This window comes from Thunnus maccoyii, chromosome 8, assembly GCF_910596095.1.
Source record: "Thunnus maccoyii chromosome 8, fThuMac1.1, whole genome shotgun sequence".
Lineage (NCBI taxonomy): Eukaryota > Metazoa > Chordata > Actinopteri > Scombriformes > Scombridae > Thunnus > Thunnus maccoyii.
Genome location: NC_056540.1, coordinates 5758096 through 5830184, shown reverse-complemented (window position 1 = coordinate 5830184; position 72089 = coordinate 5758096). Strand labels below are relative to the sequence as shown.

The following is a 72089-nucleotide window of genomic DNA, read 5'->3' as shown; positions in this document are numbered from 1 at the left end:
TTGTCAAATATTACATTTTAAGGAACAAAGGAATACAAGACAAACAGCTCTGCCCTTAATGTGCATTTCTTATTCCCAAAATCAACCAGTACTGTAGCTAACACAGTCAGATACGTGAGTAAAGTTGAGTGTACTTCTTCATTCCACTTTTTCCTTTTTTTTCTCATTTATATGTAAAACTGACATAAGCATACAATTGTAATTCCAGGTTACAAAATGTTGATAAGGGAAAGCATATCCGTTTCATACAGATAGTGCAACAGCAAGCTAACGCTAGCTAATTTTGCATTTCAATCTATCATATAAAATATGGCAGAAGTATAACTTCTTACTTATTAACAGACAGCACAGAAAACATTACAAAGATTACAAAACTTACAAGCAAAGTCTCAAAATGCAGAATGCACTGCATACAGTCATTCCCTGGCTCAATTCAAACCAACACAAAATCATATGACCTAACATTTTCAATCACTCAACACTACTAGAACAATGCCATGACAACCACTGCTTGGCTTTCAAAGTGGGATTGATTTGGCCTATCAGCTGTCATTCACTGGCTAATTTTAGTTAGTTTTAATGCCATGTTAGCAAATTGATATTACCCGTATCCTCATTTGAGTGACATGTCTGGCAAACAATAGTACGTACTGCCCGTGGGTTGAACACCAGCGCTGCACTGTCTCAGGTATCCAGCTATCCCCTTCCACCTACTGATGGATGGGAAGCTGGCAGCATTAAGGACATTCAATGGACAGTTGGCTCTGCACACTTAATAGCTAAATATAGCAGCTATAGGCTACAGAAAGATATCCAAAAACTAGTCCTGTGTGTCTCAATGTTACACATAAACTAGCAGAATATCTCATTACCAATCTTTTTGCAGCAGCCTGATGTCGTTGCATATGATTTAGTGTGATGACAGTGGACCATTGTGCGTAAAGGCTCTGCACATTACAGCACTTTCACTTGGAGGCTGCAGATTTATCACATAGCCTATCTGTTGTGCTGCCTTCAGATGGCTACCAGGATTTAATTGATAAACTTTAAAGTTTAACTGATTAACTTTAATTAGCCTGCCTTGGAATCACAAGCAATTGTAATTGGTTGAATTATTGGTTGGATATTTTACCAGCTCAAAAGTAAAAAACTGAAATGAAAATGTACCATTAGGGCTGTGGCAATAAACACAATATTGGAATACCGTGCTAGCCAATCGCAGTGGATGGCAAGCAACCACCACAACCGCACTATGTTCACATTTTTTCTTTTTTTCATGAGGCTAGGCCCTTCTTGTTTCACACTTCAATGTGTGTGTATTAAATGTTTGGAGGCTCCCTCAGCTCCAGAGGATCCCACCTGCCACACACAGTGTCCAGCATGTTGAGTTCTCACTCATGGGGCTCCACTGAGCCTTGCACAAGCCTCCCACAGATAGCATCCAGGCTAACAGGGTAACCTGGCGCCTAGCCCTTATAACAGGGCCAGGCTCGGGTAGGGCTGATCGGGGGTCGCTGCTGATGCTTGGTAGTTAAAAACACAACTATATCACTACTTTGTCTCTGTTATATGTTTAAATCTTCAGGGTCTTCACCCCACCAGACAGGCTGCCATTTAACCTGCAAGGTAAAGTAGTTTTGCACCAATCATACAATCTAAAGGCACGTCCACCCAGACTCCATTCATAAATCCCAGGTTTAAGGGGACTCAGCTGTAGGCCAACGTTGTTTCCTGCCACAACACGGTTTTCAGTGTTCATCAGGTAGGCTAGTGCTGCTCCATTAAACTGATCCATAATCAGACTAATATACTTTGATTTTCACCCTCCAAAAAAACGGCACTAATACCGCATATGTTGAGCCACCCTTAATCACCACAGAGGAAATTCCTTCACAGCCACAGCACTATGTACCATTGTATGCTTTTAGGATTGTCTTGGAATACAGCCCATGAATTTCATTTTTTGTTTGCTCTTTCACTGTCAGTTAATAATAATAATGATGATGCATTTTAATTCGTACACTTTTCATTCACAGTCAAAGTGCTACGGCAATAAAAACATATAACATAAAGAAAATAATAAGAGTTAAGTTAAACATCTGTCACCAGCATCAGAGTTGTGCAATCTGCAGCTGCACAAACAGATCCAGTAGGAATTCAAGCAAATGTGTTAACAAACTGCTGGAGGATAAAGAGCTAAGGAAACAAAAACAAAAACAAATAAACAAACAAAAACATCAGGCACATGGTTCTCTAACAGAAAAATCTGAAAATCTTGTGTCCAGCAGTTCAACTTCTGAAACAAAAAGTATTTGTGTATTCATAGATTCTGGATTGTTAATGAGGTAGACGGAGTATCATAGTTGAATTTCTTAACAGGTAATTGAACTTTTTCACGGAAAAACCACGTCTGATATGTTTTTTGTTTTTTTTTATCTATAAAAAAGTTCTTTTATCTGCACAAATTATTACCAAGCAGTATTGTCTCTTGTTCCTCCAGGGATCTTTAACTTAAGGCCACTTTTACTGCCTGGTATAACAACTCTATAAATCCATAGCAGCCACCCATTAGTTTGTATGGCCACTTATTGATGTGATAAAAGTGATGTCAATGCATACCCTGCATTGAGGACTAATAGTCTGTAGCCTGTAAGTCCTAGTAAAGTAATCACTATTTCTGTAATCTTCCCTTTTTTGCCTCTGCATCCCTCTGTTACCTCCAATTTCAGTCAGCAGTGGTTACCATGGTTATGTTAGCATGGATTCCTGTTTTCAGCAGCTACTAGTTTGGTGTGTTCAATAGACTTGTTGCTATTTCCTCTTCTCTCTGGTTTATATTTATACGATTATTGAATTTCTCAGTATCCCTGAATTCATCACCTGCAGCACATTATTGTTATTGCTATTCTAAATCAAATTGCATCAAACAAATTGCATATTGAGGGGCCTTGAGATGGTATGTATGACAGAAATCTCATTCAACTACAGTAAAATGAAGGCGAGTCAGAGCTGTAATAAAAAGACAAAGATAATAAGAAAGAAACTGTGGATGATGAGCAGATTGCTTACCAGCTAATGTAAGGTGAAACCTCAAAAGTCTTCATGATGTTTCTCTGACTTTAACAAAACCACTACAACTACTAATTGCCTTATACTGAGAATAAAAAGAAATTGAGCTGGATGTGGTTGATGGCCTGTTGTTCTGCATTAACATTCTTCATTCTTTCCCCCCCCCCCTCTCCTATCTATCTGGCTGTGTCTTTATTTATTTATACAATTTTTAATCAGTTCCATAATGTATTGGAAACTACATCAAACTGCCAGCAAATCAATTGTTGTTCTTTTTTTTTTTCATTCGTCACAGGAGAGACAGTTATACTTCCTGGAGTACAAAAAATAATTTTTCTCTTTTTTGACATATATCAGGCTGTGTGAGCTTAAGTGCTTCAAGAGTATACTGAAATGTAAAAACTGTTTGGCCACTGGATTTACAAACTGACTCAAAGAGTGTTTATCAAATGAGGACCAGACAAGCAACTGCTTTCTTATTTACAATTGGAAATCAATGCACCACCATGTACTCTAATGTGTCTGAATGCTTCCCTTAACAAACTTGGGGTGGAGTTCACAGTGCATTCATCCTGAAAACGTTTGTGCTGAGGCATTGAAGAATTTCAATGATTTTTAAATTGTCAGGCAATATATAAAATCTTGTATTTTGTAGGTTAATGCCATAACCACCCACAGAAATACCAAGTCCAGAACGAAGCTAAACAGCACTGGAAGCACTTGAAGCAGCACCTCCATTAAGATAAAACCTTAAATTGGTCACTTAACCACTCACCTACACCTCCATGCATAATGAGAATAAAAATAAAAAATGTAGAAAAAATGAAAATGAACAGAGTTTTTAAATTTACTTGGCATTCTGAGCTTTCTGTGGTGTCACCTAATGTTAGACTTGCAAGTGTCAATGAAAACAAAGACATGGTATCCTAATATACCAACTAATAATCAAACAAGATATGCATGCAAACATGACAATGCTAACATTGACTTGTTAGCATGCCAAGAGTTGCTATGTAGCACTACACTCAAAGTAAAGCTGAGGCTGATGGGAATGTTGGGACGGGAATTAGTTTTGCAGGTATTTGGTCAAAAGTATCAGACAAAATGATACATTTGACATTATGATGGCACTAGATGAAATGTCAGGGGATCATCAAAGTCACCACAATTCATCCTAAAGGCAGCATGAATATATGGACCAGATTTCCATCCAACAGTCATTCCATTTAAAATCACAAATGTCAACATCATGGTGGTGCTAGATTAATAGTCAGGGGATCACCAAAGTCTTTAAGATTCATTGTCGGAGGACCATGAATGTCTGTACAAGCCAATCCATCCAGTAGATAGTGGGATATTTCACTGGATTAGTGCTGCTAGTGTTAGATGAAAAGTCAGGGAATCACCAAAGTCAGAGGGTTTTACTCTCTGGGGACCACAAGTTTCTGTATGAAGTTCCATGGCAGTCCTTCCAGTAGTTTTTGAGATATTTCAGTCTTGACCCAAATGGTGATCCAACACTGCCATCCCTAAAGCCAAGTCGCAAGCTAAAAACTGTAACGGGTATAGAATGGACCCAATTGCAGCACAAATGACACTGGTATAAATTTTACAGTCTTTATTCCACACAATGTCAAGACAATAGTAGCGTGGTCAGAGAAACACAGTTCTGATGAGTATGGCTCCACCGGGAATTGAACCCCGATCTTCCACTCCCAAGGCAGACAAAGACCAGGGAACAGGCAGGCAGAACTCAGAGTCAGGGACAGAAGGCTGGTGGGTTTACCAGGGCAGAGACGAGGAGCGATGGTTGGAGACAAGCTGATCAGGAACCAGGAAGGCAGTCCAGTGATGAAGGCAAGATGACTTAGCATAGTAGCATAGACAATCTGACAAAGAGGGAGTGGGCTGAGGCAGCTTATATACTGGCTTGATTGGAGATGATGAGCAGGTGGGAGCGCCAGGTGAAAGTGGTTGAACTAATGAGGGGTGTGGCAGAGCAGAGAGTGAGACCGGATGATTGGATAATCCCCACAGCAACAGGTGAGGGGGAGAGCAGACTCTGACAAAAAACTAAAAAATCTGGTTTTGTGACAGCAAGTGGTCCATTTTTGCAAGCTCACAATAACTATTTGACATTTCAGAGCAACCAAGGTCAAAAGCTGTGCAACATTGACTCATTATTATTGGCTGGAACACAACAGTGGGGCCAGCCCTACAAACGAGAATGTCCCTGACTGGCTGACTGACTGAGTGATGAAGTTACAACATTGGTTGGCCAAAGGCTGCTGAAGCTAGATATCCAAGAATGCATTTCACACCAACTGGAAGCAATGGTGATTAACCTGTTGTAATTTTCACTGTAGGACTGTTAATGTTAATGTCAGTTTATTAAGTTTTAATCTTTTTTCAGGTGAGAGTAACCATTTAGATTCCCAATTTGTGGTCAGTTTATTCACATAACTGCTGTTTGGAAATTTGCTGCAATGTTTTCAGAGATGTGAAGGGGCTGCTGGCCGGGTGAGACCAGATGTTATGATCAATATTCAGTTTCGTGATTCAGTTTCAAAGCCCACTAGTGTTTCACCTCTTTAGCGTTTGACCTCGTCTTGTTTTCTTTCTTTCTGCTGTATTTTGTAATTGAATGTCTTTGTAATTCAAAAAACATGTGGCTCATTGCAGAGGTAATAACAAACACTGTGCTATTGTCTTCAAGCCCATTTTAACAACCATACATCTGTCAAGAGGCTGTTTATTCTAAGGAAAATGGCCATTTCACCTAATAGAGTGCATTTTATGTTAGTTATTGGACCAGCTGTTGAAGAGAGAAAGGGAAATGAGTTGAAAGAAAGCTACACCGAGTCTTCATCTAAATTTCAATCACAAGACGAGTCGTGAGAGCTGCATGTGGGCATTAGCAGACTGAGCAAGAATACCTTCTTACCCTATAGTCTTTTCTATGCTGTAAGAAAATGGCTGTGAAATCCACAGTAATACTTAGTTTCTGCACAGTTATTTACTGTGAATATTTGTTACAGTATAGTGCTGTGTATTAGGCCTAAAAAGACAGCAATCAACATGATACTGTAGAAATCACAGTAATCAACACACTACTGTAGAAAATCACAGTAATAATCCCACTACTGTAGAAAATCAAAGTAACATTATACTACTGTAGGAAAAATCACTGTAATGTTCATACTATTGCAGAAACCATTACATTACTGTAGAAAATCAGAGAAACAGTCCTTTGTAAAACAATACAAGGGGCTGTGTCGGTGTTGGTGTGTTGTTTCAAGTGCTGGTGAGACAATGAAATACGATCCAGCAAGTCCGGTTGGAATAACAGATTATTGTGTTTAAAGCCTGATCTGAAACACTGCACAGTGGTTTATAATACTCAAAGACTGGATTTTACAACTCTGGAAAGTTATATGCTGCAACCCTGTTTACTATCAAGCACATGTGGAACGTGTCTGTGTATGCGGACCTCCAAAAAAAGTATGAATGGAACCGTGTGCTCATCTGCAAGACCACAGCTGTCCGCATGAATTGGCCTTTAGCCAAGTTACCCTGGTTACCCATGTCACTGCCGCCATTATTATTGAAATATGCGCCATTATCCCCATATTTAAACTATATCACGTCTCCTCCACTACTATTTATAACTGACATGCACATTATACAACAGGCACCAGTAGTTTATCCACCCTTGTTTTGGCCCATTTTGCCCATTTTGCCTCATGTCAACATTGACCCCTGCCATTATTGGAGACCCGGTTTTTAATTGACTACTGACTTTATTTGAGGAAATATGCTATAGCCATGCACAATACTGACAGATCATTTTGTGATGAAAGGACAGTTAATTAAAAAGTAATCAGTCTCAGTAAAAGAAATGTTCTCCAGAGATACCTTTCTTCATCTTACTTCTGCTCTTTACAGGTGACGGCCACTCCTGCTGAGTCCAGTCTCTCCCCATCATCCCAGGTCTCACTGTGCAAGGTAAGGTTTTTATTTATTTATAAGTAATTCTTTGAAAATCCACAGACAAAGCCAATTTAGTCAGCTCTTGTGGCAGTTGTGCCTGTTATACTTTGTGCCTGATTTTAGATCTTTCATATTTATATTTTATATTTTTTTAGCTTAAAAACAAGCACCTCGGCAGTCATCTGCTTAGATCTGTTCTTATGTACTAATTCACAGAAACAACGCTGTCTCTTTTGTGTAAGCTTCTTAGTGTTCACAGAGAAAACATTAAGGTAGGGTTGGGCCGATGTAAAATACTAATACTACCAATACTAATGTAATTTTACATTCTTTTTACTTGCATTTTCCCTGCAATTGCTAAGATTGCTTTTAAGATGTCTTTAAAAGTTTGTTACAATAGGTAATTAAAATCTTGTTAGGTGTAACCTATTCTACAAAAGCTTACTACTATGTTTGACAGTCTTAATCACCCATGTTTTGCAACACGAAGCAGCAGTGGAGGATCAAAGTGAAATCACCTGACAAGTAACTTACAGTAAGTTACTTGTCAATTTCTGCCAGTTAGTTATTGTAAATATCACGGTAAGTTTCTTACAGTGTTTGAGAATTAGGTCATGTGATCATCATCTTTGTGATTCATCAACCCCAATGGATCCTGTACTTCATGCAGTTCCAGGCTTCTGATTAGAGCATGGGCTGGGTCTGGGGAATGGTGCATTCAAAATTCCTCCATCTCTCCCACTCACGCTCTTTCAGACACATACACTTTTTTGTCTTCAGTGTAATGGGCTACAGTCACGCACACACACACAAGGGTTTTCCCCTAACCCCTAAGCTCCCCCTTATCTCAGTACCTCTGTGTCTCTTTAATAGTGAGGAGGTTTCTAGCCTGCAGGAAGACTGAATAACACTGTGCATGAATGACTGTGTGTGTGTGTCTGCTTTTCTGAGGGGGACAAAAAGAGAAAGAGGGGCAGAAAAAAGGGAAAGAAAGAAAGAAAGAGTACCAACAATTTCAGGCTTCAGGGACTGTCTCCCACTGTAATTATCTACCCCATACTAAAAATCTTTGTGCACTTGGTGCTGGTACTGCAAGGAACATTTGATTTAAGTGTCCACCATATGATAATCTGGTCATAAAAACAAGAAACCTTTCACAGTTAGGACCTAATTATGATGTTAATTTCACAACAAAATTCTTTTTTTAATAACCTGGGTCTTGTTTTTTAGGTTTTGCCATAATTCATATGGTTTACAACATTTTACCCACCAACCTATTTATACCAAGTACTTTTTAATGCAAGACAAAAACAAACAAACAAACAAAAAAAAAACAACTCATGGGTGGATTGACCTGTTAGGGGGCCCCATTGGCAAAACGTTAGCCTTTGGGCCCCCCACCACCCCACAACCCCATTTTTATTTTTATTTTTTTTAGGAACATGCACCATCTGAGCAAAGTAAGTTCATTATTGATCTTGGAAAGAGTAGTTTGACCAAACAATTCCAAATCAAGATAACTAGCTTTTTGAGAAGCTTCCAACCATTTCACATGGTCTTTGTCTTTGTCAGTGGATGGAGTTATGAAATGAAATGTTAACATGGAACAGCAACAGAGCTGGCATGACAACAGAGCCATCTCCATCAAGGCAAACTCCAAGAAAAAGCTCATCAATTGGGATTGTTTTCTCACCACAAGATGTTGATGTAGGGTCCCTCTACAAATGACCAAGTGACACACAGTAAACATGTAGCTGGGTCTGGGGCCACAGAGCAGTTGTCCACTTTGCCTGAGGTCCTTCAGCAGGGCAATTTAGCTTCTTTAGCTGCTTGAATGGTAATCAAGTCCTTGCTCCTGAAACATTTTTATAGTAGTCTTTTCACTGTAAAGCACTCAAGAAGGCCAGCACAACTTGTCTTTAATAGAAACCTAGTGCTATGGAGACCTATGTTGAGGTGGGTGTGTTTTGATGGAGGGTGTTTTGCAGTTGTCCTCTTACATTCAGGAGCTTTTGTTATGTTATAACAGAAATGGAAACAGGCTGAATTAAGCTTGGTCAGTCTGTATTGAAAACAAGATGGATAGAAAAACACATTTTACCTGGAGCTGAAGTGTCCTTTAAAGCTTTGTTATCTATAAAAAAAAAAAAAAAAACACCAACAGAGAGCAGCTTAAATTATTTACTAAGTAATTCATATTTTTGCATATGTTGTTGATATTGATTATTTATTGAACAGGGCAACAAGTTGTTATCATGGCATTGCTGATCATCAGTCACCTCAAACTGAATGGTATGTCACTCTATGGATGATCCATTTCTGTTCCTGTTTGCAATTTTTTGTCAGGCAATAATGTTATAAATGACACATTATTTAGCTTTAATGTTATTATAAACATATGTTGCAAGTACTTGGGTAAATTGGTCAGTGAGTGACAATATACTGATGGTTCAAAAATTGTTAAAAGTGTTAAAATGAGTATATACTGGAGACAGTACCAAAGGTAATGCTTACTACATCTACAGTGCTAACCGTTAGGGTGAGTTCATCCAGAGAGGAAGGAGGTGTGTAGCTTGTGATGCAAAGAAGATATTGGAGATGCTATTCAGAGTCATGCTCAACATACTGTACTTAATAGAGGACTGCCACTCCAGCAAATGTAAAGTGCTGGCGGTCTATTGAATGAAAACAACCTGGAAGAATTATACTGTTTCCACACATCATTTACACACTGCAACAGCAAGGTAAGACTGACATCCCTCCGCCCACAGCTCCAAAGCATCCAAAGATGCCGTACATGAAAAGAGAAAATTGATGTCTAAGCGGTAGTTAGGTGTCCTGTTTACATAGGATATTTTTCTTCTTCTGATGATTGTAATCATGATAGCCATCATGTGTTGGAAGCACTGTCATCAAAAGCTGAAGTTGCAGAAAAGCCATGTATGTATCCATTTCTGTGTCTAGAAATGGATACACTTAACCTCCTTCGTGAAGATAAAAGCTCATGTTACATTCATGTTTTTCCTTCCCTGTTAGTCAGCAGGGAATCTGAAAAAAGCTCAACAGATTTAAATGAAATATGGTGGAAATTTACACCATTGGCAACTGATTCATCTTTGTGCCACCATTTGAGTATTTACAAAACATTTTTGATTTTAACTTCCATACTGTGAAGCATAGAAGCATTTTTTTTTTTCATTGATTTCTTGATCCAACACGCTATTGGCATATTCTACCCATATAGACCATGCCAATTTCAGTCAAAACAGATTCTCTGCCATTTAATTTTTTTGCAGAGGTTTGGTATATATACAGTGTGAATGGATTTCTCAGCAAGGATAAATATCAGGATATTATTAACAGTGTGCAGGTTAAAGTCACAGTGAAACATGCATTAGAGTGTCTGTAGCTTCTGTACTATAACGTATTTCCCAGTGAAGCAGAATATGAGAGCAGTGTAAAGTTACAAGAGGGATTAAAAGTAAAATCTGTCAAAACCTGGGGTCAAGTTCAGTTTTTTTATGATGAGTGTGGTTAGCTAGTTGCCCAAAATCATATTTGATTAGATACATTTTTGCCCCTGAGTTCAAGATGAGTTATCAAACATATAAAACATTTTAGAGAAAATACTGCATTTTAATATAAAAATACTCAAAAATATCACATGTTTGGCATAAAACAAGATATAATTAAACAATTAACACATGGGCACAGGATTAGAATTTTATTTTTTATTTCACTGTGTCTTTAATTTTTCATTTTACATGATAGCTACAGTACATATGAATTAATAGGAATAGTATATCACAGTCTGTAGATTAGCCACATAAAACTTTAAGTTTCAGTGGTTTTCGCCATTTATGCCATTGTAGATACAGTGAATAAATGAGATTGCATTCAGTGAGAACACATAAAGTCATTAAATGGTAAACATCAGAGCTGCAGTGTCTCTGCAATGTCTTTCTGCTGAACTCTCACAGTGTCTCATCAACAGGCTACAAACAAAAGAACAGATGAGGAAATGTGAATTTGTAAATGTACATTGCTATCAGCCTTGAGTCTATTCTCTGAACCCGATGAAATATCCAATTGTTTTGTGAGAATTTATGTCTGTGTGTGTCCATGTGCTATCATGTGGTTATATTGTTGTGAATGTGGAAACTCGGTGCTTGGTGGTTTGTGTCATATACTAGTGAGACAGCGACTTGTCACTCAGTGTTGTCATCTCATAAACGGTTTCTCCGTCTTTAAATATCCACAAAAACTCCTTTGCTGTGACAGCTCAACAATGGGAGCAATGGAAGACTCTGGACAGCTCTGTCTGCAGCCATTACCCAAGTGCACAGGTACCTCTGAATTTTTAATGGAACCTGTCTTTTGCGCTCTCTCTCTCTCTCTCTCTTTCACTCTCACTCTCTCTGTCACAGCAATAATAATAATTGATTTCTGCTTTAAGACCATTGACTGCTTTTCCCCTTTTATTACAAGTCCACACATTTCACTTAGCTTGGCAGAGAGTGTTTTTTACCTTGCAGAAATGTGTGATAGCAGCTAATATGCTGTGATTTGTGTAAGAGTGAAAGAGAGATAGGAAATGGGACGTGACATTAGTTGGATGTTAATTAGACAGTTACCCGTCGTGGACACTTCAGGGGGAAACCAGTAGTGTAGTAACTTTTTAGTGACACATGTTATAAACACAGCAGTATCTCAGTGGAACTGTAAAATTAAAGTTTTGACATTGGGCTCAGGTGCTGCATCATGGGCAGGGATACAAATTTAACTCTTGAGTTCCTGTTTTTGTCTTGAGTGCATGAATTATTGAACTATTAACCCTTGGAACCCTTTTGCTCAGTTTTCAGTTTCTTTACTGACAGGCTTACAGCATTGTGACTACATGTTAACCTATCAGGATACTCAGAAATTCCATCATGCTTTGTATTTGAGTGGTACTATATGTGGTCTAGGAGTCTTTATGAAAGAAAGGTTACAACAATTTGAATTATTTGGGTTTTTTGCATGTATGACAACATACCACAAATATCTGCATGTGAATGGAGGGAGTAGAATGCCAGAGTTCCAGACTTATAAGCTTGTCCTATGTCCTTCTGCTTGTCCTAAATGTTAAAGCTAATGCTAAATGCTAGCAAGCAGACAATGAGAATGCCAACATACTGTTCAACATTTTAGCTGAGGGTGAGGACAAGCTAAAATTAGTTAATTAGCCGTAAGTAGAGCTAAGGCTGATGGGGATGTCATGAGTTTTGCAGGCATTTGATCATTAACCACAATATTAGACAAGTTAAAACTTCAACATGATGGTGGCACAAGAGGAAAAGTCAGGAGATTACCAAACTGCCACAATTCATCTTGAGGAGGACACATATCTGTATCAAATTTCATGCCAATGCATCCAATAGTAAAATATACACATATTACATATATTAAATATTCTAATTTGAAAATTACTTTTAAAAAATGTCAACCAAACACAAGAGGAAAAGTCAGGAGATCACCAACGTCAGTAGGATTCCTTTTCTGGAGACCATGAACATCTGTAGAGAATTTTATGTCAGTCCATCCAATAGTTGTTGAGATTTGTGGACCAACCAGCTGAGCACCAAAGCCAGTGAGACTTAAGAAAGTACTGAAAGTATAAATGCAAAAAAGTGTTTTTCATTGATTTATCTTTTTTAATTTTTTTTCCATTTTTGATGACTCACATTTAAGGTTTTTACCCTACAGTTCCCATCATTCTTTGGGTGATACAAACAGGAAGTATAATGTTGCGTTACGGTCAGTGAGTTAGCTGTGAGCTACACCTGTGCCACAGTTTTTAGAATAAATTTATTTAGTCCAATTTCAAAGTCCAGTTTTAAATACTTTTGATAATGAAAGAAAAGTCTAAATTTGATGCAACATTATTATGAAAATGTTGAAAGTAGAAACTTCTATCACTGGAAAGAGTAGGTTGTGTTGATTCCAGCAGTAATATATGTATGATGTCTGTGCATATATCAAGAGCTAATGGTTAATCATGTTTATGATGGCATATATAATTTCTGTTCTGTGTATGATCCATTTGTTTCAGGTCAGTGACAGCATATTGCAACAGTCTTACTGAATCTTTTTTGCTGCCTTGGCGTCACTTGTCTGTTGGCATCAAAGTGGTGCAGTCTAACTTAATAAAAATCCATAATTGAGTATTAACGATGTGGGCTAGTACAAACTGTGCTATTATCTCCCATTCCACTTCATAAAACATGAATCTGTCAAGGCGCTTTGTCTCTTCTAAGCAAAATGGCCATTCCACCTACTCAAGCGGAGTTTATGTTGGTTATTATGACAGTTGGAGTGGAGAGACAGGAAAATGAGGGAAGAGAAAGCTGCAGCAGCAAGTCTTCATCCAAATTTCAATCACAAAACGAGTCTTTATTTTTCTTTTTTCTTTTATTTTATTACTTTATTTGACAGGGACAGAGCTTAATAATAACATTTCTGAAAATATGCCAGAGTTAGCCTGAAAGGCTAATTTTCATCTGTAGTCCCTCAGGCAATAGTTGAAAGCACAAACATTATGAATAAAAGCATTGAAAATACGATCAACAATAAAAGCAGTGAAAATATGCAGATACAAATAGAGCTGCACTACATAGAGACGAGTAAGATAGCTCTTAGACACAAAAAATCAACAATAGCATGACAGCACATTCAACAAATAGCATAACACAATTTTAGGAGAGTGACATGTGGGCATCAGCAGATTGAGCAATAAAAATACCTAATGAAAAGCAAGTCATGACTGCCTGTTCATGCTGTAGGTTATGGCTCTTTGGATGTTCTTCATTTCAAGGGATCAATGTGTTAAGAACCCTTCTGAACAGAGCTGATGTCACCAATTTTCCACTATGAAAACATAGTGCCAAAGTGAAACTGTGACTTCTGGGTTGTGCTCCGGAAGTAAGGCATGGCTAAACCATATTGACATTTGCAATATTGAAAATTAATATATGGATAATAAGAATTCCAGCCCTACAACATAACCACACTCAACAGTGTATTGTGTGGTTCACTCCATATGTACTAATATGGTTGGTAAGTAAAAAAACAAAACAGTTTATCATCTTGGCAGCCTTTCAGCTGCAGTCTGACCTCTAACATGTCAATTGCTTCAACCTCATCCTGCTATTGTTGCAGCCAAATGTGGCTGTTCCTGTTGAACCCTGCAAAGATCTTGAACATGACAGGAAATAGCATTCATCAAAGACATTAAACATTACATTAGAAGAAAGTGGTGGTGGATGTCATGGAAACTGACATGCTTTCTCATTCAAGTGAATAGGAAGGTGTGTCCAACTTTTGACTGGTACTGTATTACACACACCTACATGCTGCTAATAATTCATGGTATGGGACTTAAGTCTACTACTTTAAGCTACTCCTAACCCAGGAGTGACCTGGTTGACATGTTTGTTTACTTTACTGTTACCGTACATTGCTTGTATGCTGTACATTGTAAGTAAATAAGTAAGTAAACTTTATTTATAAAGCGCCTTTCAAAACCAGAGTTACAAGGTGCTTTACAATGCAAATAAAACGAGAGAGAGATAAAATAGAATAAAATTTTTAAAAAAGTGTAACAACACATAACATCAATATAAAACAATAAAAGCATAATAAATACACAGAAGTCAGATACAACAATAAAAACAGTGAGAGCAATACAGAGAGTGATCATATATTATGCAATTAAGTGCTTATGAAAAAGGTGAGTTTTTAAGAGCTTTTTAAAACTGTTGACTGACCCTGCATTTTTTATTACTAAAGGAAGGCGGTTCCAGAGGGTGGGGGCCACAACCACGAAAGCACGGTCACTCTTGGTCTTAAGCCTAGATTTTGGCACAGCCAGAAGGCACTGATCAGCAGACCTCAGTGATCTCACTGTGGTCAGGGGACACAGTAATTCAGATATAGAGGTTGGGGCCAGTCCATGAAGTGGACCCTAACCCTAACCTTATACATAATTAAAATAATTTTAAAATCAATTCTACAAGCTATTGGTAGCCAGTGTACGCAACACCCAGTGTATGCACAGTGAATAACAATTAACCTTCTGGTTACTTCAGCAGCATATTTGGCTCCTACACATGACAGCTAGCCATGAACAAATTACTCATAGTTTACCATTGTTGAACTCACAACATGTAAAATTCCCAATAGTGCATGCTGTAGTTGTATTCATATATCTTATAATATGTTTTGCTCTTTCAGAAAGACTGTAAGACACCCTGAATGAGAGGTTGCATTAAGTCACAGAGTCTTGTGGAACAGTTGGTAGATGGAGGTGATATCAGGACTTCTGCTCTCTAGAAGACCCAGGTTGAAAAAAATATACAAAATCCTAAAACCAAAAGTTTAAAATACTGGTAGAGGTAAAAAGGGGCTTCTAGCCTTAGTAAACTATGGTGATTGAGGGCTTGCAAATACCATAGCTGCTTATTTCTGCATTTATTAGTCACTTTTAAGCTCTGAACTGCATGTGTTCCATCTAAAAAAAGATGTTTCCCATATCTAATAGATCACAATTGACCCCCAAATGAAGTACTGTAGCAAGAAAGGCTGTGACATGCCTTGCTTTGTTGCTCACATGTTGAAACTGCTGCCCTGTCAAGTTAAAATGAAATATGTCTTATGATCAAAAATTGCTTGAAATAGGCACAACCTTGCTTGTTTTTTTTTGGACTCATAAATCAATTGCATAGCAACAGAAGCACTTAATGAAACCAATGATCAAACCACCGAAACATTCTCCTGTCTGGTGTTCACACGCGAGCAGGTTTATCACAAAGAGATGAATCAATTAGTTGTTTGTGAGAAGGCAGTCGGACTCGGCTGCACATTGATTTTGCACAGAATGTCATCTTCCACCATTAACCGTGTTATCTGTTGTGTTGTGCTGCAGTGATTCGAGCAAATGAACTCATTTTTACTCCCTTGACACTTAATATACGCAGTTGCATGGTAGAGATAAGAGGATATGTCAGTCATAGACACAAACACAAGATTGTTTCTGTACATACTTCCCTCATATATGGATATGAATAATATTTGTATGAGTATTCTAATAAAGATGAAGCGGGACTTCATTGGAAATATGTACACAAAACATATCCATACAGTATACACCAGTGGGATGCAAACAGGCTGCTATTCAAAGACATATTTGCATCTTCGCTCATACACCTTGCTCACAGATTCTCAGAGTGGGCCACCCTCACATATGATTCACTGTGGCTAAGTGATGCAGGACACGTAACTACAAAGCACAGCCACACACACACTCTCACTTCTTCATCTCTGCGTGTGTTTTGAACCTGTCACTGCATCCGCTGATGTATCTGGTCCCTCATGGGTTCAAAACGTGGGACTCACCCCTTTCTAAAGCATCAGCACTTCAATCGGGCCCTTATTAGTGTCTCCGTGTGTGTGCGCATGTATGTGTGCGAACATGTGTGGGAAGAGATGTCTTTCATGATTTCTGCGCATGTGACTGTGTGTGTGTGTGTGAGTTGGGAGAGATGGAGAGAAAATGTGTGTGTAATGAGGTGGAAATAACCCGTCTTTCAAGATACTTCCCTCTGCGTGAACTCCCATACATCTTGTTAACTGACAAAGCTTTGAAGACAAGTCTTTTTAACTGAACGCGTCGAGGTCGAGATCACACTCGCGCATGCATGTACACACACATGCATACAGACATACAGTCGCATACCGTGTATAATGTAAGAGGTGAGATCAAAACAGCAACAACTAGCTGGCAGGCAGGTAAACAAAATTTGACACTAATCATTTTATCTGACAGAGATTTTAGGCTGTGACAGAGAACGATGAAAAGAGTCACTGAAAAGAAAAAAATAAAGGTAAAGTTACTAGGAAGTGAAAGGAAATGGAAATCTAAGAAAAGAAAGAATAGCTGCACAAAAGCCCAGCAGTGGTATTTTTTACAAAGCCCGTACAGGCATTCAAATCACTCATCAAAGAATGCTCTGATGTTTTGTGAGACTAGTTGTTAAGTAACAGCAGAGATTAAAATCCTTGGCTCTGGTATGCAAACATTTGAGCACACTTTATATTCAGTGACGATCTTTATATTCGGTGATTAAAAGTGACACAGTGTAGCTTGCTCAAAATCAGGGACATTCAGAGACTACTTTGCCCTCTTCCTGGTAGCTATAACATCACTGTGTGACAGAGAATTGGTTGCTCACCTGAGATTGCTCCAAAAATAAACCTGGCTACATGTGAAATGTAGTGTTAATATTTTAATATCAAAATGAGTCTGCAGGAAACTTTTAATAAAAGAAAAACCCAAGACTTTTATAAATGTATTTTTAAAATGTCATGTTCTAGCCCAGTATCGCAGGAATTATGTTCATATTTCAACAATTCTACACCTTTATGTCCAAAGCCAAACATCAGTGTCAGTGCAAGATGTGGTGTGTCCTTTATGTAGCATGGTGGACAATAACAGGGTGGTCAAACCTCACTCGACCACTTGAAATAGGTGGAACAGTGTTGCCAATTTAGTGACTTTCTTGCAAGATTTGGCGACTTTGAAGACCCCTTTAGCGACTTTTTTCACAAAAGTGGCTAGCAGCATATCTATCAACGTTTAAGGCAGACCAGAACTCCTCTCCATAGAGAGAGTCACTAGTATTTCTCAGTGAATGAGAGCTAATGTGGCTCTTCACACTGACTGTGTTCAGTGGGTGGGACACAGCAGCAGCAGCTTCAGTGGACCAATCATCAGCCAGACAGAGAAGCCAATAGAATATGTCTACAGCATGCAAGACCATTACAAGTCATACTCTCTTCTTTCTTATGTACGATCCTCTGAAGGCATTCTGGCTTTTATCTATTTCTCATTGTGACGTTCTTGTTTTCTTTCATCTGTTAAAAACTATTTTAATTAGCTACTACGAATAAAAAAAAACTCTGAAAGAGAAATTAACTTTGAAGAATAAGATATGATGTTCAATGAGCATTTAAAGTGCAGAATTTGCATAAAGAATGAAGAGTGTAACTAATTATTGACAGATCAAAACAACCTATGATTTAAAAAAAAAGAATTTTGCAAATGATAGTTTATCACAACATTAAATTGATAGCTTTTATAATATTTTTTACCCAATTTATGTGTGTTGATGGCAATTATCCATCAAATCATTAAACAAAGGGAAACAGGCTTAAAACAGTAATTTTTGTTCGTTGTGTCTAGGTGATTAAACGAGATGTGGTGAGTGCATGATTTTTTTTTTTTTTTTTTTTTTTTTAATCAAAATGTTGTATGTCATTTCACCACATAGAACATTGGTGAGTTGAGGTGTCTGCACACCTAAAATTCTTCTCAGCAGGTGCAAAAGGAACAAGGCAAAATTGTTCAGAGCAGTGTGCATGGAGTTCCTCCATCAAATGTATGACAATCATGCTCTTCCTGCTATGTTGTAAGAAGGGTAATTAGCCAAAGTAGCCTACATATATAAATGACTGTCAATGAGGCAACTGTAACCAGCTAGCTTTCAGTTTTATGATTATCCTACTTGACAACACAACACCAACAGTATCTGCTTTATTCTCTTGGAAAAAGACTTTCAACTCTTTGAACTGATTTCCCTTTAAGTAGCTTCAAAGTCAGGGGGTTGGGGGGGGCAAAACTTTTCTACACTGTATGAAAATGCCACACATTCTGTTGTATAAAAAGGTCACATTATGTGTCTTGCTGGTTGCAGCACTTCACTGAAGCTACATCACATTGATAATGCTGTCATCTATATCGGATACAAACCATTTCCAGGTTACTCAGCTCAGATAACTCTACTCACTGATGCTGCAACAATATTAGATTTCAATTTGTGAATGTTTATAGTATAGTGAAATATTCAAAGCCAATATGCCACTGTTTTATGGCTGCAACATTACATCAAATAGAAATTCAGATTTCTTGTGCATCATTTTATACACATTTCACCGTGATTCATATATTCAGGTTATACTTGGCAACTCAGTAGACAGCACTGTAATAATGAACGCATTGATGGTAGAGTTGAAGAGGTTACTCAGAAAGTGCCTCCAGCCACATAATAACAGTCAATGCTGCAGTATCCTGCAAGATCATTTTCAGAGTAGAATCCTTACAGTTTTCATCTCTGTCCACCTCCCCTTTAGACTACATAGTCTTTGTAAAGAGAATTGCACTGAACGCAACAGGAGATTAGATACAGAGTACTGTAGGTTATTTTATATTCCTCAGAAAATGTGTTCAAGTTCACCATACCTGATGACAAAAGAACAGAAGGGTTCATGTGTAAAACGTAGGTTCAGATTTTACAGAATAGGCTTCAGAATTACATTGTAAGTACATTATGAAGGTATCTTCTAATGGTCAGTATGGACAGAAGGAATGATTATGGCAAGAAAAACCTATTTCAATGTTAATGTTAATGTTTGGGCTCCTGACTATTGTTTTAAGACACACTTGAAAAATTGTGAACATGTCCTTTTTAAGAGTGTACATGTGCTTTTATAAACTCACATCTTCAAGTACTGAAAGCTTTGTATCCTATGTTCTTATAAGATTACTTATTCACCTCTTGCATGCGTCTTGTGGTTCTCTCCAAGACATCTCCATAGCCTTTCTGCCTTAACTCACTCAGGCTCTGGTAGTACTCCTTGGTGTTGTTGCTTTCGGATAAAGAGCATCTGTGAGAGGATCTTCCAGTCACAGGTGTCCAGAGCATGGCCAAGGTACACCTATGGTTGGTAGAACAAGGCGTCCATCTGCCACTGCAACACCCCAGGGTCAGCAAACAACACCGACCACTTGCCAGACCGCTCCTCCAGAAACACTGATAAACACAGCTCTATGTCCAAGTTAACGGTGCAGAGCTGTAGGTAAACTGCCTTCAGATCCTCGAAGGAGAACAGCTTGGCCCAGCTGAAGTCCTCTGTCCGTAACATCATAAACATCCACGGCGTCCAGGACACTACATCCCAGGAGCCCTTGGATATCTTTGACTCCTTCTCCCCAACTACAGCCTTTGTTGTCAGCAACTTCAGTTTCAACGGGAAAATATTCTTGGGAAAATTTTCTCACCTTTGTCTCTACACACTCTGCCATCTTGCCGCAACATCTCGTTTTGACATCTCATGTGGTTCTGTGTGATTTGGCCAACTAAAAGTTAACGCTCCCTGCTGCAAGTTACGCTAACTACAAGTTACGCCTCTCTCTTGCAGTCTGCAGTCAAACTCATTTCAAATAAGTTTACCTAATGACCAATCACTGATCCCCGCTGTTTGACTGGGGAACTTCTTCTCCTTTGTTTTTATTCTAAATGATGTAACTTGACTATTTAAGTTTCATTTTGTTTTGTCAAAATAGAATTAATCCAGTATCAGGATAATCTCTCTATTCATGAAACTTCAGTTACACTCCATGCAACAGCCTGCAAGTTTTTTTTTTTTTTTTTTAATATTTAAGGTAGATTTAGATGCATATTGAGGATATAGCTGTTTGAAAGAAATGCTAAAAATGCCAAAAAGCTAATGATATAGCTAGCCAGAGTCACTTTTGACTTCATTTTCTTTACTTTGATTTTTTAAAAATCTTTTATATATTACATTATGATATCACAGATATACAAATCAGCATGTGACCTCATCTAGCGACACCAATGACTTTTTGAGCCTGATTTAGCTACTTCCCACTGAAAATAGTTGGCAATGATGATCTGGAAGCTTGGTGAAATAGTGACTTCTTGCATTGCTAGTTGGTGAACTGTTGTAGGTGGTGAGCTAACCGCTAACTTGTTAACTGGCCCGGTCAGGCTAAAGCTAATCAGTCACAATAGTTCCCACAGCTTCTCTCTATTTTCTCTCTACTGTTCTGTTTACTTCCTCCTGGCATTTTGTTGAGCATTGCACGCTATTTCATTCAATAAAAAGTTATTGAAGAGGGAAAATAAAGCTATCCAAGCTAACAAGCTTGCTAACGGTCAGAACTCATCAGATCATCAGGTTAGCTCAATCGCAAACAGGACAGTAACTTCAGACAGTTTATTCAAAAGACATATTTGCAACATGGACTTATAATGGTCTGTAAACCATACCATGGTTACTATATGAGATAGGTATAAATGAATGATTTCTTAAAAACTTTATAACTGATTCCAAGGTCCTGCAGAATCAACCAATATCAACATTCTGGCGATAGGGCTACCTTTTCTGACAGAGATCAATATTTTTGTCACTATAGAACCTACAGTGTTTACCTGCATTTTTGCAGTTATCTGATTTCTTAAATGTCATGAAAATGAGAAATTAGAGGTCGTTAAACGAGCACTCTACCAAAAATCTGTCTTCTGAATAATAATTGAAAGGTGGCTCTGAAAAGTTTGTAGCTTGCTCCTTCGCTGAGGACAGCAGCCGAAGGTTACAACTATCCTCTCTCACATCGGAGACAAGCCCCTCACTGTGTCCTCACTTAAAATGCTCCAAGAACAACAAAAGAACAGAAAGTCTCTAATACACTTAAAATATGCTGGCTTTGGTTCAAAAATAGAGTGGGAGCTGTAGGAGAAATCTGATTACTGACCTGCGTGTAAACTCAGGTTTTACCGTTATCAGATTACTGCAGCACATGTTATGTAATTCCCTGCCTTAAAGTGATTTCTCTCAATAATAACAATAGTGTGTATGCAAAAAAAAGTGACTGTGAGTGTTAGCAGGGCATGCAAGATGGAGACCTATAAGTGTTTTTATAGTTCTAAAATCAACCAAGAGGGCAATTTCTTAAAAAAAACAACAACTTTTATTTCTTTAAGATGGGCTCAGCTTTTGAAAACAAAAAAATTGATTTCTGAGCTGGTCTATTAAAGTTTAATACATGTCTAAGCTGTACAGTTTTAAAAACAATGCATTTCTAAGTGACGCCTTGACAGCTTTTTTGTTCGAGTAATCCATCATTGTTGGGCGCTCTAAAAAACTGATGAAATGACAGTGGTCAGAGGAACGTGGTAGGCATTATCCATATGATTCCATATACAGTATTGTCAACCACACACACACACACACACACACACAGAAACAGAGAGAAGAGCAATTGTCGCACTAAAAATACCACACTTCTCCCTTCTTGTCTCACACGCACATTTCCGCAAACATTTTCCATCTTTAAAATAACCGATTCCTCTCCTGGTTCATTTCTCCTCATCTCTCCCTTCTCTCGCTCACTTAGTCTACTCGAATCAGATTCGCTGTCATCACACATTCAGACATTTGCGACTGTCTGCACTCTATTAGTCTGTCTCTTTAAGTCACTTCAATCAAATGAGGGCGAAACATCTTCCTCGTCGTCAGCCCTGAAACGCGATCACACGAGAATGTAAACCAACAGACACGCACACTGCAGCGTACATAGACATATCTCTCTCCACCTCTGATCAGGTTATCTTAACCTACATACATGAGTCATCCTTGAGCATGGCCACATTGAACAGGAGGATCAAGGAGGTCATAAATATTTAACCCTCCATCAGATTGACCCCCACCCCCACCTCCCACACAGCAGACGTGGCGAGTGAACGGCAATTTGTTGTTGCTGTTGTTTTCAGGTTGATGAAAAGTCAATGGGGGATGTGGAAGCAGTGGAGGGTGAGGGGCGCATTTATTTTCACCCTTTTGCTCGTCTCAGGCGCCAAGGGTGCAGCCCGGGCTTAATTAGAATGCGTTTTAAATATTGATGGGGCTGGTTGTCCCTACTGTAAGGCCGCGCAGGGAAACTGGAGCGCAGGAGAGGAAACTTGATGAGAGCAAATGCACACTCTGACAGCTCTCAACTGACTGGCTTATTCATTAATTAAAATAAGATGGATGGCTGAAAAGAAGGAATGAATGAGCGAGGTTAGACCGTCAGATAGATAGACAGATAGACAGACAGACAGACGGACAGACGGATAGACAGATAGACAGATAGACAGATAGATAGATAGATAGATGATCCACAGAATTTAAAAAAAACAATTGCAATCAATTGCATTACGGTAAGTGTAGGCTCTAGTGTGTAGTTTAGTTTATTTGACATTATGAGAAGGAGGACATTACATCACACTGGAAGAACTCAGCTGCAGAGAACAAACCACAACAAAATGTTATTTTACATTCCATACACTTTTTTATCTTTGCTGGAGTCAACACAAAACAAGAAACGCTACTGTCAGAACCTTCTAGAGAAAAGTAACTGAAATGGCTACAGACATAGGCATCTGAAGTAAATAAATAACTCTCTTAAACAGGCCGAACGAGCACATCTACTGTGGCGTCTCCAAGACTCAGCATCCAGGATCTGGAACAAGGTATATATATATAGTATACTGTATATAGAGAGTTTAACGTGTGAGGCATTGATCTGTCAAATCAGTTCCTGCCAGGATTCCAGCCCATTCCAAGTCCTTGATACGAAAATAGCAAAAATGCAGGAGTCCAAGTGACTAGGAACATCATATTACAACAAACCAACACAATTAATACCATATCATCATTAATAAATTTATTAAAGGTAACCTACTCCAATTCCTGGCAACATGTAACCCAAATGAACAAGTATCCATGTTGGCATTACTTTGAAGCTCAGCAAGCACAAGTTGGTAACACTAGGTCTAGTCTGGTGGTATGAGTTGCCCTAACCCTACGACAGTGGTCTTTGACATACTTAGGGACACTATTATGCTAAATATAAAGCACAGAGTTGTAGTTTCTGAGGTGGAACTATACTTGGGACTAAAAATGTAGATATTTCGGAACTTGTGAAGGGCATTTGTATTTTTTTCCTAACATATCACTTAATTAATACATCCATTGAAAAAAAACAGCAATAAAGCAGCCAATCAACTTACTGTCTTCAAGCTTAAACAGTTCTAAAGATCTTTTTTCCCCTGGGTAAAAGTGATTCCACATGTTTTACAGTTGACAAAAGAACATATTAGTAATGTCATTGTATGCTTCAAATTCATTATAAGCAACTGTCCAGTTTCTTAAATTATATCCAACAGCAAAAATAGGATTTGGATTTAGAAGTTATATTGATAGCGCAGAACAGAGCAAGGACAGGGGTCATATAAACATGCTCAACTAACTATTCCAACACCTCACAGGATCCTTCAGATTTCAATCTTTAAAAAGACAACAACTTTTTCCAGGGAACATGCGCGCGCACGCACGCACGCACACACACACACACACACACACAATCACAGCAGTTTGGCCAATGACATCCAGGAACAAAATTTCCAGGACATAGAAGTGGAGCTGCTGAAGGCTTTGAAAACTTCCAGACCGCTCAATGTCACAACTGTTGTAGAAATAAAGCTTTACTGTAATGTGCCAGGACATGTTTGAGAGGAAAAGACAGAATGGAAGGAGGTTAAGGAGAAGAGGATAACATATACAGTACATGTGAACCCAGAGAAAGAGCAAAGAAGGTAAAAAGAGCATGAGATAATGACAACAAAGACCTGCAATATATGAGAGATGTGGTTTCCATGCACATAAATATGCTAAAGCTGAAACTGAGGTGGTGAGTGGAGGTGAGAAACAAAATAAAATTATAAAGAAAAAATTGAAATGAGGCCAAGGGAGAGGAGAAGTGTGGGAGAGAAAGAGAGCAGACACAAACGAGAAGAAAAAGGGTTTTGACAAGTGACAGGAAGAGAAAGAGAACAGAGCAGAGTAGAGCAGGAGGGAAATAAAAGGAAAGGACAGTTAGAGGAAGAGTGGATAAAAATCTAAAAGATTGGGACAGAATTAAACTGGGAGAGAAAAGCCAGTGAAGGCCACAGAGGAAAAGAGAGCCAATTCTGTTTCAGAGAGATATTTTTTCAAATTGTGAGAGAATCCAGTTCAGTTTCAAGTACAGTGTGTTGTGACATATTTAAGTGCAAAAGCATAAAGTCCCTATTTGCGTCGTGCAGGGTCCGCTGGGTTATAGCGCTGTTGGAGCAGATAGAAGTTAAAGCTCACACTAAAGTAAAACTTCTCTCATCTGCAATTGTCACCTTGTCAGTCAGAGCTGCATTCAAGTTCATAAGAACAAACACAAAGCCAGCTGTGACATAAGAAAAGGTGAAGATGAAACTTTAATGATTCCCGTAGGGAAATCAAGATCAAAAACTCCAACACATCAAAGGCTGAGATACAGATGCACATAAAGTAAATAAAATTCATCTAAGAAGTAAAGTTGCCAAAGAAGATATTACAGGGAAAACTGGTTGTCTGCAGTTATATTATTCACAGTTACAGTCCAGTGCGAGGCAAAGTGTACAGAGAGCAAAAGTAAACATCACAGCTGTACGAAATCTGATCAGAGCAGGAAAATGAACTGCACTGACTGATTTTTTTGGCCACTTGGGGGCAGCAGAACAAGCTGTTAACACAACATATTAACATATTATTGCCTTATTAATTAGAAATGGGTGAATGTGTTAGCAATCTGTCACCTATTTACACATCCAGCAGTTATGGAGTTATCATTCATTTGGAGTCGTGTTTGTAAGTCCAACATTCACTCTCCCTTTAGCTCTGTCTGGTCTCCACCAACTTCTGACAAACCCAGTCTGTAAAGCAGTTCACTGTAAACATCCATCAGTTTGACGACTGGCATCCTGGTTCTTCTTTGACCTTCTGTACTTTACATTGTGTTTTCATGTGCTTACAGGGATTTTTACCAACATTTTAGGTGTGCTCACTTTCTGTTTTACCTTCAAAGTGGTTTAGATAATCTAGATATCTAGATAGTCTAAACTGTTGGCCTGTTAGCACCAAGTCTGATCATCTGACCACTCAGACTTCATTGTGGGGATGTCGCAAGCGCCAACTATAATGGCTTGAGGCTCAAGCCAGTGCAGAAATACTTTAAAGCGATATGCCACCGACAGCTGCTAGATTCTGGCTTTTATTAACTCCCATTCAAAAAACATCAACTTCCCTCTAGAAATACTAAGTCAGTTATTTTTTCTCACTGAGTCATTATGGTCTCAATCACTAAATTCAGGTCCTCTAATAAGTGTGCTGGTGGTCATTTTGGAAATTATTGCTCCATTAATAAGATTTGAAGACTTATAGTAGCTTTGATGTCTGCCGTATGGGTGTTGATTGACAGCTTTGATTGACAATTCGCTCACCTGCTGCTCTCCCCAGCTCTGGGACTCACACTGAGTCAAGAGTCAAGTATTGTTACTTGATAATGGTACCTGGCATGTTAGCACAATTTCGCCAAAGTAGCTAATGTTAGCCCAAGTGTGCAGCGCTCAGTGTTCCCAGTAAGCTAGCGTGAGCTTCAGTCTGAGGTAGTGGGGCGTGTTTCCAGAGTGTGAAAGGCAACACCTTGCACTCCTTATTTGGAAGGTCCTCGGCTCTAATGCAAACCAATGGCTGACGTCATACCTCGCTATGTCCATCCAGGATGTCACCATGCTCCCAAATCTCAGCAGTTACCTTTGTTAGTACAATGTTGTCAAGTCTAATCTATCAAAATATGATGCAAATTGTGTTGAGCAGGAATGTTTTAAATAACTACAATGTGCAATCTTATATATTCACTGCTGTCTCCAAAATATAAAAACAAGGATACGATTGCATCATACCCTAAGAAGTAGATGGACATTTTACAGATACAGGTTTTTCAGGATGTTCAATTCCACCGTCGCGTTCAGGAGCAATGAAAATGATTAATTTGTCTGGCTGTTCATGTCAGATGTGTCTCCACAGCTAATAATTTCTTTAGCAGGGAATTTGTTTGCACCTCAAGCAAGCACTAAAACTTTTCTTGCAGTACTGAGGAAACTTTATGGAGATGTGATACATTATCATTTGCATAAAAACGATTGGATAGATGCCTGAATATTCTCGCACCCCCTGGTAGTACGGTTAGTTTATAGTTTTAAGGTTGCAAAGAAGTTGTCAAATCATTTTAATGTGCAGGTGTGTGATGCAAAGGGAGGCAAAGTTGTGAAGGTGGATGAAATAAATGGAGATCAAACAAGAACAGAACAGGAAAGAGACCAAAGCCCTGTTCAGACGCAAACCCAAATGAGTTTTACAGAGGGGAGCAAAAGTAATCACTACTGAAGCATGTCTGTAATTTCCAAATCTGCCATCTCACGAGTCTTTGACTGTGCACCAGAAACATTTCCAGCTTTATTTTATTTTTACCTTTTGTACAATTCCCATTGAAAAGCAACTAATAGTTACAGAGGACATTAGAGATTTTGGCAATTATTTTATGTACATTGTTATGAAAATTAATCTTGTCGGAATTTAGTTTTACAATGAAAACAACAAAAAACTGAGTACTGAATGAAGAGGACAAGCTGCCCTGAGACCAACAGAACACCGACAAGAAAGACAAATTCAAAGTTTGGAAGAAACACAGGGGAATAACACTAAATGTTGACATTAATAGAGTGCAGGGAGGTGACAGCAAAAGTCCAAACAGTCTAGAGGAGGAATAAAAGTGATGGAGGTAGTTAAGAAAAAGGACAAAAGGTAAGAAACAGATGAAAGAGACAAAGGCAGAGAGATTGATGAAACAAATTCTTAAGCAACGGGTGGCAATTAAAAAGAAAAGGGATGAAAAGAAAACTTTTAAAAGAGGGCAGGGAAAAAGAAAGCAGAGAGCACTTTAAAGGTGAAGGCTGTGGCCTTGACTAATCGTCCATACGGCGCAGTGGCAGCAAAGCCACAGGGAGCCGCTCAGTGTATTTGTGTGTAAAGAGAGAAATGAATATGCATTGTTCTCTGTCAAGCGTCAGGCTACCAGCAGGTCACCGGTTTGCCCCATTATAGCCAGAGAAGACAGCTAACATGGATCATGCACACGCGTGCACATACACACACAAAGGCAGATGTAAAGGTCCACACACAAACACAACAGCAATACACAGACACAGATACGCTGACACATATGACTGCATGTGCATATACTGTAGTAGAGGCAACACCTGACAAATGACTGACAGAAAAGAAGAGGTAGAGTTTGTTTTGCATTGCACATACACACATCTGTCCTTTCTCTGCCCCATTACATTTTTCTGTTTATCCTTTCTCCTCCATAAAAACCTTCCCCCATACCTCTACCCCCACCCTTTTTTACTTTTTAAGTGACATTATGATCAGCCCCTTTCAAACATAATACACACAACATGAATGTGCTGGCAATTTTCGTGTGATTTTTTCTATCATTATCATTTCTTATGCAAGAAAATAAAATCAGTTTATAAAATACAAAATACTGTGAAGGTTGTTGAGTTTGTTCTTATGTCAGATCACTCTAGGAAGAAAAGGGGAAAAAAAACCTTGTACAAAAAGAAAAGGCCTAATTACAAACACCAACAATGGCATCCTGGGATTTCAGTGAATTTTGATGGCTAGTGCGGTGCAAGGGTCCTCAGGTGCATTCATAAGCACACAAAGTGAAAATTACAGGCAGTGCAAATAAAAAAGATAGAAATTGGCTTGCATTCAGTCTAACCTGAATACACGTTTCCCTTTTGACTTTGTCAGTATGTATGTATTTAGGTATCTCCACTGTAAGGTACAAAACTTGGGGAATGTTAATTAAATCATAAGAATGAGTCATTTATCTTGATTTACCAGAATGTGCACTTTGTTTAATTCCTAGAAAAACATTATTTATTTTCAATAAAGCATTTGCAAATGTCAGCCCACAATTTATTCATAAATGCAGCAGATGGCATCAGTGTAAAGTCAAACAGGGGGAAAGGGAAATGTAAAAATATTTATTATAGCCACAAACTATTGAAAACTTTACAATTGCTGTTGAGAAGCCATTTAGAAGCACAATAAAATTACACAATAACCATTGATATTCTCATTGCTGATTAGTTGCGTGTGTGGAACTTGTAACTTGTTCCTAGCTGGACAGCATAACTGTACACTTATGATGCAGGTGTTTGTTCCGTGTTCTAAATTAATGCACCAGTAAACACTTGGGTAAAGGTTTAGCTAAAGAGCTTGGAGATGGTGTTATTTGTATCATCAATTGAAAAAAGATAGATTAATAACCTCTTGATGAGAAACAAGCTAATTTAAGTTTGAATGTGTTTATTTGCATGAATCTGGAAGTCCAAGAAGAGGAGGAAAAAGAAGACATCAGAAATAATGTTAGCTACAGTGAAACTATTAGCATGGAGTGGAAAGACGAGACGAGACAAAAATTTGAATAGAAAATAAAGAGATGAAGAGAATTCACAGGTAAGACAGTGAGAACAAAATGAAAGTGACAGACCTAATATATGTGTATGTGTGTCTGTTACAGATAGAGGGAGGGGAAGAGAGAAATAGCCGTCATGTGTCGAAAGAGACAGAGAGCGCCACGTATCTCTGCTATATCGTTTAATAGTATGCAGCGCTATTCTTGTAGAAACCAGTGTGTTCGAAATTTGAGATCAATCAGTTACGTTTCTCTGTATACCGTTTGTAATTTAGCCCAATTTATAAGTTTGTCATGGTTTTAACACTCCTAGCTAAGTCTTGCAAAGCCTTGTAGTTTGGTTAGCTAGGTTGTTAGGTTGCCTAGCAAAGGAAACAGCAGGAATTCTGAGGTACAGGAAGTATATTTCCAACAGAAAAGCGACACTAAAAATGAATTCTAGTAGTGCTGCAGTGCAGTGTGCTTTCCTCAGCTCTCTGCTTGCTATGTGCTTTGTTCTATTTTTTCTTTCATTGCATTTTCGAACTCCCTAAATATTCTTCTAAGAGAGCTATTACCGGTTACGCTGGTGCTAATGAAAGCATCTATAGTGTAATTGCGGAACAGGGCAAAAGTTTATGTTCAGGGCTAGGGAAAGTTTCAGAGCCCCATCACTGACTTAGCTGCTAGTCTAGCCTAGACTATCTTAGCACAGCATACACTGCGTCTTTCAACATTCCGCAAATGAAAACTGGCTCTTAAATCCTGAAAAGAGATTTGTCCCTGCTACTGGAAAAACCATGAATCGCAAGATGTACTAATTGGCATGTACCAATCCTGACCTGAAAGAATCTTTTAGCAGACTCCTTGGCCTGAATATATGGCTGACATTGGTATGCTTCACCCATGGGATAAAGTTTATTGACAATTTCAATATTTTGTAGAACTGTAAATATCGCTTTACTGCTTTAGACTCCTTGGTGCCAACCTACATCATGCCCTTGGGATGTCATATCCCAAGAATGTTTGGTTAAGTGCGAAGGACAGTGCACTCAAGCAGACAGCTTGCTCCCTCCCTCCCCACCAGGATCCCCACCCCTACCCCTCCCCCCCACATCGCACACAGGACAGTGCTCCCCCTTCACCTGACCCTCTTCTTTACATCACGCAAGGCATCCAGAGGATGTTTCTGTCCCAATCAAGGACCCAACGACCCTCATCCACCCCACTCACCAATCAATGAGTCAGTTAAAGATGCCATGACCCAACAACCCTTCTGCCCCCTTCCCCACCAATCAAGGAGTTACTTAAAACTCTCAGTCAAAGTGATGAACTATTAAACAGCAAGAACCACAGACAGCACCACTCAGGTGTCTACCGGAGATGAGACAGACCCCATGCTGCTTCCTTTAACATACCGGTGATCTTAAATAGCCCATGGCATGGTCAAACACATCGTAGCAATCACAGACCATCTGCTACTTGTCTCAGTAATCTTACATTTTTGTCTCCTCTCCTATCACAGAATCCCTACAGCTGAAATGAGCTCTTTTTAATGTTAGATCATTGGCTAACAAATCCTTCTTGGTTAATGATCTGATAACTGAAAATAATTTGCTTTGTATGTTTATAGTTGAGACCAGGCTAAACAACACTGCTGGTGCAGCAACACTGACAGAGGCTTGTTCTCTAAATCATTATTTCTATCAGTCAGTCAGACAAAACAGGAAAGGAGGAGGGATTTCAGCCATTTTCTCTACACAGTTTGTGTGTGCGGGCATTGACCTGGGTGAATTTACATCATTTGAATATCTCACTCTTGAACTCAAAGCAGAATTATCAGTGCTCATCATTACATTTTATCATCATCTGATCAGCATGGTAACACTCTAGACTTTGTAATATCAAAGAGATTAATAATGTTTAGTATTTGAATTGCCTATTTCTGACCATCATTGTGTGTTTTTTGATGCCAACCTAATCTTAACAAAGACTGAAAGGGATTTTTTGGTTGAAAAGAGATTCTTAGATGACAACGCTGAAACATTGTTTTCTAATATTATGAGATCATTTGAGCCATACAGCTGTGACTGCCCTTTAAATGACATGGATGAAAATCTCAACAATGCGTTGCCATCTGCTTTAAACACTGCTGCTCCACGAAAGGTTAAAAAGAGGTCGACTGACAGAATCTCCCCATAGTTTAACAATAATAGTGTTAATGAGATCAAGAGAATCTGTCGGGCAGCTGAAAGCAAATGGAGGAAAACTAGGCTCACAATATATACAAAGAAGCCATGACTGTAACAAAGCAACACATCTGGCAAAAAAGGATTACTTTTCCAAGATTATTACAGAAAAAACTGGGAACTCTAGAGTATTATTCTCCACTATTGACTAGCTATTCAACACTGCCCCCCCACCCCCCCCCCACCCCCCCCCTCGACCCCCCACAGTTCTCTGCATTGTTCTTTGATAACAAAATAACATCAATTAGAGCAAGTATTGCCACTGATGTCAACACAGATGATCGCAGCAACTCCTGTAAAAATGATGTAACCATGGGAAAATTCACCTGTATTACATTAACTGAGCTTTGCAAGACTGTCACTGCATGTAACTCCTCCACCTCATGTATTGACCCAGTACCTGCAGCATTTTTTAAGTGGGTGTTCAACATTGTTTCAAGTCATGTCCTGAAGATTATAAATATGTCTCTTAAAACAAGAATCTTCCCAGCTGTTTTCATGCCTTGAAAACAGCTGTTGTAAAACCCTTACTAAATAAACACAACCTAGATGGTAATGCACTAACTGGTTATGGGCCGATATCTGACCTTCTTTTCATTAGTAAGACACTTGAAAAGATAGTTTCAGTGTAAATAAAATCCTTCTTAAAGAAAACAACATCCTGGAGGAATTTCAATCAGGCTTTAGAACATACCACAGCACTGAAACTGCTCTTACTAAAATAATCAGTGACCTCAGACTAAACTCTGATGAAAATAAGGTCTCAGTTATTATCTTCTTAGACCTAAGCACAGCATTTGATATGATTGACCATGATATACTGATCAATTGTCTTGAAAGGTCGGTTGATCTTTCTGACTGTGTGTTAAACTGGTTCAAAACATACATCAAAGGGACAAAGTTTTACGTCGGTCTTGGAGATCAGGTGTCTGTGGAACATGACAACTGCTTTGGGGTTCCACGAGGGAGGTGCCTTGGTCCATTATTATTCTCATTATACATGCTTCCACTTGGTGACATCATCAGAGAGCACAATGTATGTTTCCATAGTTATGTTGATGACACACAACTGTACATCTATACTGAACCAAATGATGCTGCAGCTATGAACTCCATTTCTACCCGTCTTCTGGCAATAAATGAATGGATGAGCAATAATTTCTTCAAGTTAAATGACGACAAAACCTAAGTCCTACTAGCCGGCCCAAAAACAAAAAGAGAAATTCTGTTCTGGGGAAATTAACTCCCTGGATTAAATCTAAGGTTACAAATCTTGGTCTTATCTTAGATTCAGATCTAAGCTTCAGGTCCCACATTAACAAGGTGACAAAAACATAATTTTTCCACCTTAGAAACATTCAAACCAGTATGATCATTTACAAATCAAGAAGCAAACTGTAAACTATAAACTCCCGTTTCAACTTCTCTGCACTGGCTTCCTGTAACATTTAGAATTGACTTTAAGGTCCTTCTCCTTACATGCAAAGCCCTTAATGGGCTAGGACCAAGCTACATTGTTAACTTCATTGTTAACTATCTACCTTCAAGAAGACTGCGATCATCTGCTGCTGGTATGTTGGAGGTTCTTTGCAACAGTCGAAAGAAAATCGGGGATACAGCCTTCGTCAAACTCCCCAAAGCTATGGAGCACACTACCGAGAGATATTAGGGAAGCCAGTTTGCTAAATATCTTTAAAAGAAAGCTAACAACTTATCTCCTCACTGAAGCCTTTAACTAGCTTTTCTCTGTCTGATTTGCACTCATGAACTTCTTTTAAAATGTTATATTTTACATTATTTTACACATTCTATGTATTCTATGTTTTAACTTTGTTTTTATATTTTATTCGTATTGCCATTATTCAGTGTGTATTCTATTTTATGTGTCAGTGGGTTTTATCTTCCACCTTATATAATGCGTTCTATGTATTTTTAGTTTCACTTTATCTATTTTATTTTATCACATTTTTATTATCAAGTGGGCTTTATTTTCAATCTTATGTTACACAGGTGCTGAGGTCAGTGGTTGGTAGATTAAAAAATAAAGACTGTGGTGTGTGTTTTAACCCCCGCAGCAACACTAAGTGTTTTTTCCGGGGTAGCTTCAGGTTGCATCCAACACAGATTAGACCTACAGTGAGGTTAAACCCGTGGGGAAGATGTTCTAGGGTAAGCGGAAAGAGGTTTATTTCAGTTAATCAAGACCGGTGGTGAAACTGTGTCTGTTGGGAAAAAGGGAGGTTCTCTTTGCTTATGGCTTCAGAGACCTAGGCACCGATTTTATACACATGGCGAAACACTTTCTGAGTTTTTGCTCATCAAATCTCAAATTACTACCACTGAAGTATGCATTCTATGTATTCTATTTTCACTTTATTTTATCTTATTTTTATCAGTATTATCAAGTGGGTTTTAGTTTCCATCTTATGTTACATTAATGGTTTTTACATGCTTTTATGTTCCTTTATGTCTTTTTCACGTGAAACACTTAGTGAATGTAATTTCTTTTGTTGTAAAGCACTTTGAGCTGCATTTCTTGTATGAAAGGTGCCATACAAATAAAGTTATTATAATAATAGTACTACTACTAATAATAATAATAATACAATTACGTTTTATATAGGCAAATGAATGAGTGATATTTTTAATTTGATTATATATGGCATATTGTTGACAAGTAGTGATGATATTTGGATGAGGGCCGGTTCATGCTCAAAAAGTAGTTTGTACAACTTGTTGTTCAACTTAATTACAAATCTAATGTGTTTATAGTTGTTCTGAATGGTCACACTTGTGGAATGAAAAGCCAATAGTCATAAGGTGGGTTTCCATTCATGCTTTTTTATGGGCTTTTGCAATTTGCGTGTATGAAAATGTGAGTGGAAACACTGGAAATTTGAAAAAAGTTGAAATATTGACTGTTTTTATGCTTGGATGAGATGGAAAAGTTGATGTGTCGACAAAAGCAAAATGCAACAATTCAATGGAATCAGATTTAACGAATGAATTATGATGTACAGGAAGCATGTGACTTAAATGTTCCTACACTCTTTTTTGTCTCTGGGCAGCATTAAATACATGTCTGTATAACTGACACAGGGCTGTTATCAAAATGCTTCACCAGGATTTGTATCATATTTTTCGTCGTCTCAGCTTTGACTGTCATGCTATTAATTATGTCATTTTGTTGCACCATCTTTTTCTATTTGTAGTTTATTGCACTCAATAGGAGAATGAGTGCCCCCTACTGCTTACTTTGAAGCACTCAACTATTAATATTCACGTAACATTAGTGGATTCCCCACATTAATTCACATTTTCTTTTATTGATTTTCAGAAATTTGTGCTACACTTGGATGGAATCCTATAGAGGGGAGTTACAGAAATTGTGTGACACAGCACACCCCAGATAGGAGATTTTGTGGAGCAATTGTTTAAGGAAACTTGGCTTTGCAGAAAAAGCCATTTGAGAAATGACTGGCAAGCGCTTTGGTCCAGGGATGAGTCTAAATTCTGACTCACCACCTGCAAAATTTTAGGGTAAATCCCCGCTATATATTTAAACTCTGAACATGAGCCTTTAGGAATACTCTTCAAGAAATGTGGCCCAGGGAAAAGTATCAGCAACAAAATAAATGACAAAGAGAATGAGATTTGTGTTCATCTCCTGTGTGTAGCATCTGTCACGGTCTTGACAGAAAACATAGAAACCACCAGATTATCATGGAAATGAGTGATAGGAATGTTCATGGTGAAGACAGGAGATTGAAAAGAAAATGTGTGCCTTGTCGTCTGGAAGTATTGCCCCCCCTGCTTCTCTCAGGCTTCCAACGGATAATGGATTTGACTGTACTATTTGGCTGGAATGAAAGGATGGTGTGAGAGTTACCGTTTCCCCCTGAGGAGAATGTATAATCTCTAGGCATGAATTTACATTCATCTGACATCTGATAAAAAAGAGTGTTCATTGTAGGGCAAGTTTGCATGAAGCCTCTTATAATGGTTAGGTCACATCACCATGTAATCTTTCGTGTGGAAATATGTGAGGAGCATATTTGAGCTCCATATCAAACATCTGCTCAAAAAACTTTCATAAGACCAGTTCTACATGTCAGTGCTCAACACTTTGTCTTACTTACAGGCTCCTCAGTCTCATGACATAAAGAAAAGGTTTCATGGATGATTATGTGATGAAGTGAATATGCTAACAATACCTCAAATTATCAATCACTGTAATTACAGTGTGGCATGCTAACATTTCAGAAAATGGTTTGAAAACTGTGTTGAGCTGATAGCAAAAACATACTTCATCGTACCTCAACCTGGAGGTACCACCTCAACCATTAGTGGTGCTATGGAGCAATGTTTTTTATGATTAGATCCCTATTTTTTGGTGTTTAATGCTGTATTAGCATGCAGACAAGGATGTTCATATACAGTGTGTGCACGTGAATGCAAGTGAAACAATGCACATTCCTACTTTCTCACTATTTTTATTGATTAACAGCTGGTGACAATTGGTGAAATGTAGCGGCAAAAGACGGAATAAAAAGATGGCAAGCTAGCAAACATGCAAACAATGCAAACATCAGTTATATTCAAAAGTCAGTGTTGCAAATGTTTTATCAGGAGGGAAATGAATGCAAGATGTTTGTTAGGCCTTAAGTATACACATTATGCGTTTTGGTGAGAAATACCAAATGTGTTTGTTTACTAGAAAATTCAACAGGGTACCTTTAACATCTTGATTTCACAAAATTGGCAATTGTAAATGACTACAGAAGTGATTTTGCCCAAGGGCATAATTTCCACTGCGGTTGGACACGTCGCACTCACTTTTCCAAATTCTATTTTTGTCCTCCTCGGTTTTGTGGTTTCCTAAAATCTCTCTCAACACTGTCCAATGTATCTGAGTCATCTTAAATTATAACAACCAGCAGTGAATTTTTTTTTCTCTTTCTGCTCTGGGTTTCACCTCTCAGGCTACATAGTGCACCATATGTAGTTGCTGGTGCTTGCAGGGGTTGTATACAGCCTGAGAAGAAGACTGTAGCCAATGCTCAGGGCTTTAGTAAATACACTGTCTCTGCTTTATTTTGGGTACAAAAGAAAAAAAAATGTAAATATTTTCATTAAAGACACTAAAATTGAGCATCAGTCAAGTCAGTAAAGCACACATATAATTAAGATGCTAGTACAATATTATAAAAGTATCAGGTCTTCATCAATAATACAGAGATAATTTTAAGTAATTTGGTGCATTAACAATACAGTAGTTTAGCATAGCATTTGTATTAATAGTTTCTGTTACTTTTGCATTATTGCCATATTTTCAGACCCGTATCACCTTGTCCAGGGCTTAAATGTTCATTTCTAGTGTCTCAGAATGACACTTTCAAAGAAAAGAAAAAGGAACAAGAAAAATAAAAAAATACCCACATTTTTAAGGGTACTTAACTGAATTAACACTAACATGATGTAAATTAAATGTGACTAAGCCCTCATAGACATAAAAGACAAAAGGCTATACTATTAAACTGGCAGAGAACCTTAGCACAAGAGTAGACTGTAGCTTTCAACACATTTTCTTGATGTGTTAGGCATCTAATAGTCCCACAGTAACACAGATGCTTTATCAGATAAATTGGGTACTGTCATAACGAGATTTGGGCAAATAGAATAAATATTCTAAAGCAATTGATTTAAATTCGGTACTATCAGGAGAATAACGCTTTTGAGCTTGAGTTTTTAAAAAACAACCACTGCTTCTGTTAGAGAGGAAGCGATTGCTTATGGGAAGAGGATGCACATGCAACTGAAGTGTCGGATTTTATCCAACAAAATTGCAAGTAAGCAGTACACATCCTTGCCCAGCGAGCCACTGGAGTGTCTCTACATAATACGATTTGACTGCTGAAATCCATATGAAGGGAAGGAATATAAAGAGGGTGAATGGGGAATTGTGGCAGGCAGTATTTGTGCAAGGAGAACGGATAATCTAAAGGCATGGATTTACATTCATCTCTTCTTCTGTGGAGCTGACTTGGCACAGAAAACATAAGACTTATGAAGACATCAGCTAACCGGCTTTCAGTCAAACTGTATGGAGATGAATCTCACTGTGTGTGTGTGTGTGTGTGTGTGTGTGTGTGTGTGTGTGTGTGATAGAAAAAGAAACAGTGAAGACATCAGTCATGATTTAGTTAGTCAACGTCCATGCAGATTAAACAGTAGCAACAGATTAGACTGCAGCCATGTGATTGCGTGAGACTGTATTTTCATGGCCTACTGTATATTAAATATGAAAACACACATAATGAAAGTTTATGATAAATATTGTAGCATTCAGATATTACATAGGAATGTCATTATGTGTTTGGAAATGGCAGTAAGAGTGAGCTTTGCATACTGATGACAGTGCTCATGCTTCAACAAAATACAGTGTATGCTTACTTAGCTCAACACCAGGAACGCTTATATTACTTCAAAGATTAAGGCAACAATTTGCATCTTAATCCCCCGTAACATGTAGTCAAAAGCATATAAGCAGTGGAACAGTGAGTGGTCAGGGGTCTACAAATGCAACAAAAGTGCTTACATGGCTTGTGTGAATATTAACTGCTTTTCGCTGGAGTCGTCCTGAAAGTTTGATAAGAAGCCTCAACAAGTCAAAAAATTATTATTATTATTTTTATCCTCTAAACCAAAGCAGGATCCTTTTATTACTGTGCACACTGTACCAGATGAAAACCAGTTAAAAAGCATCAAAGGACAGCTTAAGCTCACAGGCCGCATGGTTTAAGAGAATTTGAATTTCCAGCTGACAACACCAATTTGCAGAAGTGTGTCTCTGGAATGCTTTTGTCATGAAAGTAAAATGATGTTAGTAACAGTTACATGGTAATTTTTTGACAGCGGAGGTTCTGCATACTAGAAAAATCAAAGCAGCATGCTAAAGATTCAACACGAGGAGCAATCAAACCCCTAGGGACGTACAGAGGAGAAGCGGCAGACATGAATCACTGAGGTAGGAAAAATACATCAGGTCTACATAAACATATGGTGCCATCCTGATGTATATCGATTTATATCCTGACAAGATGGGGAAACGCAAAGTAAGTAAGATGCATGTAGGAGCCGAGCTGACACATGAAATGACCCGCCTTGTTTGAACTGACAAATGTGATTAGGGATTCTCTCATAGCTTGTAATCAGGCAATGTGGCACATGCTGATCATTAACTTCAAACTTTTTCTCTCTTCTTTTGGTCACGGATGAATTGTGCCTCAGCGAACCTGGTGGGAGTGGGCAGCTATAGCACGAGGTAACATAAATATTCTCAACCACCTCACTTCTACTAAAGTGAAAATAAAGTCATGATGTAAGTATCTTCAGGGGCTGTTTTCATCAACCACCTTTATGAATATATATTAAAGAAAACGTGGCAAGATTATGAAATTAAACGAGCACCAGTTACTCAGATACAGAATGACATTTTTATTTATTTATTTAATTTTTTTGACGAAGTAATGTGTGTCCTTATGTATCCTGTTATGTTTTTATCTGCTGTGGTGATAATGCAACACACATCCCCATCTGAACTCTTGTTAGTATTCCTGATTTTTGGCCATGTGGAGTGGATACACGTAATTGTGAGTGGCAGCATGACATGAATGGTATTTCTGCATTTAGAAGAAGAAAAAACAGGAACCACACTGCCAATGTGTAGTTGAAAAATCTGTTTCCATCAGCACCATTTTCAAAATTCCAACTATTTGCAAAGGTCTGCCTTTTATACTCATGTTTTTATGTGCAAACTGAAACTGTGTCTAAAAGCAGGATGGATGCATGCCTCATGTCAGAGGTTTCAAATTAGGTTTGTGGATTCCCACTTTTAGACTCTGAGGGCCTTTTCACACCTGAAAGTCCAAACCAAGGTTCATGTTTTTGTTGTATTGTATACATTTGATCCAGTTAGTTCTGGATTCACATTGCAATTATGCAAGCGCACTAAAGAACTTCACATGACGTACGTACATCCTGTCGTCATCACCTACATGGGCTGCGTCTTCCTATACTTGGCATCGGTTGGTGTGTAGACGGGTGTGCATCTGACATTGGCGTGTTGTCAATTCTGTGGGTAGTCTCCTATCACTGTTTGCATGTGTAATGGAGAAAAAATAATTAATAGAATCATTTCTTTGCCACTATATCATATTATTATATTATATATACCACAGTTTTTTTATCTTCAGGTAGCATTGCTCTCCCGTCCTCTCATATCCCCTCTCTCTCATCCTCTCCAAAATACCTGGAAAGTGTTGGCATTTTTATGAATTTTTTTCCAGTTGACTTTTTATAACATTGTCAGACAATATTTCAACTGAAAACTTGGTCTCCTGCTCTCCCCATGTGCTTTTTCCGGTTCTGACAATAGCCTGCTGGAACTTTCTGTAATTGGTCCAAAAGTCCAAACCATCCAAAATATGTTTTCCCACTAGAAAGAAACCAATCCATGGTTCAGTTTGATCCGAGACCACCTCTTTTCATCAGACCAGGGTTTGGCTGTTTGGTCTGGAACGTGGTTTGGGGGAGGTTTCACACCTGTCATTTTCGTTCGGATCAAACTGAAAAGTCTGAAAGTACAGACCAAACAAGGTAGGTGTGAAAAAGCCCTGAAAGAGGCAGGAAAACCCTCTTTAAAAGGCCAACCTCTAGAACTGTGTAGTGGCTCAGTTGACTGAAGTTCCACCTACAGTATCTTGTGATATGGAGAAGATAAAAATGTTAATGTAGCCTTAAGCACTCACTGCTGACTAATAAAGGCTGTGGAAGGCTGACATACATACTAAGATCAAATAGCCTATATATAGGGTAAATATATGAAGTATAAATGCTCTTCCAAATGGATGTAAGCTTGTTAGAAAGCATTTGAATTCTCAGTGGATGTAATTATGATCATTCATAAGGGAATTTCGCACTTTGAATGAAAGAGGAATGTACACATTACTACTGTGGTTGATCGTCCCACACTAAAGCACAGTCACTGTGGTATAAGCAGTATGTATGTGTATAATATTTTACAAGACATGTTTTCAAGGGGTTGAGTTAATTAGAAGTCAGGGAGTTAAAATTGAAACCCCATTAAAGAAAGTGAATGTAGTTTCTGTGGCAGCACTTTAAAAGATAACTCAACTAGGGTCTTACTCTCCTAGTTTTACCCATCATTCTTGTTAGTTAACTGCTGAGATCTGGGAACGTGATGACATTGCTCAAAAGAAGTAAAATTATTTCAGTTCAGTAGTTTTGATAATGTGACTGTTAGCTTAATAACAACCTAAAAGCACTGAACAGAATCTATAATTCTTTTTCCTGCTTTGTCTTTTTCCTGCACATGTCAGGATGTGATAAGTGATGCAGATTGCCAGCAGTTATGAAGCAGGGGTAGAAATCTCACTTTTGAGTGAAATCATTTGATGCTTACATTGTGAAGATTCATATGGCTGTGTGTTCCATGATTTCTGTCATTAGAATGAGTGCTACCATTTCTATACATGAGGAGGTACATATCTACATCCATAAATTCAATCTGATCAGTTAATATTACACACTTTCTATAAATCAGATTTTAAAGTAGGTTTTAAATCCTTGTGAATGGGATTACTACGTCTGACTTAGTGTCTCATTTGAAAAGGTAAAACTGTAAAGCTGGATCAGCTAATGAGACTGTTGGCTCACGAGCTGCTAATCCTGCTCTTGTGGGTTTGAATCCCATCTTTGTCGTCTAGGTGGTTTTTGCTAATTACCCTAAAGGGATCATGGAAGCTTGATCTAATTAAACAGCTAGTTATCCAAAAGTAGAAGGTAAAATACAGCTAATGTCACACACATACACACAGAAAGAAGTTAAGTTTATTTAGAAAAAAAAAAAAAGGAGAGCAGACATGTAAAGCTGCTGCATGGAGTGGAAACCACACACACACACACACACACACACACACACAATGGGAAATGAGGAGAGTTGTTAAACCTGGTAGCAGTGCTGATAGTAACTGCATAAAGTGCAAAGACCACATCATGAACAAAAATCTCTTCCTTTCTCCTTTTTTAACTTATACTTAATCACACCTTCTAACTTTCTCCTGGTGTTTTCCACTCTCAACCGTACTTCTTTTTAGTTAATTTGGTTTTAATCAATTTCTAGGGAAGGAAAAAGGAAGGAAAAAAATCTGGTGAAACAAGTAAAAACTCTACTCATGGCAAAAAAGATTACTGATTCAATGATGTGGCTTTTTTACATTGTTGTCAGCAAAAAACAACAAGTCAGACTCTACCAGAAAGTTTTCCATTTTAAGATGGATGTTTTTGTCAAATCCTGACAAGGTAACAGAGAGAAATGTTGCACACATGGAAAAACCTGACATTTTCATCTTACTCACATACTGTATTTCTCTAGGATTCATGGTCTCTTCCTGTCTTTGACAAGTTCGGGTATTCATGGAATTTACACCGGTACATAAATCATATTTGAAAATCACATGAAGGTGTACATTCTGTATCACACTGATAAATGACAGAGCCATGCATCATTTCAACATAAACCACATAATCATTGTGGGAGATGTGAGGTGCTGATGCTTCCATACGGACACTCAACAAAATCAATAAACAGTTCAACATTTTGGGAAATGCAGATATTGCTCTCTCTTTTTTTTCTTTTTTTTTTAACAAAAGTTGGATGAAAAGATCAATACCATCTTAATTTTTGTGCATTTGCTATGGATTCAGAGCAGGGAGTCAATAACCGCTTAACAGCACCTCTAAAGCTCACTAATTTACAAGCTGTATCTTGTTTAACCTGTACAAATACTAAAATGTAAGAACAATAACAAAAAAACAAGTTGAGGTTTTAGCTAATGGATGCCTCACTTTACAATTAGATAACAGACATGAGATTGACTTTGATCTTATGAGCTAAGTCGGCAAGAGAGCAAATCTATCAGTCTATGTAGTTCTGGATTAAAGACAGTCATTGTTAGCAAGGAACACTTTATTTTCTGGTCTATGTTCTCATCATATATGGGGGGGTTTACATGCAAAGCTGCTCCCAAACATGGACTTTAAACATTTATAACAACACTACTGGAGCAGTTCTTTGATACATCACAGTAACGGAACAGATAAGTGGTGATTAGAGATTTAAAAAAAAAAAAAAAAAAAGAGGATATTTGATGCTAACAAAGGGAACATGTCAGTTATGCTTCAATCTTTCGCACTTTCATCTTTCTCCCCTCTTCATTTACATTCCTCTGTGCTTTTCCTCTATTCATCTCCATGCTTTCAAGCTGTCAGTCGATACAAATGATTGATAAATGTTAAATGTCCCTCACCTCATCTCTCTCTGTACTGTCTGTCCACTGAATTTATGATATAAAAGCACCTTTAAACAGGACTCTTCAGCAGTTCATATGTATCTGCATGTGTGCACTTGTGCATGTTAATCTCAATAGTGCATCAATAAGGGGCTGAAGGCATCAATTTGTCAAACAATGAATAATGCCGCCTGTCATTTAGAGTACCTCATTCATTAGACAAGCTTTTAAATATATGTGTATTTATATGTATGGATATGTGTTTGCATGTTTCTGGATTATGCACTCTGCATTTTAAGAATAATTGTGTTTGCATGTATGTCAGGACGTACTTTGGTTAGTGTGTAACCTTGTGTGTTTATGTGTGTGTGTGTGTGAGAGAGAGAAGCGGGGGGTTTCTAAACAAGTAAATTATATATGTCTAGGTTATATAAGTGTCAAGGGTCTTCATGTATTATATATTACCATTTGCCTGCTGTGTACGTTGGCCAGCAGTAAAACATTCATTGGCCCTCATTATGTTACAGATAGTGTTGGTGTTCCAGACTCACATTGACCAATGCACTTCTTGTACTCGTGATATGAATCAGTACACTGTGTGACTGAAAAGGCCAGTTGCTATAGTTGTCTGGACAGGAACTCATACTAAAATCTATGAACAAATGAGCTCAGGAGTTTATATTTGTCTTTTAGTGAACTAATCCCATGATAAAAACAAGCCAATAAGTCTATCTGTGGCACTCAGCTGCAAGTCCATTTGTTTCTGATGAAGGGATAAATCTGTAAAAATAGGCAATAGATATGGTTTCTTCTGTTTGTTTGTTGTTTTTTTGTTTTTTGTTTTTTTTGAAGGCTCAGTAATTTCCTAAAGCAGCTGGACATTGTAGTTTTTGGCAAACTATACTGAAACAAGAGTAAACAGTGTATTTGTTGGGGATTATTTTCAGCTGCGGATTAATACACATTTGGTGCTCTAGTGAGTACTGGCAGCAGGATGGTGTGTGTGGGATGGAGTCAAAATAAACTACAGTGTGTGTGTTCATGGTAATGAAGGAACATGTGACGCAGTTCAGCAGTGTGGCTCAGTGACATGTTTTTAATAGTTTTTGGACGACAGTGGAGCGCGATGGCACGGAGGAATAGATCCTTTTATAGCTGACTTCATCAGAAATATGCACGCACATCTCGGCAACGAGAGTGGAGTTTTGCCCTAGCTTGCATCTTACGGTGCCACCCTTCATATCCCTCATTTCACAAAAGGAAAAAAAGCATCTCTCTGCACAGGAAGTGGAGTCATCTAGACAACTTTCTTGTGTCAGGATCCATTTGGAACGAGTTGTTGGTCGGTGGAAGAACATTAAGACTTTGCCAACAGTTATTCCAGTGTCACAGGTTAACATGCTAGATAATGATGTAACCATGTGTGGTGCCCTCACAAACCTCTGAAAGAGTGTTCCAAAGAGTTCCCAAATAAGTAAATTCTATAAATTATTTATTGAGTCATTTCACAAACAGCATTTCATTGTGAATTGTCAAAACATGTACCATTATTTCTGGATTTTCCCCCCTAAATGATTCAGATGAGGTTATGTATTTTCCGGCTTAGCAAGGAATATTTAATTGTATCCATGTATGAATTATGATATAAAACATTGTACATTGCAACATGTACTTAGGACTTCATGGGTGATAATAAACCTCCTAACATTAGCTGCCCCTGATGTGTATAATGGTCCTTGTTTTCCCCCAGATTATCTCAAACTACAATAGTATGTAGTGACATTATTAACAAAGACTTTCATTCCAACATTAGATACGTACAACTGGAGAAATGTGACTCATCAAACAAAAAATAGAGACCGCAGTCATTAACAAGAAACGCAACATAAAATGTAAGGAAAAGGTTACTAATGAATTCATTAGGTTTCCAACATTGTCAATGAAGGTATTCAGGCTTCAACTGTGACAGTCCCTACATAACCATGTTGCTGGCTTCCTTTTGATCTGTACACAGCTGTAGTGAAAGTGGTTGTTGCATTTGACACAGTTGATCATTTTGCCAAAATCTGGCCTTTCACAGTATTTTCAGGCTCTCTGTGTCTCCAAGGCAGGGTCATCTTCTTGTCAGTAGTTCAGTGAACACACTCGAGATAAAGAAGTCTTGTGCTTTTGGCAAAGCCTTCTGCAGAAACTCGTCATTTCTTGGGATACATTGCACAATGAACTTCTCCCTCATCCACAACACAAAGTCATAGCAACTAACATCACGCACAAACATGTGGAGTTGAATTTGATAGCAGAATAGTTGTGATTGCTTCAATATGACTGACTTGTCCAGACAAAAGTACTAGTCGTCTGTGCTTCCCTGAAGGCTGTCACGCTACTTGTAGGGACACTTTATCTCTAGCAGACCTTTGCCACGGCAGGAACATCTTGCTATTCCATCTGGCAATGATCCAAGGTGTGACTCAAAAGGCCACACCACTAAGCCACCGGAGCTGACCCCGAAATCTTGATGGCTTCAGGCCATAAATGCAGTATAAGATTGTCTTGTCGTTTCCTCCATGTTTTCCCTTCAGAGTACAAATGGGACATTTAAATGTGTTTTGTTGTACTGCATTATATCCATTAGGTATGTTTTGCTGATCTTGTCATGGTGAAATTTGGTACTTGTGATCCGACCAACCCTATAGGTGTGCCAGTCCTTTGACCTTGACTGTTGCCGTGGTACAAATTCCAGCTTGCTTCTCATATTGATTAGGTTGTAGCTTAGTTTTTAGTCTGTGAAATGTTTCTTCACTTTTCACCTGCATTTCCTGTGGCGAGAGTTACCTGGATGTTGTGTTAAATAAAGCAGTCAAGGGCTCAGGTAAGTCTGGTTGTTCCTGTTTATCAGTGTCAGATGATGCAGTTTCCGTTTCTATTCTCCAGACTTGTCAGCACTGCGGCACCTGGGGCCACAACCTGCAGTTCCCAAATATCATCATCTGTCAACTCTGATGACAGTGCAACAAAAAGACACAATAATTGTGCTGCATAATATTCACATTTTAAAAAGCTTGACTCAGTTCTTACTAAACTCATTAAGAAGAGCTTGTCTGTTATCTATTGTGCAGGAGCACAATAGATAACAGGCAATCAAATTTTCAGAATCAGTAATCTGAAGGAAAATGCACAGACATGGTCAGACTAACAAAACATCAAATGATATTGACATTACTTCAACTGTGTTTATTCGCCTTTATGATTTTCATCTCTGCTTTGCCAAGAAACTCCTTCTTTCTACATTATGGTGTTAAAAGACTGAGGAGAAATCTTGAAAATGAATTAAATGCACTATGGTAAAAGGAAACTTTTCTAGACTTTGTCAACTATTACATACCTCTGGGTGTGACACTGTTTTCTCAGCTGCAGCATGACCCAACCCTGAAATTTAAAAAAGACATAATAAAACATACTGCTTAATTTTAGTTTTATTATAAAGTTATGACCAGGACTTGAAATTAACACTTACTCTCAGCCAAATTTTGGCTGTGACTAAGGATAAATTCTACTAGGCATTTTAGCATGTATCCAGCCTAAGCTCAATCAGGTTTTGACTGCAAATAAATAATATTGGCTGCCGAAATTCTGAACCCACTTGCCACTGTGTGTAGTTCATGAAAAAGGTAGTTTCATGCCCTGGTTATGACTAAGTTAGAGGGGCAAGGTACATATGATTTTTGATATGATGAGGAAAGCAATAAGTGAAATTACTGTTATGAGGTAGTTTTCTGATTTGTTAATTATAACCCAAACCTCATTCATAGTGGTCTTGTGTCTTTGTCTTTGGCTAGGGAGGATTTCTGATTTCAAGACTCAAAACCCTGAGTCGGTATCATGGTCTTTGATGTTCTGTACATAACCACAGATAACGTAGTTGTAAGCATCTAGTGACTTGTTTGCTAATTTCTCGCTGGTGTACACGCTAGGTTTCTCCACCAAATATGTGTATATATCTGGCCACTGAATATTGGTCCACTTGCTTCAGGCTACATGTTCATACGCTGTATCTTTGAAAGGATGCAGCCCCAGAAAAGGAACATAGCTGTCTTTTGCCTGAACAACAGATGTGTGTTATCAACCATTAGCATCCCATAATCCACCTTGCATTGCATTGTACCTACCAGTTACCTGCATTCAGGTGGTTTCCAGTTATACTGTTGAGATAAACAGGCATTCTGGCATTGCCAGTTAACTCGTTATAAGAATGACACCTTTCTCTTCAATTCTTTGACTGGCTTTTATCTTGGAAATCATTAGTGCCAAACTTTTGAAAGCAGCTCATTAAGCTTTTGCATTCCTTCAGATTTATTTGAGTATCATAGTAACTCTCTTAGAAATTCTCACAGAATTGTAGTTTTAGAAGTGCTTATCTTAACATGTAGTCCTGAATGAATTCATAGCTTTCTGACCCTTGAAAGTGAGGTGTTTTGTTATTATTGATATATGTTCTCTGACCATGTAACCTTTAATCAACAGTAGAATTCCAAGTTACAAAATTTATGTAAACTCATAACCATAACATTCACTGTATTCCTTTTTCAAGGTAGATTATTCTGGCTCCCAAAAAAATGATGTAATAGAATCAATAACAGAATACAGTCAGTGTAATTAGAGTTGTGGTTATATAAATCTCTCGGCAGCCGAATCTCAGTTTGTCCACATAAGGCTCATTCAAGGTACAACCAGTAAGTAGCCTGGTCCAAGGACATTAAGCAGAGAGGACAATTGGACCTGCTGTAATCTCTGTGTCCAGGAGATGGACAGCGGTAAGCAGAGTGACCGCTCTGGGAGAGGAGGGGATTACTGATTAGTCTGTGTGTGTGTGTGTGTGAGAGAGAGAGAGAGAGACACACACACACACGGACTGTTTGTAGGTGTGTGTATGTGTCCTTGAATGTGACTGCTGAAACTGGCATGTTAAAATGCAAATGCATATATCAGGACATTAAATATGTAAATCATATTACAGCTAATTTAATGGTTGCATCATTTATTGTTTTTTTGGTGGTGAAACTATTCAACACTTACATTGCTACTACCATACATCACTGTCATAATCAAAACAAAGCAGCATCATATTACACCATTCATTGTATTTCCTTGTGGCTGCAATAGTAATAGAAAATACAGTGTGCTGCAAGCAGAGAAAAGGAAAGAAAACAATGTATCAAGTGATGGAATGTTGAAGGGAAAGGAAGCACATTGTGAGTTTTGAGAGAAACACACAGATGCCAATGGGATGAATGAAATGCAAGTTTGTCCCTTGACTACAGCACCACCTACAGTGTAATTCCACAGGACCTTCGACAATGTCCAAGAGCCAATGAATGACGTAGCCAGAAAGTGTCAGTAAAGTAAATGAGGATCCAAGTAATATATAACAGTAAGCCAATGCAGCTGTAGTTTCAGTAATGTGTAACAGCAATAATAACAGTAGTGTAATTATTACCAGCAACATGTTGTAGAGCCAGGAGAAGTAGTAATAACAGAAGTAATATTGTAACTTTATAAGTGCTGTAACTAAATATTATGACTGTACTAACACTTTTAGTACTGTAAAGCAAAAGTGCTGCATAAATATTCTATACATATACAAATATTTCCTCTGATTCTGAAGCGATGTCATTGCATAGAATCACTATATTCCTTTTTTTACTTAAATAACATAACTGCATGTTTCTTCATACTCACATACACACACAGTGAAAGGGGTAGCTATGTATGGATTGTATGGATGTATGAAGTCATTAAGAGAGTAAGAATCATTGCATATGCGCTGTGCATCATCAGAGCATCAAATTTATAAATAAAGTTTTACTAAGTCTGCTTGTATTAATTATATAGTTTATAATAACTGTTATATAGTTTGTGCTGTGGACAATTGTAAACAAAGTTAACTTTACAGTTTAAATTCAGGACATGGGGAGATTTCCATCAAACATCTTTTTTTCTGCTGGAAGACCAGAAAAAAAGGATTTGCCATTGATGTAGTGCAACACAGGATAAGCACAGTATGTTCAAGGATGTTATATCTGAAAAACTTGAAAAAAGAAAGAAATAAATTAATACAGGAACCTTTTTTGTGACCCTTCTACTGGAGGGAACTAAAGTCAGAAATTTTCAACACATAGGTTACTGCTTTAAAAACAGTAGTTTTATCAAGTGTCCTCAGTAGCTGGGTTTAAGTACTGCTTTGACTATTTACCATGTCATTTCCACTATACCATCTCATTTCAGAGTGGCATTGTGTAGTAAATTTTTTGAGGGGGCACAGTTTCAGAATACATAGGATAATGTTCATACCATCTTTATCATGATTTTTACCCTTTTCTTACACTTTGGAGTGAAAGAAAGTTTGAGGCTAAATGGCAGTGGTGGGATTTGAACCCACGCCTCCTGAGAGACTGGAGCCTTAATCCAGCGCCTTAGACCGCTCGGCCACACTACCAGATAATTGCTCATCCTGCTGCAAGGATATCGAACCGCTTCAGCAAGCGCAACATTCTCCAGTCTGTCAGGACAGGTTCCACACAATTTGGAATTTTACATTAAAAAAATTAATTAAAATACACTATTATCGAAACATTTTCATTTGTAAATGCCATACAAATAAACCTTGCTATTGAGAAACAGAAACTCACTACATGTTTTCATAAATTACAATATAGATATTCAAAATAATGGCTTTTTTTGCTATTTCCAGCGAGAGTTACTAAATTGTAAATTGGTATGTATTTACTGTAAAAAAGTATGCTTGGGGGCTGAAAACTTGTTGAAATCCAGATAATTTAAACCTCACTCAACACATCTCAGATTATTTACATGGAATTATATCATTTCTTAGTTGTAGCATTCCAGTTTTGAGTCTGTGGACCGTCAGCAGATATGATCATATATCTTATTAGCAACGTCCTTGTGGTACTTTATGCAAGGACGTGTGTCTCTGTGCTTATTAGTGTGTTACATTTTTAATTCTTATGCATCTTTAAACAGCCACGCCTTTATGCAAATTGTCTCAATTTGATGGTTTTCACTACAAACTACAATGTCAATTTGGTTGTTGACTTATCTGCATAACTTATTAATTAGAAAATGAGCTTGAGTGGCTCTGTTGACCTCTGGCATTTCAAATGAAGCTTCACACACATTAAAACATGCACCAAAACTTACTGACATGCACACACACACACACACACACACAGAAACAGGGCCACAGAAAACCCTAAGAAAATCAATTATGAAAGACAGGAGTACGATAAATGCTCCCAGAATAATATAGTCTTGTCTAATGTGGTCCAAGAAGGGAATTTAGGGTCAAAAGGCCAAAAAAGTTTTAAATCCCTGGTCAAATCAGTCAAGGTAAACTAAAAGTGTGAGTATAAAGTTAGAAAGTATATAGTGTTTGTAGAGTTTTGCTACTTTCTCTTCAGTTTTAACTAGCACAGATTGTAATGCATAATTTCTGGCTGTTTTATTTATTTTTTCTTAATAGTTTTTGGGGGTGCATTGCTGATGAGGATGAAGAGAGATGGGCAATGACATGTAACAAAGGTCGCTGGCCACATGTGATGTGATGTTCATGGTCAGCACCCCAACTCCCTGCATATATATTTATTTATATATTTAGGCATATTAACAAATATAGTTGAGAATTTGAAGAGTTTAGTTAGTGAATAAAATAGCTGCATTTTGTGTGCTTTGTCAACTATTCACAATTTTCCACTGAATGTACAAACATTATTAATTTTAACAAACCAATGACAAACTCAGAAAACCTTGAAGATCCCTTCCTTGCTTTTTTAAAAGTCATATAAAAAAGACTGCTTTGAATAATAATTTGTGTCTGACATGGTTTTTCCATAAAAAGTTCAGTTACCTGGTTGGAAATTTGAAGACACTTATTTGAAAATTCAGAATCTACAAATACATTTTTGCATTTCAAAGGTCATCTCCTACTTCACTGTAAAGTCTATTCTCAGTGTTTGTGCACTGGAAGCTTCACATTTTCACATCACACTTGTGTAAGTTACAAAATGGACCACGAATGACTCCAAATTGCTGTGCTGTCACACATCATGCTCGTACGTCTTAAACTCAGTTTTATTGTGAGCACAGAGCAACTTTCCACCTTCAGCAGAAGAAAGTGAAAACAAACTCGACACATACATCATTCTGCACAGTGAAGCTCAAACATCCAACTGAAAGAACAAGAAACAAAACACATTTTTGAGTGGAGGGGGACTTGGTATCTAGTGTTAAGGCATCAGTATGCTTTAAACTAAGTGCTTACTGGATTACATAACAGCGTCTGAAACCCTCTTTCCACATCTGACAAGTTTCGCAACTTTCCAAAACCAGACAATCCAACAATCTTTCCCACTTTACACAGCGATTAGGCAGGGTTTGAACTTCTTTCAATCAGGTTCGCTGTTCTCACTCTTCACACAACTTCTGTCATCACTTGTGTGTGCAACTGAGTGCAACACCATGGATGCCTTTGAAGAGAAACTGTCAGAAAATGTGAGCCTTATCCTTATTACGTCTAGACTAACACACAAAAGACACCAATTTGTTAGAGATCAGGAGGGCAGTAGATGTTGCCAGGAGGAGGTAATGGCACCTTCCACTATGGGCAGTCTGAACAGGTATGAACTTTACTTTTACCTTTAGATGTGGCCAGACAACACTTTTATGTCAAAGTTAGTTTGAAGTATACTGAGGTCTTTCCTGTCTGTGTTAAAAGACCTATCAATAATGGTCTTATAATATCCTTAGAACTTCTCTCTTTGCAAGACTCTTTGCAATTATCAAGACTTATCCAGTACCATTGTCCTGATTTAGATGTGGAAATGAACCAGAGGCAGAAATCTATCTGCTTTTTGTCAACTTGTGTGACTGTTTCTTTCTAAATTATTTCTTTCTCCTTCTTTCTATCTTTAGACCATTCCTCTCTTCCTCCCTTACTCCTCCTGCTTTGTCCATGTGCCAGTCTGAACCAAAGCCCCGTCTCACACTATAGACTATGAGTAAAGTTTAAATTACAGAATTAAAGATTAACAAGGGAAGACTTGCTTGAATTATTTTGAATTATTTATGAGTCGTGTGTGTGCCTATATGTGTGTGTGTGTGTGTGTGTGTCTGTGTGTGTGAGGTCAGGTTCAGCTTTACATGTGAAGACTAGCTCTTAATGAATGTGCATTGCATGTTTGACTGCTCTTACATGAAGCAATTAGGAATCACAATGACATCCATGTGTCATAGTCGACCACTTAACTAATAATAACTAATAATAATCATAGGAAATTGCACATGTCTATTTAATTACCAGCACAAACTATTATTGTCCCCTGCCATCCAGTGCCCTAGGAGGGGCACAATACTTAATTAAGACACAACACAAAAAGCCCTAAAAACCCAAAGGTTTCCTACAGAGGACTCAGTAAGTACAGAATCAACAAAGGATTTGAACCTCCCAGTTCTAATTATACTAACATAATTGGTAGCAGGATAATTCCTGATACTAATTTCTTTTACTAATTTCAGTGGAGAGTTTTAAAGGGAAACTTTCAGATATTTTTCTCACATATCTTTTCACATTCTTTCTGAGAATGAGATATCTCACATTTAATCAATAAGTACTAAGCTGGAGTCAGGATATGATTAACCTATAGCTTAGCATAAAGACTGAAGGCAGAGGTGAATAGCTAGTCCGACATGTTGTATCATGTTTGGAGACAACCAGGCTAGCTGTTTCCCCTAGCTTCCACTTGTTATGCTAATCTAGGCTAAACACATGCTTACTCCAGATCTGTACTTAATGTGAAGACATGATATCGACCTTCTCATCTGGCTCTTGGGAAGAAAGTGAGTAAGTACAGTAAGCAACCCCAACATATTTAACTATTCCTTTAAGGGAAACACCCTCTGACTACACCACATTGTGTCATTTGACACCTGTAACAAACACCAGACAGTTAAGGTACAATTGCCAGTTTCTAGAAATAGGACAGTGGTGTATGTTAAAACACATCGGGGTGCATCCAACCTACAATAATGTGGCTTGTCGCCGCCAGTGAGTGGGCTTACATAACAAGCATACTACAACAGGTTGCAGCTGTCAGATGCCGGAGGTATGTGTTGTCCTTCAGCATCTCATGGTGGCCAAAATATGAGTAGCTTTAACACAAAAATCTCACCCTTCATAGAGTTCACATCAGTCAAACCTTTCTTTGTGATATGAGTGCACAGGTAATAATAACTTCAATAAGGTTTGCACCATAACAGTCAAAATAGGATCCAAGCCAATTTCCCAAACTGTCATTGTACCAACTCGAGCGTGACAACAGTATAATGCCACACCACACAATGGCTTTGTATGATTCTCTTCTCTGAAGCAAAGTTGACTGAGCTCTGGTTACACAGGACTGCGAGTGGAGGTGTGTGTGGGAGTGTGTTTATGTGTCACATGTGCTATGTGATCTCTGCTTGCCAAGCCGGGGTCTGTGGCATCAATAAACATGCTACAAAGATCATAGAGCGAGAGAGTGACACACACACACACACACACATAGTAGATGAGAATGTTTGAGGGAATAGAGAGAGAGAGACCATGTGAGTAGTATCAGTTTGCAGAGCACTTGAGCCTCTGGGTGTGTGTGTGTGTGCGTGTGTGTGTGTGTGTGTAGCCTTAAGCACACATGTTTTAAAAACCTACACAATGTCAACGTGGTTAAGATCCACTGTAATACAAAGCATTAACCATGACAACCACCAACATGATACACTGCAACTGTGTTTTACTTGCATGGATTTATTTACGGTATATGACAACTTCATGCCTTGAGGATGCTGGTGTGCATTCTTTGAATCAATTCTGCATGCACGTGTGTATGTGTGTGTATGTGTGTGTGTGGGTGTGTGTGTGTGTGCCTTGGAGTGGCTGGCAGGAATTAGGATGGATTAACTGCTCAGTCACCTGTGGATATATCCTGGTGTCTTTTACATTGACAGATGATGTCGTGGTTCAAGTCCCACATTTTGAACGCCTGCTGCACTCCAGGAAAGCATGTGAAGTGTTTACAACAGACAAAAATAGGTTTTACTATTGAAAATCCCTTTAATAATACAATGTAGGATCAGTGGCAAATGCAAATATTTTTTTAGAGAATATTTACAGAGAAATATTAATGAAAATGAAATGATTTACTCATTTCAAAAGAAAAATCTACAACACTAATTACATGCAATTATGGCACTGCCTAATGTTAAATGGAATACAGGTCAGCCAGTTCATGGAATAAGTTTCTAGGAGTCACTGGCTTGGTCAAGCAGAAAGGATATCCAGCATGATTATTCTGCTCTGTGACCAAAAGATATCATCTGAAAAGAAATAAGACATCATGTGATAAAATTCAACAAGATAAGACTTAATGATCCCCAGAGGAGATATTTACATGTTGCAGCAACACAAACGGCAGTCAAAAGAGGTAGGAAACCAAAAAAAGAACTATTTAAAATTTCATATATAAATGAAAGAAAATACATTCAAAAGCATTGTATACATCACAATAGCTTAGGCATGGATGTTGGTTCATTCTCCGAAAGTCTTACTGAGCTAGTATAGTGACTCATTAAGAGTCATACTGAAGAACTAGTCTAGTGTATGTATGTAATATACATTTTCATAGGTTGTATAATATACATGTGAGCTTTGTCACAACCCAGCTCAAGGCTGGACAAAGGAGGGGAGACCACACATGAGTTGTAACTAAAATGGATTTATTGTGCATAACTAAAAGATAAATGAAATTAAACACAACCAAAAACCAACATGGTGGAGACCAGAGATAGACAGATAGAAGCTGGGCAGGCCAGGTGAGCTGAATCTTCCTGACGACCCCACTCTTCCCTCTAGGCTCCTACAGGTAGAGGACTAGTAGTCTGTTCAGAGTGGGTCGTCACACACAGCTTATGTCCTTGTGTGGTGAAAGTACATGTATCCAGGCTTGAGGAGTAATGGGATACATGTAAAGGTGTTATGTAATTAGGATATAAAAAAAAGGTAACTGTATTCTGTTACAGCTACAGAAAAAGGACATAATCAGATTACTGTTACATTTAGTAAAGAGGGGGATTATTAGCAGGGTTACAATGTGAGTGCTCCGTTTGTGTGTGTGTGTGTGTGTGTGTGTGTGTGTGTGTGTATGTGTGTGTGTGTCTGTCTGTTAGCAGAGCAGCAGCAGCAGTGAGTGCTCCGTCAGTCTCTGTGGCTCTGTGGTTTATATCTGTTTATATGTAGCAACGTCGTCATACAGAACAATGGGAAAAAGTTTTTAGAAGGGCTTGGGAAAATAGCTTTCTGATCCTAAAACATACATACTCGCCCTTTAAAAAGTTGAAGTTTTAAAAAATATTACCCTTACTTCAATGCCTTGTGATGAGTGCTGCAAATGTGATGGATTTTGTTTGGACCTTCCAACTTTCTTTGTCTTCATTATTCTGATGGCTTCACAGTCAGTCTTCATCTTTAGAAAATTGTTAACATTATTATTTTTGAGTGTCTGTCCTGGTTCTCTGAGAACACCTGGCCCCACCATAGTAACCATAATCTCTTGCAATTTGAAATGATTGAAATGATTGAAATGATTGAAATGAACTATTTAATTCACACATATTTGAAGCAGTTAGACTAAAGAGTTTGAAACAGTGGTGCTAGATGATGCGTTGTGGCTGCCACATTTACATACATCCATATAAACTAGCACATTTACATACATTAACACAATAACATTCATAAAGACTGTTACATTAAACATTATGGATAATTATTGTAATTAGCAGGGTGCAGCGTGAGGTGCATTCATGTACAATAAATTACAAAAATGAATGGAATTTAATTAGGTGATGTGTGATGTCATTATATGGATTGTTTTATGTATGATTTGATACACACACTTTCCCTGTTTGTTTTGTAAGTAACCTTTAGTACGGGTAACCTGGAATACTGTAAACGAGCTCCCTGCTGATAATTACCACCATGCTGGAGACTCACAGAGGAGCAACAACAACAGAAACTCACACTTCATCAAAAGAAAATACAAGAACCATCAGAGCGCAGAAATCAAAGAAAGTATGAGTGAAATGCAGCGGCGGGGCCAGAGACGTGGCATGAGCCTGCCCACCCTTGGTGACCCCACGCTGCCGTGTCAGAGGATGTTACTTACTTGACTTGTGAGTATTAATGAATACACATGTAGTTAAACAAGAATGGACCAAATTTGAAACTGAAATAAATAATTGTCACCATAGATGATAATAATAATGTTGCAGTTATTAATAGTTATTAATCATTTATTATTTGAATCCAAGTATATTAATATTTTTGTTACACTTCAATTTTGTAGCAGCTTGCTGTGTTTTGTTTCCTATGTAGCTTTAGTAAAGTACAAAACACCTCATGTATTTGCTATACAGTTAATTTATATAGTATAGGTTGAAATATCCATCTAAATACAACTTTTAATTCAATGAACAGTCTATGAGTGTAGTTCCATTCACCTGTTTTAGTCCACATTTTGAATATTCACTTTTACTTTCCTGGGTGGAAACAGAAAATTCTGAAAAAAGGTGTAATATTGCATAAAAAAATGTATGCTTGGTGTATCGTGTGTAAAGTTGGTGTATCTATGAAAGGAAAATGCGACAAAGTGCAGTGGAGACAGACTTCATGAAATCATGGCATTCTTGAAGCATGTGTCTTCAACCTTAACATCAGACCACTTCCACTTCACCGTGGAAGAGAAAACATCAGATCTGTGTGTAGCTATGACGAGACTAACTGTGACATTCCTCAACTTAATATGTAAAACTGATACATCTCCATCAAATTTTCTACCATGGTTTTGCCCTCCCTTGCAATGGTTTAATGGTACCCAATGAAGAATTGGACCATGAATGTCTGTATTAACTTCAATTTCATGGCGGTCTAATCCATCCAATAGTTGTTCAGACATTTCCTTCTAGATCTTGCTAAGTGTTAAAGCGATGGAGGGACAGCGTGATCAACAAAAGCCACTAGTGCTGCTAGTGAAGCTAAAAAACAAAAAGTGGAAACACAAAGACACAAGGAGAATTAGATCTAATGTAAACTCATAATACATGTCAAAGTTACTGATGGAACGTCCTCAAGCCGGACAGGAATACTTATTCATTGGTTGTGATTGCATGCAGCTGTTTAACTGTCATACATTGTCAGTCATTTTATGAAAAGCTTTGTCAATCGGTTTGTCTTTAATCAAAGGAAATGACAATCACTACTTAAAGTAAGAGTGGGCAATGTGTCAAAAAAGTGTTATTTATATGAGATATAAAGGCTACTGAAAATCTCCAGATAAAGGCTGACAATCTGTTGTGTCACTTCATTTTCATCTTGCTTCAACTAACTGTCGTAATATGTAAGATATCTCCCACGAGTGACCTATTTACTGTTTAACTTTCCCCAAATGTACATTTTGAATATTCAATTCAGAGGTTTTATGAGCAAAATATAATACAGTACATACACCTGTATTCACAAGTTTATATAATACTACATATAGCCCTGATTTTTTTTAAATTTTGCTTTCAAAAGCTTTTAAAATGATGACAGTTTATCTTATGAATATCAGTGCAAATATACATTGCAAATGTATGCTGTGAAATACCATCACTTCAATGATGTTTTGACTTTAACAAACACACACAAACACAAATATATAACATGACACCCAATCAAAGCAAAGGAATGCACCGGAGTTAATCAGTTTAAATATTCAGAATACAATGGGCATGAACACAGGCTTAAAACTATAAAGTACATGTCATCTCCCTGCAAAAAAAAAGGGCATTCAGCCTAGTTTTTATCTGCAATGAGACAGGGATAATTTTTGAAAAGGGATTCTCACTTTGCTTTAAAATGGATCATTCTTCTGCTGCCAAATAACACATTTACTGTATTATATGTCCTTATTATATCCACACAGTTGTCAGGTTATGACTGAGGTTTGGATAATGAAGTCTGGGATGCACTGGGGAAATTGCTACGCTTATTTAAAACATAGCTTTGATGCTATACAAATCACCTCCTTCAATGATATTTTTCTTTAATCAAATGAAACAAATATAATATAATAAAAATCAGCTCATCTTAAGGATTTTGTTGAATTAATGTTCTCCACAAAAGCCAGTGATCTGCTTTATTATACCTCAGTTTAAAATAATGATACTGGATACTAGAAAACTGTTATGAAACAGGTATAGAAAGAAAGAGTAATCTTACACAAATGGGAGAAATTGCTTATTTTTCTAAAGAAAAAAATACTCCCAACACTGAACATGATGAAAACTTACTTTCAGTGGCCACTTGTGTGCATCAAACTCTTGCATGATTTTCCTTTGCATTGCAGTATTTCCTAAATTTCATTTAATCTTGTAGCCAGTTCAGACGGCAGTTCTCTGTGGATTCAAGGGATGTGAACTCACCACCAGATGTATTAAATTCCCCTGAGGATTAGGAACTAATATACCACCATCACATCCAATAACCTGCCTGGATGCTCACACCCAAGAGACAAGTCAGGTCCACACACACACGCACACAAACACACACACACACACACAGTTATTCGTTCTCTTGCACATAGCCAGTTTCACTAACATAGGTACTTTTAGCCTGAAGCATTTCAGAATGTTTATGTGAGTTTGACTGTAAATGATCCTGTTCAATAACCATCATCCATTCTGAACGATAGCCTCAAACAAATATGGACACTGCGTGCATCTTGCAATATTTATTATGCATTACTTAGAAACACATAGAGTATGTTTAATTCATCTATCAATATGATATCTCTAAAACAGTGTTTGTTTTGTATATTAATGACCAGCAGTATATTCCCAACTAAAAGTCTGAATGTGTAACATTCATTGATTTGGCAGGAGCACATGGTGCATGTTAGTTGGAAATGACATACCCATAAACCATGAATATAAATGGACACACACACACACATATATAAACATACCTGTACCCTGAAGCTTTAAAGAATTCATTTCATGACAACTCATCTGTGCACTTATGAAATGTTGTGACAAAAAATGAATATATCTATATGTGTAGAAAGCCAAGCATCTGTAACAGATGTGTGCAGGCAATGATTTGAAATTGTAGCTCATGACGAATGGACTAAATTGACACAGAGACAGTCACAGCAAAGTCATACTGCGGGAGAACCCAAGGGTATAACAACACAGCTGAACCTGACCAGCATATGTTGTGTTTTATCATAAAAATGAAATAAAGAAAAAACACCAAGAGGAAAAAAACACAAACCTGGTAATGAACTTGCAAACATTAGTCTTTGATAAAACACATATCACAGAAAGTCATAGGCCAACCTGCTCTGAAAATTTTATATGATACATATTTGTGCTTGATATTTTCATAGCGAAACAAATGTGGAACCCATAAAGCTGCAGTTTGAGTTTTCAAAGAACTTAAAGCAGCAGGCATGCAAAATCTGTTGTAAGCCATATAGAAGGTAATTCATTATTTACAGTAGATTGAACAGATATGGCTCATGGTAAGACCACATGTACTCATCAGTGTAAGAATGTTCTGTATCAGTTGTAACATAATTTACATAACAGACATGCACATCATATAACTACACTGAAAACAGATTATCAGTCTTATTGACTGATTTGAGTGCTGATCCACAGCTTTGTGGGCAGTGCTGTCACTCATGGCTGTTGAGTTATACTGGAACAATAATAATCATAATTTAAAATATCATATTTTAGTGTTTGCATCCTTATTTTACACTGATCACTTCACACTGTCAGTAACAAGTATTGTAAGGGATAACAATTTGAAATTCAGTACTTACATTATAGTTACTGATCCCGGTAACGCTCCACTACTTCGACAGTTTGAGGGCTCTTTGCTGTCTTGCTGGTAGTTTGATGAAGGGTTGATATCAGTTCGGTCTCTGTGTGTTTAGTGGACAGACTGGTCCTCTATGTGCTAGCTTAGCTAGTAACAAAAATAGCAAGTAACGTAGCTATTTAACTTTGCTATTGATTAATTAGTAAAGTAATGGGATTACTTTTTTAAGGGGTAATATGTAACGGGTAAGTGACGCCCAACACTGCTGACCAGTATAATAAACAGTCTCAAAAGTTATCAACAAAAATGGTCATAAATGTGTTTTAATTAGTGTATAATCACCTGAAAATATGAATCATTGTGTTTTTGTTACCTTAGAAAGAGCCCTTTATATCTACATAAAGAGTGCTTCCTCTTCCATGGAGCCCGCCATGTTGCACCACCATGTTTCTACAGTAGCCCAGAATTGACAAACCAAACACTGGCTCTGGAGAGGGCCTTTCACATTTTTCACAGCCACCGTAGGTTCTCCTACATGCTTGGAAGGGGGGTGTGGGGGGTGGGTATTCAGTTGGTTGCAGTTACACACTGCACCTTTAAATATCACTTCAGCCAAAGAAGAAATTATTCATTTTCTCTGATGTGAAACAGTATTATTCTGGAAAACTGTACAATCCTGATTATGCACTCCATTCTGCCACACTATCAGCAACACTTCTATTAGTGAGATCATGGTTACTATAGTGCTTTATCTCTATTCATTCCATTCCTCTATTCATTAGTTGATTTACTAAGCGTTCCCCTGTATCTCCCTCTGTCTCAACACAATTTAGGAGCTGGAACTTAGAGCAATGTTCAGAGGCATTCCATGGCAGTTTGAGGCAGCATTTTACAACTGAGGGAAGTTATCATGGCATAACAAATTTGCCTTAAAGATTAACAGTTATGTTTGTGCAATGTTGTAAGTACACAGTACCAGGTATGCAGTCTGGAAAGTGGGTTCTTGTATTTGACTGAATGCAGTGTGTAGCTGGTTGATATTGGACTACTTTGCTGTGGCAAAAGTTCAGTTCAGTTTTTTTTTCTTTTGGCCTTATGTGAACACAGCTTAAGAGAGAGACTAGGTGTGGAAACAATGAGAGAGACAGAGGAAGAGGAGTAAATGGGGACAGACAGAGTGATAGCAGTGATGGAAAGAGAGGTGAAAAATGTCAAGGTACTGACTAAGAGGGAGAGAGAGAGGGATGAACAGAGTGGAGATTATGTTTTGGGGGGGTTGAACTTTCTGTCAACCCAAATGGAGATAAATGATTAGCTCTGATGGGTGAAAATGAATGAAAGGATAGAAAAAAAAGACAGAGGGAGTGAGCTAAGGAGATAACAAAATGGATGGACAGGGGTTAACTGAATGATGGAAGTGAAGTAAAAAGGCAGTGAGCGAGGGATGGGTTGAAGGTAGCAGAGAGGAATAAGGTAAGTGTTCTGCATGTAAATGAGTTAGGTATCATATATTCATACTACAACAGGATATGAATATTTGCCAGTGTAGCAGGTGTGTTAAGTATACTCATCTCTTTCTCTGGGGCTAATACAGCAGTGATGTCTTAGAATTTGCCAATGATCAGCTCAGTGTCTGTAGCTTTCTGGTTTTATTTGTATTCTTGCTTAAGCACCATCAAGGATATCTCTCTGTCTATCGTGGCTGTATATGAGCTATGCTTAACATAAAAGTAAGGCAAGTGACAATGACGACAAGACTAAGAGTCTACAGTCATGCTAGTGGCTCTGTGAGGCTGTACTTGAGCTAAATGCTCACATCGGCATGCTAACATGCACACAGTGGTAAAGCTAGCATATTGACGTTTAGCAGGTATACATTTGTCACCATGTTGGTTTAGCATGTTAGCATGCAAACATTAGCACTAAACATAAAGTACAGTTGAAGATGATGGGAAAGAGTTTTGCAAGTATTTGTTCATAAATCAAAGTATCGGACATTTTGAGCAGATGATCGTGCAAGCTGAAAAGTCAAGAGATCAAAGTAATAACAATTCAGGAAAAGTCAGAGGATTACCAAAGTCATTAAAATGCATCATTTGGGAACCAAGAATGTCTGTACCAATTTTTATGGCAATTCATGAAGTAGATGTTAAGATATATCAAAGCTTAAGTAAAAACTTTGACGTGATGGTGCTGCTAGAGAAAAAGTCACCAAAGTCATTAGAATGTATCCTCAAAGAACCTTGAATATCTGTTGTATATTTCATGGCAATTCATCCATTAGTACTGAAGATATTTTTATTTTAAAAAAGAGCTAAAAAGTCAACCTTATGATGGCACTAGAGGAAAAGCCAGTCATTAAAATACATCATTTGGGAACTGAGAATGTCTGTACAAACTGTTGTGCCAATCCATCAAGTAGATGTTGAGATATATCAAAGCTTAAAGGATCAGTGTGTAAAATTTATTGGCATCTCGTAGAACAGACTTGGCAGAAATGGAATATAATATGCATATGTATGTTTTAATTGGTGTATAATCACCTGAAAATAAGATTTTTTTTTGTTAATTTAGAGTGAGCCCTTTATATCTACATTGGGAGTGGGTCCCCTTCCACGGAGGCCGCCATGTCGTACTGCTATGTTTCAACAGTAGCCCAGAATAGACAAACCAAACACTGGCTCTAGAGAGGGCTTTTTGTGTTTTTCGTGAGTTTTGCAGCCACCGTGGGTTCTGCTACACATTTAGAAGGGGAGGGGGAGGGGAGGTGTATTCATTTGGTTGCAATTTACTACCTCACTGTTAGATGCCACTAAATCCTACACACTGGTCCCAAACTAATTGTACTACAGGGAAAATAAACCAGAATCCAATTCAACTGGACTAAACAATGCAGGATTGAAAATGGCCCTAAAATTATCTCAGCAACAAAAATACCACAAGCTTCATTCCAAGTTGTTATAGCTTTTTCCATGTCTCAAAAGACAAGAGGCCATTGATAAATTTCCCTGCAAAATAAGACAACACTGTTACATTAAGAAAGACATCATTACAGTAGTTTAAAAAATGTGAAAAAAACAGTACACAATTCATATTGCTTGTTTTGCTATACTTGTCAGCTGGTCCTTGAGATATTGAATGTGAAACCATTGATGATTCATTCATCTACAATCCTCTCAGATCTGTGTTGTCAGTATGCTTCATAACCCCACTTCAGATGGCGGGTGGCCTTGTCAGTGTGTTGAAGTCATTTAAAAGTTCAAATCACGTCGGTGGTGACGGCATCATCAGACAAAAAAATGAAGCCTTTCCTGAGAAGAATACACAATTTAATCTAATTGTCTTGAAAAGATGCATCTCATCAGATATCCTCTCCACTATTGACAATCTGTACATGTCATCTTTCAAGTCATTGATAAAAACATGAGGGCCACTTGTGAAAGGAGTGCAAATGCCCTCATTTCTTCCAGGTTTGATGCTAAATCAGGAGGAGATTCATGTCAGGAAATATGGTCTGATGCCTGTATGACAGACACTTTCAATAAAATCCCTCTCATAGAGGATATGCGTATATGACCCAGGGTTGCTGAACATGCACTGAATTTATGTTTTATAGGACGCTCTTGTCACTAGTGCACCTCCAGTCTGAAACTGTCATTTTACAGACATGTCTGCAAAACAATGTACTTGCACAGACATCATACTGTACCAAATAAAGTTTCAGGTCTTTCTACTTTGATTTTCTCTTACTTTTGGTTTCGTTTTTAGACAAGTTAGTTGACAAGTCAAGGTAGTTGGTTGAATTTCATGGAACATCAATAACAATATATTAAATTCCATATTCACCAGAGTCGAGTATTAGCCAATCAGTGCTCAGCCTGGTTGACTGTGGATAAGACAAGAGGATGATAAAGCCAGGTTGAAGGATGTGCATCATTCATACCTCTGTCATTGTTTTCTGTCTGAAAAGGAAAAGCACAGGAGGGTCAAAAGAGGGTCTTCAGCTATGGTGGTCCCTGTTTGGTTTTTACTGATAAAATGACTCACAAGAAGAACAACAGTATTTGCTCTAATGCCTAAAACAACCTGTTTGTGTTAAACTGACAAAGACCTGATATGATGTTGTTAACCCACTTACAGAGGAGCTTGGGGTGAATAGGTAAACAAAGCATGTGACTTCAACTTTGAAGAACTGTGTTCGCATCCCATTCTCTAGCAACAGTCAGCGTTTTCCTTTAACCATGTAGTTTTCTTAATTCAAACCTTGATCTTTTTGTGGTAGTTGTGCATAAACTTAACCTTTGCTAACCATAACCCTGTAGCTTTTCTGCCTAAACCATACGTACTCAGTAGGCAGACTCTAATCCAGATCCAGACCAAATAAGAATTTTATCCGAACCGAGAACAAAATTTCATTGCAACCTGACTGGAACACTTTTGAGTGACACATCACTATCAAATCATCTCAGCTGTCATCATTAAGCCACCTGCTAGTCACCGCAGTTACCAAGGTTGTTGTCAGATGATGGAGCTCCAGTTGAAAATGACTTGTTGAAAACTAAACAATACAAAAAAGGAAAGGTTAACAGTGAAAACTATGCGTTTAAGGATGACCAGATTGTGAAATACACATTCATTTTGCCTGAAGGAAGTACGAGACCATTGTGCTTGACCTGCAATGAAACAGTGGCCATAATGAAGAGTGGTAATGTAAAACAACTCTACACCTCTACACCAAACATGCCCATTTTAAACACAACTATTACCAGAACACGAAGGTAAGGACCACAACCAGGGACCGGAATCATCATATCAAGCCTCCAGCAGAATAATTGCAGAATGACATTTTCAACAATGAATACAGTGAAGAACTCGTACCACAACACTCACTAATGAACACTTACATCAGTATCTCTGCCTGGCCATCACACCTGCTGTGCCCAGGTTTAAGGACTTTGTTACAAAATTAAGGTTTCACTACTCCCATTTATACAGAAATGCTGTTATTGTACAGAGTTCTGGAGTTTTTATGCTGAAATATCATCAGATAATGCACCCTTGCTGGACCTTTGATGTGGAGGAAATGTCTTAAGTAGACCTTTTAGACTTCTGTTTGAGTACCCTAAACCTAACCAAACCTTATCCGAAGCAGTGACAGAGGAGAAAACAGTCATATGAATCATTTTTATAATGATCATTTTAACAGTTTTGGAAGGCACTGATCAACAGTGTCATGTTGCCCAGGGCAAAGTTTTAACCGAGGTCCACAGCAGCCGTGGGGGTTGAGAGGAGATTTTGTTACAATTACTCTTAATGTACTCTAAATATATAATATCAAAATTTTATCACATTTTTAATTGTTTTTTTTTTTGATTAGGTGATTTTCAGATAGAACCTTCTAACTCTGAGATCTCACTTTGTGTTTGGGAATCATAAATTTCTCTCTGCCGATGTATGGTCTACTGAAGGGAGTTGTGGTTTACAATATTTAGGCACAGACAACAATTTAGCTGCAGATTTTAAGTTTAGACATAATTTGGTTTTCACTGACAGAGTTGAACTGATAATACAGTTCATCAAGTTTTACCAACAACAAAATTCAAGACGATTAGAAAAAGCATTCATGTTCACTCTCAAAGAATTAACCAATTCAAACAAACAAACACAGTCAGATCTTTGGAAAACATTCTCAACCTGTGGCGTTGGCAAGATTCTGTATTAGAGGACCCTGGCGGGCTGGTTGCTATGAAAACCAAGTGCTCACCAGCTCACTTCATATCTGCCACAATCACACAATCACAGTGCATGTTTATCTGTGAAATAACATTAGCTATCAGTCTACACTGCTGCAGATACCAGTCATTTTTGTCTCGCCTCAGGTTTTGTTGGTAGTATAACTGCTGGTTATCAGCTGCACATATTTCCTGGGAGAGCTATAGGTTTTGGCACTATAGAGCAGCGTTATTTGCCTGTTACATTGCAGCTGTCCCAAGACTTGATATCCACAGGGTACTTTCAGTGATGCCCCATTCAGACAGGATTAACACAAGGGGAAGTGGGGAATGAAATATTCACTGTGCTAAATGTAGCAATTAACTCATCATTCCAGACAGCAATTACAGAATATGGGCTATAATAAAAAATGGACATTCAGCAGGACAAAGCCAAGAGGGAATGCTAAACGCCTCCCCAGGGGGTTATTGGAAAGTTGAAGGTGAAGCAAACAGTGGTGGAATGTAACTACATTTACTCAAGTACTGTACTTAAGTTCAAATTTGAGGTACTTGTACTTGAGTATTTCAATTTTATGCTACTTTATCCTTCTACACACTATATTTCAGGAGGAAATATTGTACTTTTTACTCCACAACATTAATTTCACAGCTAAAGTTACTAGTTACTTTTCAGATCAATATTTTATAGGTAAAACATATGATCAGTTTGTTATATATGCATATGGTTGGTCCACCATGCCAACATTGAAATGCTGCCTACATGTACACATCAGTTAATCATTGATTGATATTCAAAAAATACATATGCATGTATGATAAATATAACACTCTAAATTGGGACATTTTGCATGATGTGTACTTTTACTTTTGATACTTACATTTTGCTGCCAATACTTCTGTACTTTTACTTAAGTAAGATTTTGAATGCAGGACTTTCATTTGTAATTGAGTATTTTTTCTGGTTATGGTATTCCTACTTTTACTTAAGTAAACAATCTGAGTACTTCTTCCACCACCGGAGGCAAAGACACAGCATGAGGGGAATTTGAGCCAAACCTGAACACACAGACAGATATTGTATGTTCCAGTGTGACTTACACTTCCCAAGGATATCATCATCTGCAAAGTCCATCACAATTACACTTCAGAATTCATAGAAAAAAAGGCTTCAGAATTTGCCCTAGAATAATCACATTTTAGGTTTTCTTCAGTATCACAGTAATCCAGTGATAGTCATCTGTACATCCATGACTACATTGTAAACAGGAACTGCTAATAGCTAATTCGGGATACTTTTAATAGCACCATTTTGCCAAAATGTGAACAAATGTCGGCTAAAAGTGGGGCTCAAAAAAGGATAACAGGACCTATCTGTAGCTGACATTACAACAGCCCATTTGATGAGTTTTTATGATGTTTAGCAAAAACAATTTTTGTGGTTGCAGGACAAACAGCTCTGCTCGCAGAGAAAAACTCAGAGATTCACTTTAAAATGCAAGGATGTCACTCCAGAAGCAATTTAAGTAGCAGGAGGTACAGTGAGTTTGCTCAAAAACAGTAGCTAATGTGGCCTATAATCATTACTGGGGTGGGGATGACAAATGAGGCATTTTGTTCTGTAGTTTGGGAGGAATTTATTTTTGAAACGAATATCTCTGACAAGTCTTTGACTTTTTAATAGAATAATAATAGTAATGATTTAAAGTGTGTTATTTGATTTGAAAAAAAAAATGCCATTCTGAAGTGGTGGACATAGCATCTTAAGTATGTGCTAGTCCATCAACATGATGGGAGGAATTTCTGAAGTTCTAATGAAACAAGTTACGTTACTACACTATTGTATAGAAGGGGAGAAAATGGTACTTTAAGTGTTCTGCTTCATCCCAACATATCTTTTGTTCAAACTGACTCTTAGTGAATGAAACAACAGTGAAAATAAACTATTCCAAACACACTCAAGGCCCCCCCAGAAGTCCCAGACCATCACTTCAAAAGCCCTGGGTTATTTTAGAGGTTTTATCTGCCTGTCTCTCTCCAGGGATAAAGTCTGCAATGGCATCAGTTAAACCATCAAACAGACACCTTCCACAGACAGACACTAGATTTTACTGCATTACAGCTGTATTAGAGTTGTAAATCACCCTCACTGAAGAGATAGATACAGGCTACAACTCTCTCTCCACCTTCATTAGACAGATTGTGATATTTATTTTATTGCAGATTTGTACTGGATGTATAAATCCAGCTCAGTGAAGCGAGATGAAATACAACGCAGGGCAAAGAGGAGGATATTGCCCTCTTATAAATCCTCATTTCAGAGAATATGAGCATGTAAAATGCCACATCGTGTGTGAGAGTGTGTGTGTGTGTGTGTGTGTGTGTGTGTGTGTGTTTCAGTTTAACTCTATTTCCCTTTCTTTTTTTTCTTTTGCACCTCTCACTGTTTCTATTCAAGTTAATTACCATCCAACTGACAAGTAAATTAGAAACATTTAAAATGTCAAAAAACGAACTATAAATTGTGTACATATTCATCTTTGGAGTGGAAGCAAATAAACAAGAACTTTCTAAAAAAAAAAATAAAAGTAAATCAACCAAAGAAAAACAATTTCAGATAGTTAGCACCAGGTTGTTACCAGGATTTAGTGGCAGCTACATTTGGCCAAATGAAGAGACAGTAAATATCAGACTTTACAACCACTTCTGGGCCCGTATTTATCAAGTGTCTCAGTTAGTTTTTGGTCCTACTTTTTGTTCTAGGAGTAACGGCATTTCATCAACTTTCTATCTACAGACATTTAGAAAATCTCCAGTGGTGTCCTAACCTGTTAGGACTCAGCAGATCGTGTTCAGACAGAAACATTCTGTGGGAAGAGTAATGTTCTTTCATAACAATGAGCTTGTTGAAAGATACTGTTTTGACAAAATATATATGTATATTTGTACCTTGTGTGGGATGCAAAAGAGAACACATGCTCTGTCCACAAAAAAACATAGTCCTCACAACCTTATGGCAACAGGGAAAATGCAGTTTTGTAACAGTTATGATTTATGTCTCACAACAAACATTTTTGGCAATGTTTATACCACATGTAAGTCATAGTGAGGTGGTCGGGGTGGAGGATAGCCATTCTCTAAGCCCAAAGATCATATCATATTCTGAGTCCCTGTGCGGTAAGGTTTAGGCAACAAAAACAGTTAGATGATAGGGGAAGATTGTTTTGATTCAATGTTAATAAAGTAAATATGCTGTCTCTCATGCTTCAAGTCACTGCTGACTTTTCAGTATTAAGTCAAGACCATGGTCTTCCCATAACCTTCCCTTGTACTGAGGCCTCAGCTGTCCAAATTAGTCAAATAAAGTGGATATTTTACGAAGTTGAAGCCTTATTAATATCTATTTTCCTCTAGTTGTTACTATCCTTCTGTTGCAGCTCAACAGGGAAACACAGATATGGAAAAGTCTAACTTTGAAAGATATCTTCTTAATTTGACAAATGTGGACTGCTGATCAAACTTCAACTTCAAATAAACTTTTGAATACAGTTTTTATTAAAACTGTGGATTTTCTCACCCACCTCTTACATTGAAAGCACAATATGAAGAGATCAATCAATCAATCAATCAATCTTTATTTATATAGCGCCATATCACAACAGAAGTCATCTCAAGGCACTTTTCACATAGAGCAGGTCAAGACCGTACTCTTTAATTTACAGAGACCCAACAATTCCCCCATGAGCAAGCACTTGGCGACAGCGGTAAGGAAAAACTCCCCTTTAACGGGTAGAAACCTCAAGCAGACCCCGGCTCTTGGTGGGCGGCCATCTGCTTTGACCGGTTGGGTTGAGAGAGAGAAAGAGAGAGGGAAAGGGGGAGGGGGGACAGAAGAAAAACAATGACAACAACAAACAACAACAAGCACAAGCAGCAACAGCCAGGGAAGGATGCCATCAGGACTGTGAAGGACCGCGAAGGTTCGGCCCGGGAGTCAGGTTTTTCTGTGAGATGAGAAAGCACAAAAAACTCCGGGGAAGAAGCAAAGTTAGTGACATGCATTGCTGTTACATGAATGCATACAGATGGAGAGGAGGAGGAGGAGAGAGGAGCTCAGTGCATCATGGGAAGTCCCCCAGTAGTCTAGGCCTATAGCAGCATAACTAAGGGCTGATCCAAGGCGAGCCTGGTCGGCCCTAACTATAAGCTTTATCAAAAAGGAAAGTTTTAAGCCTACTCTTAAACATAGAGAGGGTGTCTGCACCCCGGACTGAATCTGGTAGATGGTTCCATAGAAGAGGAGCCTGATAGCTGAAGGCTCTGCCTCCCATTCTACTTTTAAAGACTGTAGGGACCACCAGTAAGCCTGCATACTGGGAGCGCAGTGTTCTAGTGGGATAATACGGTATTATGAGCTCTTCAAGATATGATGGTGCCTGACCATTAAGGGCTTTGTAAGTTAGGAGAAGGATTTTAAATTCTATTCTAGATTTTACAGGAAGCCAATGTAGTGAAGCTAAAATGGGAGAAATGTGGTCTCTTTTTCTAGTTTTAGTCAATACACGTGCAGCTGCGTTCTGGACCAGCTGGAGAGTCTTTAGAGACTTGTTAGGGCAGCCTGATAATAAGGAATTGCAATAATCCAGCCTAGAAGTAACAAATGCGTGAACTAGTTTTTCTGCATCTTTTAGGGACAGGATGTGCCTGATTTTTGTGATATTACGTAAGTGAAAAAAGGCAGTCCTTGAAATTTGATTTATGTGGGAGTTAAAGGACATATCCTGATCAAAGATAACTCCCAGATTCCTTACGGTGGTGCTGGAGGCCAGGGTAATGCCATCCAGAATAGCTTTATCATTAGATAATGTGTTTCTAAGGTGTTTAGGGCCAAGCACAATAATTTCAGTTTTATCTGAATTTAGTAGTAGAAAATTGCAGGTCATCCAGGTCTTTATGTCGTTAAGGCATGTTTGGAGTTTGTTTAACTGATTGGGTTCATCTGGCTTCATTGATAAATATAATTGGGTATCGTCTGCGTAACAATGAAAATTTATGGAGTGTTTCCTAATAATATTACCTAAAGGAAGCATATATAAGGTGAATAGAATTGGTCCAAGTACAGAACCTTGTGGAACTCCGTGTCTAACTTTTGCCTTCACGGAGGATTCATCATTCACATGTACAAACTGAAATCGGTCTGATAAATAGGACTTAAACCAGGTTAATGCAGTTCCTTTAATGCCAATTAAATGTTCCAGTCTCTGCAAAAGGATTTGATGGTCAATTGTGTCAAATGCAGCACTAAGATCTAACAGGACAAGTATAGAGACAAATCCTTTGTCTGATGCAGTTAGGAGGTCATTTGTGACTTTCACCAGTGCTGTTTCTGTGCTATGATGCGCTCTAAATCCTGACTGAAAATCCTCAAATAAACTATTGTTATGTAGAAAGTCACATAACTGATTAGAGACTGCTTTCTCAAGGATCTTGGATAGAAATGGAAGGTTAGATATAGGTCTATAATTGGCTAAAACACCTGAATCAAGAGTAGGCTTCTTAAGAAGAGGTTTAATTACAGCTACTTTAAAGGACTGTGGTACATAGCCTGTTACTAAAGACAGATTGATCATATCTAGTAAAGAAGTGCTCACTAAGGGTAAGGCTTCCTTAAGCAGCCTAGTTGGGATGGGATCTAAGAGACAGGTTGATGGTTTAGCTGAACAAATCATTGAAGTCAGTTCAGACAAGTCTACTGGAGAAAAACAGTCCAAATATATGTCAGGATTTACTGCCGTTACCAAGGTTCCTGTGTTTGGGGAGAGAACGGTGCCTGTTGAGGCCAGGAGATGGTTAATTTTGTCTCTAATAGTTAGAATTTTATCATTAAAGAAGCTCATAAACTCGTTACTACTGAGAGCTATAGGAATACATGGATCAGTAGAGTTATGACTCTTTGTCAGCCTGGCCAAAGTGCTGAAAAGGAACCTAGGGCAGTTTTTATTCTCTTCTATTAATGCTGAGTAATAGGCGGCTCTGGCATTACAGAGGGCCTTCCTATATGTTTTAAGACTATCTTGCCAGACTAAGCGAGAATCTTCTACTTTGGTGGAACGCCAAATCCTTTCCAATTTTCGCGATGTTTGCTTTAATTTGCGGGTTTGGGAGTTATACCATGGAGCTAACCTCTTACGTTTTATTATCTTCTTTTTTAAGGGGGCGATGGAGTCGAGTGTTTGTCTTAGTGAGCCTGCAGCACTATCAATAAGATTATCAATTTGGGAGGGACTAAAGTTAACATAAGAGTCCTCTGTAGTATTGAGACATGGCAGTGAATTCAGTATTGACGGAATTGCTTCCTTAAATTTATCTACAACACTATCAGATAGACATCTAGTGAGGACATTTTTATCTAATGGTGTGTAATCCAGTAATAGGAATTCAAAAGTT

General features: G+C 38.0%; 1 non-coding gene across 1 annotated transcript; it reads right to left on the bottom strand.

Annotated features, from left to right (window-relative positions):
• Nucleotides 1–49352: 49352 nt before the first annotated feature.
• On the bottom strand, nucleotides 49353–49434 carry trnal-aag. The gene has a single exon. It is a non-coding gene; the product is annotated as a tRNA-Leu (tRNA).
• Nucleotides 49435–72089: the final 22655 nt, after the last annotated feature.